The 61426-nt window shown below is 30.5% G+C and overlaps 7 protein-coding genes and 1 non-coding gene across 9 annotated transcripts in view; 4 read left to right on the top strand and 4 right to left on the bottom strand.

The window, feature by feature from the left end:
- Positions 1-876: 876 nt before the first annotated feature.
- On the bottom strand, positions 877-4020 carry LOC123890093 (tubulin alpha-5 chain-like). The gene is made up of 6 exons (XM_045939635.1): positions 3872-4020; positions 3490-3614; positions 2582-2796; positions 2290-2489; positions 1631-2139; positions 877-1367 (listed from the first exon to the last, which is right to left on the bottom strand). The coding sequence occupies exons 2-6, from the start codon at positions 3600-3602 to the stop codon at positions 1052-1054; spliced, it is 1353 nt and encodes a 450-aa protein (XP_045795591.1). The 5' UTR covers positions 3603-3614; positions 3872-4020; the 3' UTR covers positions 877-1051.
- Positions 4021-10563: 6543 nt separating this feature from the next.
- On the top strand, positions 10564-12719 carry LOC123890092. The gene is made up of 2 exons (XM_045939634.1): positions 10564-11582; positions 12307-12719. Exons 1-2 carry the CDS (start codon positions 10908-10910, stop codon positions 12421-12423), a joined length of 792 nt encoding a protein of 263 aa, XP_045795590.1. The 5' UTR covers positions 10564-10907; the 3' UTR covers positions 12424-12719.
- Positions 12720-24258: 11539 nt separating this feature from the next.
- Positions 24259-26157, top strand: LOC123890091 (cytochrome P450 89A2-like). The gene has a single exon (XM_045939633.1). The coding sequence runs from the start codon at positions 24265-24267 to the stop codon at positions 25813-25815; it is 1551 nt and encodes a 516-aa protein (XP_045795589.1). The 5' UTR covers positions 24259-24264; the 3' UTR covers positions 25816-26157.
- A 3494-nt stretch (positions 26158-29651) lies between these two features.
- On the bottom strand, positions 29652-30169 carry LOC123890090 (arabinogalactan protein 13-like). The gene has a single exon (XM_045939632.1). It carries the CDS (start codon positions 30091-30093, stop codon positions 29914-29916), a length of 180 nt encoding a protein of 59 aa, XP_045795588.1. The 5' UTR covers positions 30094-30169; the 3' UTR covers positions 29652-29913.
- A 2547-nt stretch (positions 30170-32716) lies between these two features.
- On the top strand, positions 32717-32789 carry TRNAF-GAA. Its single transcript has one exon. It is a non-coding gene; the product is annotated as a tRNA-Phe (tRNA).
- A 14416-nt stretch (positions 32790-47205) lies between these two features.
- On the top strand, positions 47206-49412 carry LOC123890089. The gene is made up of 6 exons (XM_045939631.1): positions 47206-47448; positions 47577-47652; positions 47764-48016; positions 48521-48803; positions 48950-49027; positions 49133-49412. Exons 3-6 carry the CDS (start codon positions 47766-47768, stop codon positions 49181-49183), a joined length of 663 nt encoding a protein of 220 aa, XP_045795587.1. The 5' UTR covers positions 47206-47448; positions 47577-47652; positions 47764-47765; the 3' UTR covers positions 49184-49412.
- A 2047-nt stretch (positions 49413-51459) lies between these two features.
- On the bottom strand, positions 51460-56932 carry LOC123890088. Its single transcript, XM_045939629.1, has 13 exons — positions 56660-56932; positions 56455-56526; positions 55984-56070; positions 55389-55487; positions 54190-54285; positions 53953-54018; positions 53780-53870; positions 53113-53180; positions 52940-53005; positions 52666-52716; positions 52308-52372; positions 52006-52090; positions 51460-51767 (listed from the first exon to the last, which is right to left on the bottom strand). Exons 1-12 carry the CDS (start codon positions 56831-56833, stop codon positions 52036-52038), a joined length of 990 nt encoding a protein of 329 aa, XP_045795585.1. The 5' UTR covers positions 56834-56932; the 3' UTR covers positions 51460-51767; positions 52006-52035.
- A 4383-nt stretch (positions 56933-61315) lies between these two features.
- Positions 61316-61426, bottom strand: part of LOC123890087 (adenylyl-sulfate kinase 3) — a 4330-nt gene continuing 4219 nt past the window's right edge. For both annotated transcript variants that reach the window (XM_045939627.1, XM_045939628.1), the window contains exon 7: positions 61316-61426. This exon is cut by the window's right edge and continues 153 nt beyond it. The gene's annotated coding sequence lies outside the window, so the exon portion shown is untranslated.

The raw sequence follows: 61426 nt of genomic DNA, 5'->3' as shown, positions 1-61426 counted from the left end.
ACATCGTGTGTTTCTCTGTTCTAACAAATTTAATGAAAGATGAGTCAATATTCTTTTTTACCATACAACAAGCTGCTTAATAACAAAAAGAGGCTTGTTTCATCCCATTCTATATAACATATTAACATTAGTATTATAAAATTCGTGGTATGGCACATTTTGTAGTCTTTTACTGATGTTCAATACAAGTGGCAGGAAATTTTACCTAGGCAGTAATAATTTTTCTCATATTTTAAGTTAAACTTCAATATGAGAAATGAAAGGCTTTTGATCCTATTCAAAGCTGGGAAAGTTCTAAAGTTGGTTTTGGTTAAAAGCTAGCATCCTCCAATTCTGCTTAGATATGCAAATTTGCAATCACTCAAATGTGGTGAATACATTACCATTTTTTCCTTATTCAATTTCCACCAACTATTCTCAGTGATCTCAATTATCAAGCAAAAGACAAATGAATTGAGTTACATATAATTAGTTGGACAGCACTACCATCTATGGTTTTGTTGAAACACATGAACTGTGGTTGCTATATATTGAAAGATTCAAAGGTAGACCTTATAATAGTTTATCACCAAACTCTATCCTAAGTCTAACTACCCTTCCTTGGAAGGAAAACAGCCTAGCCAATTTTTCTGTCAAATTTTGTTTAGTCCTGTATCCACTTTTTAAACCCTACAAATTATAAATCCGTAAAAATTTTAGGGATTAAAAAGTAGGTACAAGACAACACAAGGGCTAAGAACAAAAATGTAATTTTCATAGGTACTAAAAATATAATTAACTCTTCTTTTTTTATTATGTTTTATTAATATTATTAGTACATCTCTACTGCAAAACATGAAACAACATCTCATTTTTCTTAAGTAACAACAAAGTTCATGATGAAAAAATATTTCTCAACATTTTCTTAACTTGAAACATTCACAAGTACAAAGCGCACACAACAAAAAGATGCTAAAAAATAATGGACACAAGAGCAATACTTATTACACAGCCAGAGATACAAGAGACGGTAAAAAGAAGAGAGTTGATGATGAAGGATTGATGAAAGGTTTCAGTAGTCATCAACATCATCATCATCACCAGCTTCACCTTCAGCTCCAACTTCTTCATAGTCCTTTTCAAGCGCGGCAAGATCCTCTCTGGCTTCTGAAAATTCACCTTCTTCCATTCCTTCACCAACATACCAATGTACAAATGCCCTCTTAGCATACATGAGATCAAATTTATGATCAATGCGAGAGAAAACCTCGGCAACAGCTGTATTGTTGCTTATCATACAAACCGCGCGCATCACCTTGGCAAGATCACCTCCCGGTACTACAGTTGGTGGCTGGTAATTTATACCACACTTGAAACCAGTTGGACACCTGAAATTAGTCACCAAAATCACTCAATCATATTGATTTTTAGTAAAAGGCGAAAGAAAAGTTTGCTCTGTGCTTACAGCTCAATCATATTACAAAGAATTTATTATGTCCCCTATAAGAATAGAGCAATTATATTGTCATGCAAAATTGAATAATTTCAGCATTTTGATCATTCTAGGCAAGTTTAACTAAATCACTTTCAAGGAACATAATCTAAATTGTCACTCAGAATGTGATAATCCAAGAAGTCCAAGTCTAATTACCAGTCAACAAACTGAACTGTTCTCTTTGTTTTGATATTTGAAACTGCTGCATTCACATCTTTAGGCACAACATCTCCACGATACATAAGGCAGCACGCCATGTACTTTCCATGTCTAGGATCACACTTAGCCATCATACTTGACGGCTCAAAAACCGAGTTGGTGATCTCAGGAACTGATATCTGCTCATGGTAGGCCTTCGCAGCGGATATTACAGGAGCATAAGACGAAAGCATGAAATGAATACGAGGATATGGAACCAGGTTTGTCTGGAACTCGGTAATATCCACGTTGATTGCACCGTCAAATCTCAAGGAAGTGGTCAAGGAAGAGATAATTTGAGAAATCAAACGGTTCAAGTTGGTGTAAGTTGGCCTTTCTATATCTAATGATTTTTTGCATATATCATATATTGCTTCATTGTCCAAAAGTACAACCACATCAGTGTGCTCAAGAAGTGAATGCGTGGAAAGAACACTGTTGTAAGGTTCAACAACTGCAGTAGATACCTGCATGTTAAAAACAGTTAATAAGAAAAGCATAAAACTTGAATTAAGAAAACCAAAAAATCAAAGAATAATGTAAAGCAACAAATTAATGAGATAGGAACAAATGTTTGATGCTTCACAAACAGTTCATTTTGTCTTCATTTTTAATACCTGAGGAGAAGGATAGATGGTAAAGCCGAGTTTAGACTTTTTGCCATAATCTACAGACAATCGTTCCAAAAGTAATGATCCCAAACCAGAACCAGTACCTCCACCAACAGCACTGAATACCAAGAATCCTTGCAATCCAGTGCAACTGTCTGCTAATTTTCGGATACGATCGAGGCATAGTTCAACAATTTCTCTTCCAACTACATAACAGATCCACAATAAATGGCCACTGTCAAGCTAAAAAGTGAAGAAGAAAAATAGATAATTTGAACTGCATTAGAAATTGGCTTACTGGTGTAGTGTCCCCTTGCAAAATTATTAGCAGCATCCTCCTTGCCGGAAATTAATTGCTCAGGGTGAAAGAGTTGTCTGTAAGGACCAGTTCTTACTTCATCGATAACAGTAGGTTCCAGATCAACAAATATGGCTCTTGGCACATGCTTTCCAGATCCGGTCTCACTGAAGAAGGTGTTGAATGCGTCGCGTGCTACACCAGGTGAGGTATCACTGCAATGCAAGTAGATAGAGAAATTAGCATATTTGTGCCTAAACAATCCTATGAGTTAATGAGTGTTTATACAATATCTAGAAAAGTAGCATCGAAATACCTTAATTCTGTTAATCAGATCAAAATTTCAAGCCAATGTAATTCAAAACGTATCCCCCTTTTGTGCTTCTTATTTTTCATTAATGAAAAGAGGGAGTTCATGAAATCCCTTATCTCAATTTGAATTATTAACTTAAAATCAATCATATATGTGAACTATTTATTAACTCTTTTTTGCATGTCAATATTATTCTTAACAGCCATGAGTGCATGACAATAAAAATGGAGGAAACGTATTAATTAAGAAATGAATAGAACATGATCAAATTTCATATTTTTTATTCAAGCCAAAAGCTTTCAAAAGACCCCACAAACGAAAACACCAAAAATAGAAAAATCCAAGAAAGAACTAAAAGGAAAGATAAAAACTTTGAGGATTGCATCTAACTAAGCAAGATAATCAAATTGAAAATCTACTAAATTGAGCTTTCTTATATTCAAAGGAAACAAATTGATTCTGATAAATGAATAAAACCAACAGCAGAAGACTAAAAAAGTCAAACCAATTTCATAATAATACACAAACACAATCCACTACAAAATTCATGTAAACAATACCAGAAAACAACAATGATCATATAAAAAAAGTGTACCTAGGCATCAAGCCATCAGGTTGAATTCCATGCTCAAGACAATAAAGCTCCCAACATGAATTTCCCACTTGAATTCCAGCTTGTCCAATATGAATACTTATTATCTCTCTCATCTTCTCTCTATGCTACAAATAAAATTACAAGGAGGAGGAAAGTGGAAAGGAGAGTAAAAAAATCAGCAAAGAAGAATCTTTGATATTTAATTTCTGTCTTTGAGGTTTATAATATGATGATGACAGAAACTCACAATAAGTGAAGGCTAAAAAAGTCAAACGGTTACATGCTTTTAATTAATTTAACAGTTGATTAATTTTTTTAATTAATGACAAAGTTTTGTTGATTAGTAGTAATAAGTAATATGTGGGGTTGAAAGGGACCATACTTCTCTAACTTTCCTGTGGGTGCATACATCCTTGTCTTGTTTGTTGTTATTTCATTTCATGTCATGACTCATGGCACATCAATGAGACACCAAGATATATCTCTTCTTCTTCATTCCTCAAATATCTAAATTCATTATGCATCAGTAACTATCTTACCTTAGTCTTGTTAGGGAAAAAGCATACAATCATGCTATCAAGGAATCTCGACGGTTGGATAAAGATCGGACAAATCATATTATTACTTTACCAAATTTATTTAAAATACATGTCAGAATACGAGTCGTCTAATCTTCATCGGAATCATCGCATAAACTAGGATCCATGACAGTATAATCTGTTACTTTAGTAACCCATTTTTTGTTTGATCCTGTCACAGCTGTATGTTGACTTGCTTTTCTGAAAAATATCTTAATTAAAAGTATTAATTGTGTGCTTAATTGAAAAATATCTCTAAACAATCTTAGTTGTGTGCTTAATTGAAAAATATCTGACTTACCTGTTATTTTTTGAATGAAGAAACATACTATTTTTTTGATAGAAGAAGAAACATACTATTTATTACTTCACTGATAGGTAACACTCTCAATCTCATAATAATTGATCAATAGTTACAGTTGTTAAATTAGGATTAAAAAATTAACAGGGATGAGAAAAATTTAAGTGAATTAAAGTTAACTATAGATTTGAATCAATTGTGATGTCCAGTCAATAAGAAAAAATCAATTGTGATGTGTGGCCTTATGTTTGCAATCATTGATTTATTACAGTGCTTTCTTGTATGCTTACTGAAAATTAGTGATGAATTTTTGTTTTTTACTTTTCCCACTTTAAGCATCATTAGTGGACGAAGATTATGGTTTCCTTAAAGCTACACAATGTTCTTTATTATATTGCACCATTGGATTAAGAAATATTCCAATTTGGGGTTGGTTAAGAAATAAAAGAAAATTCCATAATAAGGGTTTAGTAGAAATAAAAAGTATAAACATGTGAATTGCTCAACAATAATTTTAAAAGTATACCTTATAATAAAATGTGCATGGTGTGGCATAGTGGAAGGTACTTGCCTATTTTTTTGGCCATGCTCTTAGTCTTAGCCCTCCTACCAAAATAAGTAAAAATATCAGAAAAATAATCATAACAGAATCTAGTACTGGTATTGTTGAAGATGATCAGTTTAAAGAACCAGTAACCAGAATCTTTTTGTCCATGCAACTCTGTACTTTGAATTGGACTAACTTGTTGGCATATTTTGTATTACATTAGGAAGATTAGATCTCACAGTGATTGGTTGTTTGGCCATGTCTGCTCCCACTACAACTAGAATTGCCACATACATTACTGCATTTGAAGCAGTAGAGGCTTAACTTAATCAACCAAGTGGAAAAAAGCTGTACAAGAAGCTAGTGTTAGATCATAGTTTTGTTGTATAATAAATTTAAACATTGTTCCAAAATGTGTAGCTAGCTCTTTTGAAGTTTTTCATCAAACACCATAAGTGCATTCTTACTCCAATATAAAAAAACTTAAAATAGAGAAACAACAACAATGTCATTATTAGAGCTCATACGTACCTACATCCAGTGACTTTGATAGAGAACAAACTTGTTTCTTTTGCTGTAAGCAACATGCATATTTGGGGGTTCATATACAATTTGTCATGGTTAGATAGATTCATTCTTTCTTCAGCAGTGCCTCATCTTGCATTTGGCTAGACTAATGACATGAAATTATGTTAAAGTGTGAGCCTAGTTTCAAGTTGGAAAAGTTTATTATATGCCCTGCCGTTGGGCAAAACCAACAAAAGAATAGACTATACCTTCCTCTTGCTTTCATCTCATAAAAATAAGTCAATTCTCCACATGGTAATTTTTTTTTACTAACTCTTTAATGGGATTGTTACTCAAGGTATTAAAATATTATCTTTAATAATATTGTTACTCAAGGATGCTTGTTGATGTATCAAGTGCGTGAGAGTATTGTGAAGAGATGGGTGTGAACTTTTTGATTGATTCACATGAGGAGAGATCAACGGTTAGGCCAATAGATACTACACTTAGGCCGGCAAATATTCTGGTGTACAGATAGATATGAGAGAAACATGTACTTGTGTGGACTTTACTGTGATTTTCCCCACTTGTGGGATTGGGGTTTTTCTATGGACAAACAACTCTCAAAGCCGCTTCAAGAAAAGTGATCAAACATAAAAATAAATATAAAAAAAAAAGTATTTTAACAATAAACGTGTTTTTATACCATTTACGTTTTGACAATTTTGGCTTCCTAGCACCGAAGAGTGTAAATCCTCTACAAAGACTTCAAAGGAAAATGCATAGTAATGTTGTGTCTCCTAGGGCAAGGCCTACTGATGTTGTATTTAAGAGGATTGATTTTGTCATTCAAAAAAGATTAGCAGAGCAGCTTGTTATCCGCTTGTCTTTTATTATATGTAATTATCTTATATTATAAAAGTTTAAAGTTCTTTTAACACAAAATTTTTCTTTTATCTCCTTTTTAAACTTTTTAACGAGTGCTCCGAGAGCATCTCAAATAATAACATAAAATATAGAGTGTGTTTGTTTTAACTTTAAAAAAATTAATTTTTTTCTTTGTATTTTTAAAAATAATTGTTATGATAGTTTAATTAAAAAAAAAGCTAAAACAAACGCAACCATAGCGATTTTTAGTAGTAGTTTATTAATGGGCTTTCATTTTAGTTTGGGCCTTCATTGTCTTGTTGGGCCTCTCTAAGCCTGTTTTCTATCCAGTCTGCATATAAATGGGATGTTTTCTCTCCCCACCCCCCGTGAATCTTTTATTTCCTTGAATTTCCAATTTTGCTCTTGAAAAAACTTCGGTTCGTAGAAACCGAAGTTTTTTTTTGCCTGAAAAACAAATTTCGGTTTCTAAAACCCGAAATTTACTCTGAATTTGCACTAGTAAAAATTCGGTTTCTACGAACCGAATTTTTCTACAAGGGCAAAATTGGAATATTGGGGGTATAAAAGATTCACGGGAGATGGGGAGAGAAAACATCTATAAATGGGGGTATTTTATCCATTATTCTTTTCTTATGTAAAATTAATATGTTTATACCAATACAATTTTTTAGAAAATTCATAATACATTCTCGTTCTTTTTTTATACACAAGCTCTAACTAGGGGTGCTCAAATCCAAACCAATCCAAATAAAAACCGAAAATCGATCCAAAAAAACCAAAAACCACAAAAAACCGAAGTTTTTTGGATGTGTTTGGATGTTCTTTTGTGAAAACCGCTGGATTGGATCGGATTTCGGATTGATTTCTTAAAACCGATCCAAACCGAACCAAACCGCATACATATATTTTAATATTTATTTATCTTTTTATTAGTATAAATATATATATATATATATATATATATATATATATATATTGCATTAACTCTTTTTTTTCATTTTAAATTTTCTTAATACTATATGTTAGTTTAATTTAATCTATTTTATTTTACTTTTTATATGTTTCGAATATAATTGGTAATTGTCATTCCAAAATATTAATTTTCAACATATTATATGTTATATTTTACATCGAACTTAATATTTATTTTGTCAAAAATATCAAACTATTATTTTGTAGCGTTTTTTATAATATTTATATTTATTAAAAAAAATTACAATTTATAATTTGGATATCCAAAAACCGATCCAAATTAAACCGCATAATATTGGATCGGATTGGATCGGATTTTTTTTATTTGTCATCCAAAACCGAACCAAACCGCAAACGAATTTATTTTTGGATCGAATGAGTTTTTGCCTCAAAACCGATCCAAACCGAACCGCGAGCACCCCTAGCTCTAACACCACTTGTTGAGGAGTTCGAAGAAGCTTGGAAAAAGCATCAGGCCCAATGTTCTAGGATATTCAAGAGAGGGAGACGTCACATCCCAACCTAAAATCTTAAGGTATTAGGTTAATGAGTCACTTCTTTCATAAATTCAACATTTTTTTTTATACATAGTCGATGTGAGATTTAACCACTCATATTTAAAACCCAACAATTTTGTAATAACAAAAATATGAATATAGTTTTACTAATAATGGAGATTGGAGACATAAAGAAGGGAATAACTTGCAAGAAGAGTGGAAGTGCATGTATGATGTATCAGTGCTCCACACTCAACAAAATCAATCTTAATTACCGTTCGGTAAAAACCAGCTAATTTGTTGCTAATAGCCCATTCCGTAAGAAACTAGCTGATGTATGTTAATATACATTAGATTCTTGTTTCGGTTATTAGTAATGTTTACACACTTTTAAAGAAGGATAAACATAGCAAAACTCTCTGCAATTGCAAAATGGTGTATAAGTGAGGCATATTTTATATTATGTACAAGTTGGTTTTTACTATTAGATCAATAAATTATATAATTGAAAAACATAAAATACGATATGACTTATTAATTCAATGGTATAAAACACACTTGCTCATAGCGTAAGCCATTTCTGTTTGTGCATACATTAGACAAAAGTCTTGTCTAACATGTACAAGTAAGACAAATTTTTCACCATATACAAATTTATTTTTACCATTTATTAATAAATTTTACCATTGAATTAATATGTTATATGACATGTCATTTAATAATTGTGTCACTTATCGATCCAAATGTGAAAATGATCTTGTATATGATAAAAGACTCATTTCACTCGTACAACGTTACTTAAAAATATCGTCTTCTGTATTGCCATATGGTATGGAATGTAAATAATAGGATGCTTCATATAAGACGATGTCCTTTTTTTCTCTATTGCTAGAGATCATTGTCATTTGTCAGAGAATTTCTCATTGAGAGTTACTGTGTTGGAATATTTTTCATTTTATTTCTATCATTAGGAACAGGGCAAACACAAAATGGTGTGCATATTATGACTAATGACTTTTGGTTATTGATTCATTATCACTAACTAAACTTTCCACTCACATTATTATTATTAAGCTAAAACAGAGTCAAACTTTTTTCATATGATTTTATTTTTCAAAATCCTTTATCATCACCAATTAATCAATTATGGGTTGAGTGGCAACTACAGCTCAGGAGTTGAGTAGCCTAATGACTCCGAGAAATGGCTAAAATTCCAAGTCTTTCATTTCATCCAATGATAGTTTAGTATTTAGACTTTAGTCAATGGTGGCCAACAAAATTTTAGTTTTGAAATTTAGAACTATATATTATTCTCCAAATTCAATATATAGATGGGACATAAATTAGAGCTAATTAGTTGTATCTAGTTGGAACTATTGGGAGATTCATATGGTTCATATTTATCGTGAGGCCAACATATATGTTGATGATTATATGGCGCATAGACTTGTTCAATTTTTATGATATTTTCTCACAAAATCCAAACTAAACCAAATTAATGAAAAACAAACAAAGCAATAAGCTTTACCCATATAGTATGTGTATGCTATATCAATGTTCAAGTATCCCATAAAAATGCGTCAAAAAAAAAGTATCCCATAAAAGAGAGTGTTAAAAGATGACATCCTCAATTATACCAATTATCGAATGAATTTGGATCGCATGAAGTCAAGTCAGATCAGACCATCCAATTAAATTTAGATGGTTCAGATTTAAAACTTGGATCAAATTTTCTTTCAATCTAAAATTTTCTTTCAACCAAATTAAAGAAAAACAAACACAACAATAATAAGCCTTAACCATATATGTTATAATCAATGATCAAGTATCCCATAAATGTGAAAAGAGGACATCCTCAATTATACCAATTATGGACACTTGTGTCCGGAGGGATTTGGATTGCAGTTATGATAGATCAGATCATTCAACTAAGATTAAACAATATCCTTAAAAAAAAAAAAAATTAAGATCAGACGGTCCAGATTTAAAGTAGTCATATAGTTCAATCAAATTTTCTTTCAATCTAAAATGTTTGATTATAACCGGACAACCAGATTTACTTTGACCGTATGATTGCATGCAATCTTGATCCGTGTATGTAGAGGTCCTTCTTGTATATAGTCTTCTACAACACCTCACAATCACAACCCATCAATATCATCAAGACCACACTCCAACAAGCAACCGACAATCTCTCCATCCTCCACTCCATCTCTATTCTCTACTCAGTAAACAGATTGATTTAAAACTCAAAAGTAAACAAAAGAATCTTTTCTTTTCTTTAGTAGTCAAAGAAAACCACCATCCTCCAATTAAAAAATCACCATACCATGATATACACCAATAACATAAAAAGATATAATCTTTTGTTAGCTTGACCACTACTCTTGTACTTTTGGCTTAGAAAACTTGATCATAACTCATCTCATCCCAATCCCATATTCACTTACCATCAATTCAAAACTCACTTTTATCCAAAGCTAACAATATTCATAATTAATTATTTAACTAACACTTTTTTAAACTGGATATCTTCTAAGCGCAACTGCAAAAACTAATCTCTCAAACCTTATAAAACTCAAATAGGTGACAAACTCTCTCTAAAAATTTTAACGATGTTTAAGCTCGAACCAAGTTTTCAACTCATTACCGTAGTTAAACTAAAAAAGATTTATGTCATTTCATCTGACTCGGATACTACCACTTTATTAATAAAATCACCAACAAAAGAAATACAAAACCTACAAGAAGATTCCTAATTCCTAGCGTGGAGGTTATCCTGCTAGCTAGGTGGGTAGGACCCACTAAATTGATTCCTCAATTTGTCATCTTTAAGATGGATTAACACACACTCAAACCATGTACAAAACTACAAATGACACAAAAATTTAGTCTCCACGTTATAATACCAACAAAAACAACACCTTAATGATGGCTTAGATCTTGCTAGCTCTTATAATTCAACACAAAAAAGCCACCAATTTTGATTCACAAACCAACACATAGTATTCAAAAAGCTTTTCTCTTTTTTTTTTTGTTGCTATTAGTACCTCCCTATATAAACCATCTTTTCTTTTGATCACTCTTACAGATCAAGATTCAGATCACAAAGAATCCTTGTGAAGATGGATATTAATGAGTGGGTTATCCTTTCTGATGAAAGCTTTTTTAATGGTGATGAGAAACAGATTTTCTCAGGAAACAGAAACTCATTCTCAAACTCATCATCAAGTATCTATGACAAAGATTACTTTTGCACCTCCCCAAAATCATCAAAAACCATTGAAATTGAATCACCAAAAGTTCCAAAACTACTTATCCATGTTCCAATTCAATTAGAACCCAAATTTGAAAACATTCCAAATGAAGAGTTGGTGAAAGGAAACACCGAAAAAATCAAAGTTCCTCTGTCGACAGAGGAGCCCGATCAAGACAGTGTTTCACAAGTTTTCTTTCAAATGAAAGAAAACAAAATTGTTGACATGAAATTAGAGTCACCAAAGTCTAGTACTAGTAGTGGTAGAGGATTGTTTTCTCCACTTGATGGTGAAATGGAGATTATGACATCACCTAGAATGAAGAACTTGGAGAAAGAAATTATGTACTATGATGAGAAAGAAGGAGAGGACATGAATGTTGGTTTTAACTTTTGGAAATGGAGTTTGACAGGTGTTGGAGCTATTTGTTCTTTTGGTGTTGCTGCTGCCACAATCTGTGTCTTGTTCTTTGGAAGTCAGCAAAAGAACAACAAACTTCAGCTGGATCAAAAGATTAGGTTCCAAATCTACACTGATGACAAGGTCAGTAAATGTCTCAAACATTTTATTTTTTATTGTTTATTATATTATCAGCCGATTTTGCTGATACTCTTTCCGATCTCATTTATTCATAAAAATTTATTTTTCAGATTCATTGAATAACTGATTATAGATCAGGTACATCAATTATTCAATGAATCTTTTATAGGAGATTTTTTCTCCTAACTATGTTTGCTTAAAGAATTTGAATTAGGTTCCCACTCAAAACATAGTAATGTTTGTAGTTGAAAAAAGTTAAATAGGTCTATGGATTAAAATTATTTTAAATTTTGAGTCTTTTGAAATTTTTAATATTTTGTAACTAGGTCCCTAACTAAACAACTTTTATTGAATTCTTAATATTGAAATGATTTATAGTTATGTCTTTCAATTTAGGGACCCAATTACAAGTTATTTAAAAATTTAAGGACTTAATTATGAATTATTAAGAAAACTATGTGGGTCTTTTTTTTAATGAAAATTTATTTACAAGTCTAAAGACTCTATATTAAAAACAATTTTAGTTTTAGGACATATTTAAAAAGTATAGGATTGTGATGGCAGAGTCAATCCTGTCATTTGAGTCATTTGATTTGTAATAATGTTATAGAAAAAATGGGTTGTTTACTTTGGATAAGTGTGCATTTTTTAATTATTCTTGAATAGTTAAAATGGACTAGGTTCCAATAATTGATTATGATGCTTGAATATTGAATTGTAATTGCAGAGGATTAAGCAAGTGGTACAACATGCAACAAAATTGAATGAAGCATTTGCAGCAGCTAGGGGTGTTCCACTGAGCAGAGCTCATATAACTTATGGTGGTCACTATGATGGTGTTTGAGCCATTGATGAAACTTTTGGATGCTACAATGAGTCAACAAGTTAGGCACAATCTTCTATTGTGGCTCTATCATATACTAGTTAATTAATCATTGTATATAAAAAAATGAGGGATGGTTTTATGTAAATTAAGTTACGGATTAGGTGCCCTTTTATAGTTTGGGAATTATTAAGGCAAATGTTATAGAAGTTGTTAGCTATGATTGACCAAATGTTGGCAAAAATAGGCAGAATTAAGTGTAACGTGACAGCAAGTCAGCAATCATACATATTCATCTTTATCTTTGGGAACAATAATTGATCTAAATCATCTTACTCTTATTTTAACTTATCTTAATTTTCCTTGATTTTTTATTTTTTATTTTAATAGCAAACTTGATTAGAAACAATCGAAAAGGAGACAAAGGTTTGGCGGTATAATAATAACCACACCAAGTCACTTGAAAATCTCATAGCACACAACTAGAGCCACCTTACAATGGAGGAACAAATGGGAAGAAGATTCGCCTATATCCGGACACCAAACACAATTGCTACTACTTTCAAGAGGAAGGATTCCTCTTAAGCGAAGGTTCTCTTTCATAGGCACACGGTTATAGAGGAGTTGCCACGAGAAAGTCATCACCTTAGAAGGGGCCGGGCTATCCAAATCTTTTTAAAGATCGAAACTTGATACGGCGGTAAAATTGGGCCACCCACTAACTCCTTAGAAATTGACTCATATGCACTTTTAACTGAGAAGCACCCATCAGGGTCAAAAGATCACCGCCACCTATCCTCAACATTGGAGAGGCGGACACAATCAAACGAGGCCACAAGTTGGTGAAGGGAATCCTCCTCCCACTGAAACAGTCTTCGTCTCCAAACCAAATTCCACGACAACGTCTCATCCTCTCTCACCACCACATCACTAACACAAGCATCTTTTTGCAAAGAGAGGGAGAACAAAGGGGGGAACTTAGAACATAAATTGGAATCCTCAATCCACACATCACTCCAAAACCACATACTGTTACCAAGGGAACATGTAACCGCTTCCGCCACCCAATTTTTTTGACTCCACACAAGTTTCTAAATCATAAATATCTTTCCAACAAAGGGAGGCAAAATATGGATTGAAAACATTTAACCAAGACACATTATTTAAAATATGTGCACCATATTTGACCACCAAAACCTCTTCCACAAGCCCATCTCACTTCTTTGAAGTAATTTCCACCACCACTTCATAAGTAAACTTAAATTCACCGCCTTTAAATCTCTAACCGCTAGACCACCATTTTTCCTCTCTTGACACACAACACTCCACTTGATCCAACTAAGCTTCTTACCTCCATTAAGCCCACCCTACAAGAATTCTCTTTGGATACGAATCACCTTTTTCAAAACTTGAACCGGCATTTTCATAAATGACAACTAGAAAATAGGGATGAAATTTAACTCCGAGTTGATGAGAACTAACCCTTAATTTTCCTTGATAAAAAACATTTTTAATTTATAATTCTTCCTTTTTTGGTGAATTTTAATTTCTAATCTTTTTTGTCAAATAACCTAATAATTTTAAATTTAATAGAGTGTTTGAAGATCCAACTAAATATAATATGAAATTATGTTCACATGACAATTTTTAATTCTTACTCAGCATGTGGTTTTATGAAAATAAAATAAAGAAACATTGGCTGAAAATAAATTAATAAACTTCTTACGCTCCAAAAAAAAAAAATAACAATCTTCTCTAGCATGAACAATCGTTTGATTAGGAATGGTGAGTATTGTCATAAAGTATAATTTTAGAAGGTATTTAGTAACTTTAAAAATCAATAGCATCACTTTAGTCTTTAACAATAATTCTTTCCTAATTAAAAAGAACTTATAAAACCAACAATGGTTAGTCTAAGTAGTAAGAAACTGAGTTTGTTAAACAAGTGGTTAGGTGTTTGATATTTATCGCTTGCGTATGGAGAAATTGGTCTTACAGATTTTTTAACAGAGGTTATGTCGTCGCTAATTAAATAGAAACATCAATGAAAACTTTTTTTTTGAACAACATCAATAACTTTAAAGCTAAATAAGTGGAGTGTTTACGTTCGAACCTGATTCATGCACATATAGTTTAATATCTCTATCAATTGAACTAAACTCACGGGACAACTAACCAAATATATTAAATCTCTCTAGTTTGACAAATGTGTGCACAAACAAAAGTCACATAAAACTAATCATGAATACAAAATTAAGAGCAAAACTATCTAGAGTATTACACATCTCCGAAACGAAGATAGCACAAAGGCTTTAACCACACCATATGAAATTAATTTTCAAGTTTGCATTAAGACGTGTGGCGTCTCAATGTATCCCACAACATTAACTATTTAGATTAAAAGAATTAATGTTGTGGGAATACATTGAAACATCCCCGTGAACATAATTCAGTTGGTATGAATATTATTATAGGTAGAAGACCCTCCATTTATTCTCATTAAAAGGTAAGTTTTAGTCAATAAAAATAATAATTTTTTTTATGTCAAGTAGATTAGTAGTATAGTAGCTAGATAAAAAATTGATTTTTTTCCTATTGTATATATGTACTCAGTTCTAATTTGTTATCTCTAGTTAATTTATATATATGTTAAAAAACCTTCAGTTCTAGTTTGTTATCTTTACTTAATTTATAATATTGGAAAAAATTGTTTGGTCACAAGGGGCAGCTAGCCCTAAACTATCGGGATGGTCATAGTAGTCTCTAAATTACTAATTAATAAGTGAAATTGAACACTATATTTTTATTTAAAATGTTAAAGCATTAAATAAATGGATCATATTTCACAATTTTTTTTATTCAATATGAGAATTTTAATATAAACTTGACAGGCAATAAAAATGACTTGTGGGACGGATTGAAGGGATAAACGGATGAAATTTCTTCATAACATAAGAGGAGAATGTGATTGATTAAACAACCAAAGTATCTAAAACAAAGTGAAATTTGGTGAGAAAATGAGACAGACTAATTAGAACGAGCACAAATGGGACACGGATTTAATTGGTTAATGTCAAAATCTTTGACATGCATGGTGTGTTGTACTAGTTTGCATAAATATGAGAAATTGAAATGATGTGATGGCCCCAATGGAATTATGTATTGGATACCACGTACTTGGAAGGATGCAACCATATTGGTAGTTGTTAACCATGTGCCATGTAGGGCACCTATGGATTCCAATAATTTAGGATTCAAAAACATATATAGAATTGTAGTATATATAAAAAATAAAATAAAAAACAAAAAAACATCTATAAGTCATTTTATTTTAAGTTTGAATTTGAAACATATATTTTAAATAACAAATAAATCTTTTAACTTTTATGTTTATAACAGATATGTCCTTTAAGTTTTTTAAGTAACAATAAATAGGTCATTTAAGTTTGTAATATCTAAGTCCTATTTTTTAAGTAACAAAGGACAATTGGAAGGACCTGAATGTTACAACTTAAAAGGATCTATTTGTTACGTAAAAAACTTAAAGGGTTTATATGTTACGAACGTAAAACTTAAATGACATATTTGTTACTTAAAAAAATAAATGACATATCTGTTACTTAAAAACTTAAAGGACATATATGTTACAAACATAAAATTTAAAGGATCTATAAATGCATTTTACCTAAAAAAAAACTAGTAACATATTCGTGCATACGCACGGGACACGCATTTTGCGCTTTTATTAGTGTTGCGTTCGTGTTAGTTTTAAAAAAAATTAAAAAAAAACTAATATAATATCCTTTTTATATATACACGGATCGTGGTGTTTGTCCCCTTTTTTTTATTGTTAGCACGAATATTGTATAGTGCAAAATTAATTTCGTTATAAAATTACTTATTATTGTAACTTGTAAGATTATTGTCTTGCAATAACAGCTCAAAATAAACGTGTATGAATTGGGTGAAGTGTGAATATGTTAGCTTGAAACAAGAGTGATGATATTGGATTGCCAACGTTGTGAATCTTAGTCCAATTGGAATAAGTATATAAACCATTACTTTGTCACTCTTCAACCTCTTACGTGTTATAAGAGTGTACTTTATTTATTTTTATTTTTTATGGAAAGGCCAAGATAAGAGTTTTCTTTATTATGACTAAGCTTTAAAACCAAAAAAAATCTAATCTTTAAATTTTATCTTTGCGTTGTCTTTTCCATGATCACATCATCATATAGTCACACTCACAAACTTTTTTATTATTTATGAAATTATTAAAAGAATAAAATAAAAAAAAAATCAAATTTTGTGAGTGTGATCAATAAATTATATTTGGCCATGTGACCATATAAGAATAATTTTCATGTTCATCATTTGTGAGTCATCCATGTTTAACCGTGGCTAATAATTTTTGAAATGGAAATTTCAAAATTTTAGATTTTTTATACCCTAGGTATTTTAAGCTTTTCAAAAGAAAAAATTTATTTTGAAAATTTAATTTTACTGGAATCTCCTGAATGTGGGGTGGAAGAGATTTATTAAATTAGGAAATATCAGGGGTGAATTTGGAATTTTGAAAAATTTGTAGAGTAGGAGTACAAATTGGGGGTTAAGAAGTAAAAGTTCAAATAAGGTTTTAAGGTCCAAATTTGATACAAGTGTTAAATAAAGGTGGGAGTTAATGTCTTCCTCAACATAATTCAATTAGTGGAGACATTGTATATAATATACAGAGATCATGTTCAAATTCTAATACATTCATCTTTTTGTTTTAAAAGACAAAATTTTATCTATTAAACTATTTAACCAAAAAGAATTTTCAGTTAATATGTACAAAAAATAAAGTTACGGTTAAAACATCCTGGGTACTTTCAAGTGAGGGGGATTTTAAAATGAGAGAGTGAGAGGGTTAATTGTCAGCCATTAGATTAAATGAACGGTTAAGATTAGATTTCATTTTTAAAACACTCATGTGGCCGTTTGACATTTTTTAAACATAATATGGATAATAACTTTCCGCTGTATCAATTGGTAGTGGGAATGGATTGAACATGTATTTGAACCCCAGGGTACGTGGTTCGATTCCCACGAAAGGCAAAAACTCTACTAGTGAAGGAGGTAGAGAAGATCGTGAGGTGGCAGCCGGGATTGCCTACTAAATACGTAGAAAAGGGGCCCGGGCTGTTACAAAAAAGGCGCCTTTTTAGAGATGTAGTTGTGCGGATAAAACTAAAGTGCAGGAAAGTAAATGACTGAAAAATAAATAAAGGTGCATGTGTGCTCACGCGGGATGGTTAAGTGTTTTCGAATCTCTCATTTACTCCTGCTTGGTTCCTGCTTGGTGGTTAATTCCCTTGTTCCCCTCTATCAGGAGTAGACTTTATAAAATAGGTTCAGAAGCACTCGTTCCTTATTTCTATTACAAATTGGTCAGAGTCTATTTTAGGTTGCCTTACTCTGCTTAAATATCATCGCCCCAGTCGGTTCCACTTTTTCGTTTAGACTTAGGTATCCTTACCCTTAAGGCTCAATGTATTGCAAGCTGTCACATGTGCCTCAAACTAGTCCTAACTCTGACTTCATGTAGAATTTATCGTTCTTTACTTAACTTTAATCATATACTAAGACCTCAGATACTGAATTAATGGTCTCATGTTGGACCTTAGCACACCGTCCTTCGTTCGGGATAATTAGCTTCGTTTCCTATCTGATATCCACTAATTTCCTTAGATTTTATGGTTTAACTACACATTTGGTCCCTTACGTTTATTTTAAGTTTCAATTTGGTCCCTTATGTTTAAAAAGTATCAATTTGGTCCCTTACGTTTATTTTAGGTTTCAAGTTAGTCCTTTCCGTCAATTTTGACACATGTGGCAGTCAATTTGCATATGTGGACATACACGTGGCACTTGGACACACTGACACGTGTACTGTTCAAACGGTGTTAGTGACAAAACTAACGGAAATGACTAACTTGAAACCTACAATAAACGTAAGGGATCAAATTGATACTTTTTAAACGTAAGGGACCAAATTGAAACCTAAAATAAACGTAAGGGACCAAATGTGTAGTTAAGCCAGATTTTATTCTAATGTGATCAGTATTAAAATAAATAATAAAAACCGGACAATAAAAGAGTTTCAATAGGAACAATTGAATTTATACCCAAATTATACAAAAACAAGCATTCGTAAGGGAGTTTATTGTAACACCCCCTTTTCAGAGACTGAAAAGAAGAGCGTCACAGTTCTCTACCCAAATTTAAATGTTTAAATACAAGCAAATAAAATTATGCTGGTTTATTTTTGGTAAAGGAAAGTAATAAGTGAGAAATGTTCTCGAATATAAGTACTATTATTTTTATGGCTTAACTACACATTTGGTCCCTTACGTTTATTTTAAGTTTCAATTTGGTCCCTTACGTTTAAAAAGTATCAATCTGGTCCCTTACGTTTCCATTAGGTTTCAATTTAGTCCTTTCCGTCAATTTTGTCACATATGGCAGTCAATTCGCATATGTGGACTGACACGTGGACATTTCGACACAGTGACACGTGTATAGTTCAAACGGTTTTAGTGACAAAACTAACGGAAAGGACTAAATTGAAACCTAATGGAAACGTAAGGGACCAAATTGATTCTTTTTAAACGTAAGGGACCAAAATGAAACCTAAAATAAACGTAAGAGACCAAATGTGTAGTTAAGCCTATTTTTATTTAAGAAAGTTTTCAAAATTCTCTTTATATAAATTTAAATTAAGCCCATAAATAATATGCATCACTTATATCAAACAATCATCTAGTAATTTTGCTCAAAAGATTTTCAAATATAAAACATTTCCATTTCACATAAGTATCGTACAATTTTTCAATTTAAAATGATAAAAAGATAAATTCCTACAAAAGACTCTAACCCACAAATAATCACGAGCTGGTCAAACACCACAGATGTCTGTCATCCAGCCCAATGACATCATCAATACATATTAAAGAGATCTTTCTCTTCGGAATCCAAAAATAAACTAGATCACTAATCAACACTAATGGTCCTTGTATTATAATTAATGTCTCTCACAATCACGTTTTCCTTTTCTCAATGAACTTCAACTTGAGGTCTTAGAATCCTGCACTAACTGTTGTAAGGGGTGAATCACTCGTACACAAGTTACCATCGTGATGATGTCACAAGGCTACACATAATATTATACAAGTATATACATTTTTATTTAATAGTATATATACATACCTGAGTATCTAATCATGTATTTAAATAAATAGAATCAAGTAGTCAAATAGTCACATATAGTCAAATAATCACAAAGTGAATTAAACAAACATTATATCATCATCACTAATCAACAATTAGTCAGACTAGGAAAATCAAATATATCAATCGCCAAATATATCAATCATCAAATATATCAAACATCGAAATTGAATCATTTAAAATGTATATAAAATCTAATCATAATTCTTCACTCGAAGTTAGTCTTCTAATTTGGTTAGTATTATCTTTATTCAACCTACTCCATGGAGATCTCTATTATGAGCGTAAGGCTCTTTCAACTGCCATAACATGGTCGTTTGCAAATCAACATATATCAAATATGTCTCAACCATTCTGACCCGAGCACTACACCTTATTATAGATAGTCCTGCACAGTCAGGTTTCACCACGTCGGGTTGTATGATTTCCTCCAGTCAGAGTGGCTATCTCTGACTATTGATAGGAGTTCAAAACGCCGGTGATCCTCATTAGGTCTTGAGGCGAACCAGCCGAACCTATCCTCAGTCTTACATACATTATAGTACTGTAAGAAACACCCTGTTTTGCTCTTCACCTCTCAAAGGTGATTAATTATTTAACTCTTCAATTTAATTTGTCTTTGTCAATATCTAACTTAGACATATTAATCCTCAAAACTCACCATAGATCACCTCAAACTTTCACCATAAACATTCAAGCACATGAACATTTTCAAATCATATATTGCAGAAGATTTATTCACGCATATAATCAAACTAAAATCAATCACTCATCATTTAACATTTTGCATATACCTTAATGAATATAAATTACTATATAAAGTACACAACACCCCTAGTTATAACTAATAATATATATATATATACAAGTAACACATTTCTTGTATAGGACACCTATTAACTCATCAAAACTTATTATTAGCAATTCCCCTTACCTCGAAGCTTTCCAAAATAACTCGAGCAATCACCTTCATATAGAACACCTATTAACTCATCAAAACAACTATTTCTTAACTAACTAGAATTATAATTAAATTCTAACAATACTAATGTATAAAAAGAAAGGCTTAATTAGTAAAATAGTCTCTTAAAGATATTTTTGGTTTCATATTGGTCCCTTAAAGAAAAAAAGTTCTGAATAGGTCTCTTAAAGAAAAAAAATGTCCGAATAGGTCCCTTAAAAACATCTCATCTCCGTTAATCAGTTTGGTCATTTCCGTCCATTTTTTCGAGGACCAAACTGATTAACGGATGTATCTTTAAGGGACCAAACTGATTAAAGAGATGTCTTTAAGGGACCTATTCGGATCTTTTTTTTCTTTAAGGGACCTATTCGGTCCTTTTTTTTCTTTTAAGAGACCAATGTGAAACAAAAAATGTCTTTAAGGACCATTTTACTAATTAAACCTATAAGAAATTATGCAAGAACAGGAACCTAACATAATTAAGAAAATTGCATGACATCTACTTCTTATTCTCACACGTGTATATGGTTTCATAGTAAATGAAACAAAGAATTTCAACTCATCATATGAATCCAAAGATTTCATTTTTAGAAGTATTCTCTTTTGTTACTATCTTGTTACATGGCTACACCTTACTTAGTTATCACTTAAAGAATCAATATGGTTAGTAAATATGAGTTAAATGTCAAAACTAAAACAAAGAAATGGACAACCAGTGACTAATATATTTGATCAAGTAGTACCATGTTCTTAAATTTTGGAAGAAATATGTTTAACTTTACACGAGTTAATCGGTTAAGCTAAAACTAGAAGGAATGAAAAACTAGTGACTGTTTTAGAAGTTTAAAACAAAAGGAACAAAAGAACCTAAACTTAAAAGGTAGTGAATATAAAGAAGAGTAACTATAGGTTTTTTTTTTTTTTGAATTGAATGAATAAATAAATGAATGGATAGATATAGATAGAGAAAGAGAGAAAGAAAGAATGCCAGAAGCAACGATGCACGTCAGGCTATAAACAATACCATGTAGCCACTCAATAGTCTATTTGTCCATCATTGGGTGAGTAACTATAGGTTTTAAAGTGAACTAAGGAGATCAATTTTTAAAAGAACAAATACAACCAAAATAAAAGAATATACGACTATGAGAAGAATGAAAAAAAAAAAGACATTCGGTACTTTTAAGTAAGAAAAATGTTATTTAAACATAAATTTTTAACAAAAATACAACAAAATTACATTTTTTACTTTTTTTAATATTTGTTGCACACCTCGATATACGTGCTATGAGTGAAGAAAAGATATATTGTATTTTTGTCCACTTTTTTTATGTTTATATAACATACCTCTTTAAGTAATTCTCACCTTTAAAGTGATAGTTGTGTGAAAGGTACTGAACACTAAGATCCTATTTATAGAGTTTCACTTCTACTTCTACATGGTAAATATATGTCCACGTTTTTACTTCCACTTAAGCCCACGTTTCCACTTCTACTTGTGAAGGAAAATTAAGCCACCATGATGCATGAGGTGTAATTCTTATCTAAACATTCATTCTTATCTCTTAATTTTCATTTTATTTTAATAACATGAATGATAAAAATTAATAACACTATCTTAACCTACATATTTTTGTGATCTCAAAAATATTTTTCTTTTCTTTTTCTGGGATAAAAGTTATACTGTTGAGTAAACCACTGTCAGAAATCCGGTTGAATTTTAAGCCCAAACTTTTATCATAGCCTACTGAAATATTTCATGATTGATTTCTAAAATTATTTTTCTTAAATTCACAGTCTAGAGAAAATATTAATTAGCAGTCTACACAAGATAAATATACTATCAAAGCACACATAAAATAATTCGAAAATAAACTGTTTATTTCCGACATATTTTTATAAACTATTTATTTTTAACGGTGTATACTTTTACACTCTCAGTTCTAAAATTTCAATCATAGCTTACATTAAATTAATAGATTAGATCTATAGATTTTCTTTATCTAAAGTTCATTTCCAAGAAAATAATTATTTAAACATTCTCACACTTTAGACACGTAACTAGGACTAACATGATATTGTATACTCTTTAAATAAATTATTTTCACAAACTATTGTGAAAATATAACTAAATCATCAAATCTATTTTATAAAAATACTTAAATTAATAATATAAAGAAAATACTAGTTTATAAAATTTTGGGTGTTACATTTATCGACTCCACCTAACCTAGGAAAAATAAATTACAAAGACAGAAAGAAAATAACCTTATTGGCCTTGGAGTTCCTTGGCCTCCTTGCCTCCTCCTTGGAGTTCTCTTAACTCTAGAGTGAATATTGAATTGCTCTCAATATTTTAGAATGAACAATAGTGAAGGAGGAATGCACTATTTACAGTTTTTCAACTGGGTTTGGACTTTTTCTGCGCATCCATTGCACCCATCGTGGCCACGATGGCGTGTAATTTCGCCTCATCGTGGCCACGATGGATCATATCATGGTACGATGGAAGATTTGCTTCAGATTTTTTGTTTTCTTCAACCGCCTTTCATCGTGCCACGATGACAAGTCATCGTGGTACGATGGAAAAGATTTGTTGCAGATTTTCTTCAATTTAAACCGTCTTCTCATCGCGCCACGCTAGATCTCATCGTAGTACGATGGTGCGCGCTGTTTATTACGTTTTTGCTCTTTTTTGCTGATTTTTCCACTTTTCTTGCTTTTGTGCCAAGTAACTTCACTTTTCCACGTATTTGCTTGCTTTTGGGTTTCAATTGCTATTAAAACTACTCTAATTTACTATTAAAAGCATCATATAATTGACTGTCATCAACCGGCGAGTTTTTTTTTTTTTGCGAACCAAGACTGCTAAGATTAAGGGTCTTGGCAGCCAATAAATGTTATCGACGGGTGTTGTATTAGCGAACCAAGACCGCCAAGATTTTTTTTTTGAAGAAGCTAAATTAGTCCACCCAAATTGGTACTAAAGAGAATCGAACTTAAGACCTTAAGGAGGAGCACACTCTCAGGTCACAAGTCAATACCACTAGACCAACCCAAGCGAGTTCGACCGCCGAGATGTTATTTTAAATTGGCGGTTTTTGGAATTTATTGGAGCCTTTTGGCCGCCGATAATAAATCCCTTTTTTCTTGTTGTGCTAATTAATCACGAAAGTCACGTTGGCTAATGAAAAGCGAGACACATTTAATTCGTAACCAATCTCTTGTCTTCTTGGTAATAAAGAGATAGCCTAATACTTCTATCTCAATATATAAATGCAATATGAGATCACCATTGAATTAAAAACTACTCCCTCCGTCCCAAATTATAAGGGAAAATAAAAAAATCACACTTATTAAGAAAAAGTAAAACATGATAATTTGAAATATGTTTTTGTGGGTTTTTCTTGGAATAAGTTGCATAGGAAGATGTAAAACCAATTTTTATTGGTTGTTGTTTATTGAGAAAAGGGGAGAGAGAGAAAATTAAATGTAATTTGCATTTAATTTTATGAGAATAAGGGAAAAACATTCTTGAAAATGATTTTTTCCCTTATAATTTGGGACAAAAAAAATGGGCTTTTTTCCCTTATAATTTGGGACGGAGGGAGTATAGTATAATAAACACAATGGATGCATCTTGGTTGATAATCATATTACTACTTCTACTTGTTCTTCTATGTCTTTCAATGCTTATTATCATCACAAGAATAAGATCCTCCATTAACCTCCCTCCCGGACCTTTATACATTCCTTTCATTACTGACATCCTCTTGCTACCAAAAATATCATTCTCACAACTCAAACCAATTCTTCATGATCTTCATGCCAAACATGGCCCTATCATTTCGGTCCACTTTTGGTCTACTCATATTTTCATATTCGATCGTTTCCTCGCACACAAAGCCTTAATCCAAAATGCTTCTGTTTTTGCCAACCGCCCAAAATCCATAAACAATAACATCCAACTTAATATCACATCGTCTTTCTACGGCTCCACGTGGCGCATTCTTCGCAATAACCTAGCATCTACCATGCTTCACCCATCACGATTCCAATCATTTTCCAAAACTCGCACGCGTGTATTGGAAGCGCTTTTAAAAGAATTAAAGTTAGAAGCTAAAGTTATGAACAATTCTGTTAAGCTCATCAACTACATTCACCACGCCATTTTTTGCTTACTAGCTTTCATGTGTTTCGGTGAAAATGTTGACAATAAAAAAATTGAAAACATAAAAAACATTCAAAAATGTTTGATTATGAGCTCCGGAAAATACAGTGCCTTAAATTTCTACCCAAAATTTGTATCTCGCATGTTATTCCGAAAGCGTTGGCAAGAATTGTCACAACTTCGGAAATTCCAAAATGATTTGATGGTTGAACTAATACAGTCCCGAAAGAAAGTTATTGAAAATAATAATTATGATGATGATGGATGTTTTGTTTGTTATGTGGATACTTTGTTGAACTTGAAATTGCCCGAGGAAAAACGAAAGCTTGATGAAGGTGAACTTGTTGCTCTTTGTTCGGAGTTTCTCACCGCGGGAACAGATACAACTTCAACTACAATTGAGTGGGTTATGGCAAATTTGGTGAAACACAAACACATGCAACAGAGGCTAGTAGAGGAAATTGAAGATGTAGTTGGCGATAGAGAGGAAAAGAAAGTAAGAGAGGAAGACTTAGAAAAATTACCATATTTGAAGGCTTTGATTTTGGAAGGGTTAAGGCGTCATCCTCCTTCTCACTATGCAATTCCACATGCAGTGACCGAGGATGTTATTTTGAATGGTTATTTTGTACCTAAAAATGGGACTGTGAATTTTATGGTGGCAGATATAGGATTGGATCCAACGGTTTGGAAGGATCCTATGGTGTTTAAGCCAGAACGATTTTTAAGAGATGAAACAAGTAGTAGTAATATTTTAGAAGCATATGATATTAGTGGTAAAAAAGAGATAAAGATGATGCCATTTGGAGCTGGGAGGAGGATTTGCCCGGCATATAAATTAGCAATGCTCCATTTAGAATATTTTGTTGCTAATTTGGTTTTGAACTTTGAGTGGAAGACTTTACTATCCACAGAAAATGTTGATTTGTCTGAAAAACAAGAATTCACTATGGTGATGAAACATCCACTACAAGCTCAAATTTCTCAAAGGAGTAAAACAGTCACATGATGAGTGTTTTGCAATGCTGTCTCTTCCAACAGGTTGCCTCTCTGTGACTCTATAGTTCCCTCTACCTTTCTTATTACCGCCACGAACTCAATCATTGTGTCTTCCGATTCTTCGGTGACGAAGTTAAACCGATGACGACGAAGTTCATCAGCTTGCATATATCGGATCTTGCTCCCTGTTTTTATATATAGTTTGCTTCCATGTGAGTATCTATTGTCCATATATATTAGTGTGCATCATTTACACGCTTCTAAGCTTAGTTCATGGTTGTACATGATTTGTTTTTTGAAAAGGTGGTTGTGCATAATTTATTTCATTAAAGAAAGGCCTTGGATTGCTCTGGATTATTAGACTTAGTTTACCATTACTTTTAATGCTTCCATATATACTTTCAATGTCGATACTATTATTATTGGGGTAAATTCTAATATGGTGGACCAGTCATGAATAACATTATAATGAATACGAATTTTACAAAATCCACTATTGGATTGAAAGTTTACATTATATAGATCATCCATAGAAAAATTTGGAAAAATTGAAAATCATTTGATATGTTATTGAGACACATCAAGATTAACGGTTTATTAAATAACGTAAATCTTGATGGGTTTCAATAACATATCAAATGATTTTCAAAAAATTTAAAAAAGTTTATGGATGATATATACGATATAAACTTTCAATCTAACAGTGAATTTCGTAAAATTCATATTCGGTAGACCACTTGTCCACGGTGGACCACTTGTGAAGGTGGTCCACCGTAACATTAGCCTTATTATTGGTTGTTCCATATATATTTTCAATGTGATCATGGAAGTCTTGCTCTGAAAATGCTTGATTGTGCTGGACAGTACTCTACTTAAAAATTGTAATATTTTTTGACATCCATATGTATGCCACACAAATTATCAAGGAGACATTCAAATTTTAAATTTTGGTAATTTTGGGATGGATATTTCCAAAGTGATGTTAGAACTTAGAAGTAGGAAAATAATATGTTCTAGACCGGACTTAAAGTTTATAATAACTGAGGAGATTTATCTCCCCAACTGTTGAGTAAGGCCTAGCTTACGGAGCAGCCCAAGATCTCGTCATCCAATAGACGTAAATTTACGAATACAATTTTATTAAAGTGGTCTAAAAATACAATTTTAATACAAAACTAATTCCAACACAAAATAAGTTTTATTCTTCATCATGTTTTTTTTTTATAAGCTTATTCTTCATCAGTTCATCATGTAAATCTACAAGCAAACTACGTTAGGTTTTTTTTTTTTTGACAACCGTTAGGTTGTTTGTTATAACTTTTTATATTAGAATCTTTTCTTTACTTGAAATGAAACGAAATTCAATTTTTTATTTTATTTAGTTTTTATATTAGAGTGTAGCTAGCTATGTTGAGCCTTTTATTGGGCCTCTTTATAGCCCATTTATTGAGGGAGCAATTTAAATGGAAACTTTTACTTCTTAACCCCCAATTTGTACTCCTACTCCACAAATTTTTCAAAACTCCAAATTCACCCCTGATATTTCTTATTAAAAAATTTAAACTTTTGCAAGAGAAATTCATATAATGTATTAAACATGACCGAAGAAAAAAATTTAAAATTTCGAATGATATACACGAGTTGAATGAAAAGTAGGCACTAAAAAGCATGGCAAGAAATACTTCAAGGACTAAAAAGTGCGAAAAAAATTTTAAAATTTTTTCTTCGGTGATGTTTAATACATTATATGAATCTCTCTTGCAAAAATTTTACGTCTTTTTTAAAATTGTTTCTTGTGTTTAATTTTTAAGTCTATGCTTTAATTTAAAAATAAAGCAAAATTTTTAATTTGTGTAATCAACAATAATAATTTTTAAAGTGTTTTGTAAAGACACTAAAATATTTCATTTTCTAAGTCGCACCTACTATAACAGTTTTCATCAAGTCACATAAGTGTAGCTCAAATGGTAGCTATCAGCGACATTAATTGAATGGTCGTGGTTCGAATCCCAAATTCCATATTTCTTCACATTTAAATGTGTGATAATATACTACCAAAAAAAAATATGTGATAATCTAGACACTAAACTACTTTAAAAAAAAATAGTTTTCGCCGTTAATGTTGCTATTAATTTTAGAATGAGTAGACTTTGAACAATTTAAACTAATGTTTCTCATCATCCCACTTGTGATGTTTTATGGTGTAGGAGGAATGACTTTATTTTTAACCATACGATTTTTCTCTATTAATTAATAGAGAAACACTTGGTTAGGAAGATCCATTTAGGCACAAGTTTTAGACACACGTACAAATTATAAAAAAAAAATTGTCACATCAATTTCACTTTAATCATTTTATTTTTATTTTTTAAAATTTTTTTGTGAATGTGCCTAACACATACTCCCTCAGTCCCAAAAATAAGAAAAAATAAGTTAACAAAAGTGAATGTATTTAAACTAAATTTTAAATCAAATTCATCAACTTTTGTTAAACATTTTTTGTTTATATTTTGGAACGGAAGGAGTATAATTTAAACTTGTGCCGTATAGTAGACTTCTCTAATTAATAAGATCAAGACTATTTTATCTCGGGCCAGAGTTTTTGAATGGCTACAATTTGAACTTTCATGGTTCAAATATCACAACTCTTGGTCTTGGCCGAACCCTCACGTAGCTCCAAGCTCCTGACTATAGTGAAACTAGCGTTATTTGTACGAAGAGCCAAATATATTTTATTTTTAAAAAAAACACATATTAAGTTTAGGGTTAAATATATTTTTTTGACAATAAAGGTTAAATATATTTTAAATTTTTATAAATTACACATTTTATATTTATTCCATTTGTGTGTCTACTTTTATTAAGGACAAAACTTAGATGTTGTTCCATAGGTCCAGTTTTTACTGTTCTCCAATAGAATTATGACACGTGTACTATTTTTTTTAATCAATAAACGCCGTTAATTTACATCTGTTTTCAACTGATTTCCGTTTTTCCATCTATCAATTAAACTTCCGTCAACCATCGCGTCCTCCATCCTCAGCCAACCACCAAAACACCACCCCTAAGATCTGACGGTGACAAAACCCCTATGTTACAGATCTATAATATATAACTATCAGATTTGAAGCTATGAGATTCATGGTGTGAATGATGTTGGGATTTCTTTTTGTTTTGAATATATATAATATATTAATTTTTACAAAAAATTTAGTTTTTAAGTCCTACATTTAATCTCTATATAATTAAAATAAGGACTAAAAATCTAAAATAAACAAAATTTTAAAAACTAAACATAAAAGTGGTGAATTTTGTAGAGATAAAAAAACATATATTTAATCATAAACTTAATCAATAAGTAGAAAAATGACAATAATCTTTGTAAATTAATTAAAGCAGTAGTAATAAAGAAAATAAGAATTGATTCTATCAAATAATAATAATAATAATAATAATAATAATTGACTGTAGAAAATTAAATCAATGTATTTCAAGAACTCATTTCTATGGTTAATTATTGAATATGTATTAAAAAAGACTAACAAGGTGGTGGGGGGAAAAAAAGGCTAACAAGGTAGTATTTAATTTTTCAATATAAATAAGTAAAATAACTAATTATCTATTATCTATTATGTTTTTCTATGTCTTGTCTTGACCATTGTTATTATTGAAAAAAAATTCTCTATTGTTGTTGTATAAAAATGTCAAAGCAAGACAAATACATATCTAAGTAATAATTTTTTGATATTTTTTTTTTGGTGAATATTTTGATATTCTTATTTGTGCTAACTTGATTACCACAAAAAATAGGAATAAACAATAAGCATGAAGTTTAAGTCAAATAAATGAGTGGAAGCAAACAATCACAATAATATTACATGTCAAACCAACAAAAAAAGTACTAGTACAATGATAAAATGAATGTGTTACATAAGAATATATCATTATATAAATGACACAAATAATAAATTATTAGTAAGTAATAATTCATATTCCAAACAAAACTAAATAACCCATGTCTTAATTTTCACTTCCTCACAACAAACTGCAGTGAAGTGACAAAAAAAGCACAAACATAACATCCTATGCACAAATGAAACTTCACAAATCAAAACAAAAACCCAAATGCAAGAGCTATGAGAGAAGCAAAAGCAGTTGGAACAAAAAGTGTAGTAGCATCAGAAGCTGGACTTGGAGCTGGTGCATCAGCAGCTGAAACACCACTTATTGCTATCATCAACATAGCAACCATAACTGCCACCAAAAAATTCATCTTTGATGCTTCCATTGTTGTTAAATTAAAAAAGAGAAAATTTTGAGACAGAAAGATTAGTGGGTGGTGGAAAACATTATGCGGCTATGGTTGGTTTTATATAGTTAGGGGCAGAGAAAAATAACGGGCAGACTGACCGAACTTTTTTTGTTTTTGAGAATTTTGAGGTTAACGGGCAGAATTGCTGCCCGTTTTGTTGGAAAGCATGTCTTTATTGAAAATTCTTGGTGGTATACAGCTGTCGCCAACGGTTTATGGGGCCACTACTTTATTTTATTTTATGAAACTACCTCTTTTATTTTTAAAATATAAAAAATGATAACCAAGAAATCTTTATTTGACACAGGTGGTTAATGAGTTTCATCAAAGTATGAATTGTTTGAAAAAATTTGAGTTTAATTTTTTATTAGAACAATTTCTTGGTTAGTCTATACTTATCTTATTATCGAACTCTGAATTAGTAAGATTCTCTTCTTTTAAGAACATATAATTAAAAATAGGCTTAATTGCATATTTTGTCTCTTATGTTTATTTTAAGTTTTAATTTGGTCTCTTACGTTTAAAAAATTTCAAGGTGGTTCCTTATGTTATTGATATCATTTTCGTTAAATTTTTAGTTAATTTCTTTTAAAATTTTCACATATTATCCCATAAGTTGTCCATGTATGCAAATTCATTAGTCACGTAGACGATTTAAACAAAATTTTGACTAAAATAATTAACATAAAACTTTTTAATCATAAAGGAGCAAATTAAAACCTAAAATAAATATAATGAATTAAATATGCCATTAAACCTTAAAAAAATATTTAAAAGTGTTATGTGTGAGCTTTTTTTAAAGGAAAATAGTTGGTGTCTTTTGGGTTGTGTCAAGGTTTGGTTGGCCAATAATTTGGATTACTGCTTAATTGGTTTAAAGTGATGAATTGCTTTGTGTTGTGTGTTTGATGACTTAACAAAGTCGTCGGGTGGTGAGTACTGTTGAGCTGGTTTGAGACTTTTGTTATCTGGATTATTGCAAATTTACAATTTTCTTTGATTCTTCCTATTGTTTGTATCATATAATACAATTTTCACATTGATAATTTCTATGCATGTAGAACTAACTTTCTTCACAAAAAAAAAATGCATGTAGAACTAACTATAATCTTAGGGAATTGGATCTGGTGCAGTCACTTTTCCATGCAGTCGTTTTATAGTCGTCCGATCGTAATCGGACGGCTTAAATAAATGCAGTCAATAAATAAGTTTTTAAATCATAACCGTCTGATCTTGATCAGACGGCTGTAGATGGCCTGAATGCATGACTGCACCAAAAAGGTGACTGCACGGAATCCGGGTCCATAATCTTAGTTAACTTATTCTGGAGTGTTTTTAGGGGTCGGATACCAAGTTTTCAAAAAAAACTTATTCTCGAATGCTTCTCTTTGTTTTTTCATTTAATCGAGTTTTAAGAGAAGTGAATTATGGTAATTTGAAGTGTATGATTATATGTGAAGAAATAGTTGTCTGTGAATTTTTTATCAATCCATTGGAGGAGAGATATATATTGAGGTCTGCCGATATTCTGGTGTACGGCTGGGTTGGGGGAAACATGCAAATGTCTATTTGACCGAGGATTTTACTGTAAGGTGGGTCCTCAAAGCTACTTCAAGTAAAGTGGTCAAACATGAGAGAGTGTGTTCTCACAATTAACATGCGTTTATACCTTTTGCATTTTACACTTTTGATTTCCTAGCACTAAAGGCTGTGAATATTTTGAAAAGAATTCAAAGAGTCGTGCATAACAATATGAAGTCTCCTAGGTCTCAAGATGTACTGTTCAAAAGGATTGATTTTGCCATCTAAAAGGGTTAGTGGCGCAGTTTATTATCTATTTACCTTTCATTTAGATGTAATTATCTTATATATATATACATATATAATTAATGAATCTCTAATTTAATACCAAAAATATTTTAATTTTATCATAAAGTTAGATAAAAAAAAGGTAAGTAAAAATTGACTAAAAGTAAAGCCAGTGGCGAGGGGTTTGGGTAGTACGTTTTAGGTTATGGGTTCGATCCTCAGTTCATTGTAAAAAAAATAATTAAAAGTAATTCTATTTATATATAGGTTGTTCGATTTCAATTTAATGGTTGATATTGTTTTAATAGAAAAAGCTTAATTACACTTTTGTTCCCTTATGTTATTTTAAGTTGGTCCTTTATGTTCTAAAAATTTCAAGTTGATCCCTTATCTATTTCTCTGTTGCATTAGTTCGTCCCTCTCATCAAATTTTAGGTTTCAAGTTTGTCCGTTATGTTTATTTTAGGTTTCAAGTTGGTCCCGTATGTTTTAATTTTGTTTTTTTTTCATTAAAAGAAAATGACATGGAACATGATTGGGTAAAAATGGCCATGTAGAGACTAACTAATGCAACAGAAGAAAAAATATGACACCAACTTGAAACTTTTAAAACATAAGGAATCAACTTAAAACTTAAAATAAACATAAGAGACCAAAAATATAATTAAGCCATAAAAAATACAATTTTCAACATAAGCCATCCTCCGATATAATATATTATTGATGGCTAAGATTGAAAATTGTGTGTCTTGTATTAATTACAACAACATATCCTAGAATAATAACCAATGCGGGGATAGCTCAGTTGGGAGAGCGTCAGACTGAAGATCTGAAGGTCGCGTGTTCGATCCATGCTCACCGCAATAATTATTCTACTTTTCTTTTTTTTCTTAAAAAAAATTGTTACATTACATCAAAAGATCTAATAATAAGATGAATTTAATATTTTCTAGAAAAATATGAGCTTAATATAAAAAATTACAAATTTTTATTCAATACTTTCTTAATTTATTATTAACGTTTTAAATATTTTTTTACAAGATTTTTTTTTAAAGTACACAATTATTATTGTCAAAAAATAAAGGTTATATATATTTGATTCAAAAAGGGTATATATATTTGGTAAGAAAAACGGGTATGCATAAGTTAGTCAAAAAAGAAGGTATGTAAATTTGTCAAAACATATATTTAAATTAAGGTGACTCTGTCCTTAAATTAATTTCCTGTATTGATTCCACTTGTTTGCTTAAACTCTATTATTCAACCAAAGCTCATTCAAGGTCTCACAGATGAAGAGCTCAAAATTGATTTTTGAACAAAAATATTAATATCAATATAAGTACGTAACTCACTCTGTTTTAACTTTCACATGGAACTATGAAGAGAGTTTTATGTGGAAGGTAGAACTTTGGGATGAAACTATGAAAGGGATTTTCAATCGAGTCGAAGGTGAAACTTTCAAATAGAGAGATGATACCTTTTTTTTTTTTGGTACAAAGATGGATTTTTTTTTAACAAGGCAAAATGATAGTACAAAGATGGTTACCTTATTATGGTTACCTTATTATACCCGGATGGAGGGAAGAAAAGCATGTTTTATTTTTTCATAGTTAAGCTAATTAATTTTTGTTACTCCATCCATTTCAAATTACTTGACTTTTTAGAAAGAAAAAAAAAGAAATTAAGAAAGTTTATTTTTGCACGGGAATGGATTCTCTCAAGTGTAATTTACACTTGAGAGAATAAAGTGTAATCTAACACCATCTAAATTTATTTTCTCTAAATTTTTATATGTTTCTCTCTCTTGATCAATGGTAACAAACCACACTTTATTCTCTCAAGTGTAAATTACACTTGAGAGAATTCATTCCCTTTTTGCACCTTATTTTAATTCACCAATATTTTATTTTTTTTGCACACATTTTCTCTTTCCAATAAATTTATATGTTATTTTAAACAAATTATACAAAGAAGTTTAGTAAAAAAAAAAACAATAAAAGATTTAAAATAAGGAGGGTATAATAGATAAAATATAACATAAACTATCAAAAAGATAAGTAATTTGAAAAAAATAATTTTTTTTAAAAGTCAAGTAATTTGAAACTGAGAGAGTATTATATTTCTAATTAAATGATGTGTCAAATTTTGGTTGGTTGGACCTAAGGATTAAGTGTTATTAAGGGGGAGACCATGCAAGAATTTTTCTTTATAATAATGTCAAAAATTGATGCAGACTAATATGTTTATTTAGAATTTGACATTGAACATTGCATATTATTGCAGTTCTAACCATTAGACTACTTGACAAAAAAAAATTGACATTGAACCTATTACTTTTTTTTAAGCAACATAATTCTTTTAATATTCCTTATTAATCCATCGTTTTAGTTTGCCAAATTCAAATTTTCCTGGCTTTTCTTACACAATCAACTTTTGTTTTCAAAAAGTGGGTGTTCATAATTAACGGTATTGTATAGTAGTACTCTGTTTGCATTTCAGAAAACAAGAATGAAGAGAATTTGATTCTTGAGTTGATGCTCCATATTCCACAAAAATTGTGATATATTCTATTATTATTATTAGGAGAATGTTAACTTATGCCCTTAAGGCACATGCTAAGAAAATAAATGTGGTTAAAAAATTAAGGCAAATGCTAAATAGTGCCCCCGGGGCACTCTTTAAGCCCTTAAATAGTAAGTTTTTTATAGAATTTTTATGAAAATGCGTGAAGTCAACGCATTGGAAATTGGAGTGTTTAAATTTTTGAATAAAAAGTTTCTTTTAATGGAATGCTTAAAGAGTGCCCCGGGGGCACTCGTTAGCAAGACCCAAAAATTAATTAAAACTTGTGTACAATTCAATTTTCTAAACATTAATTCTTTGTATCATTAAATGCTACATTTCTATTTTTAGGTAGTTTATCATGTGCCCTTATAGGACACATGTTAAAATGACCCTTATTATTATTATTATTATTATTATTATTATTATTATTATTGAAAATGAGGATAAATTGTTGGCTATAAATTTCAAGTGACCCTATTCAATAGGACAATATAATAGCTATAAACAAAGCCTTCACGTACGGTTCATACTAGTACATTATTTTTGGGGAGTAATTACTTCATACGGACGCATGGATATGGTCCCCTAACTTGCTTCCAAACTTGGCAATGTTCCTCCAACTTTGTGGTCTTTGTCTAATTGTCCTCAAGTCTAAAGGTGAAATCATATATATAGGGCTAGTTTGTTTTAGTTTTAAAAAAATAGATTTTTTTTTTGTTTTTTGAAATATATATTTTCTAAAATCGTTTTTCAAAATATTACAAGTTTTTTTATATTCGGTTTTTCTAAATTGAAACATCAATTTTGATATCATATAACATAAACACACATTATTGAAGATCAAAACATAGTCAAAATCATAATTTTTTTTCAAAAAGTTGTATTTCAAAAATGATTTTTATGAAAATCTATTTGAAATAACTTCAAAATTAAGTGATTTTTCGAAATTCTGATATCCAAAAAAAGTTTCAATAAAATGATCAAAAACTTAAAATAACATTTTAAGAATAACTATTCAAACCAAATTTTCATTTGAAGCTTTTATAAAAAGTTTCTTTGTAAATTTTTTTTACTCAAAATTATGTAACACTACAATAATCTATTTTTAAAAAATCTATAACAAACAGACCCATAATTACCACAAGTACAACACTAAAAAATCTACCTAGTTTCATGTGTGTCAATATGCTTTATAAAGGAATTGTCAAATATATATAGGTATGTGTTTGGTTCTCCGGTGGACAGAATTGATTTTGACAGAACTGAGTTTGACTAAATTGAATTTGATATAATTAAGTTTAACATAATTGATTTATGTTTGGATATATTCATAAAAAAGTGAGTTGAACAAAGAATCTATTACTAATATATTAAAATCGATTACCACCAAAATTTCGAAATTATCCTTATTATTTTTAACCACGTTGCAAGTTTTATATTCTTCATTGTAATTTCACTAAAAAATATATTAAAAAATATATAGAAAGAATATAAGATAAATACAAAAAAAATAAATATATAGAAAAATATAAGATAAATACAAAAAAAAACAAATGATATACTTAAAAATAGGAACAAAACAAATTATAGATAAAAACAAAACAAAACAATCTATACGCATAAAAATAAGAAGAAAAAAAAACAAGAAAAACATTATAGAAAAAATAAGAAGAAACAGCATAAAAATAAAAATAAAGAATATAGAAATAAATAATTAATAAAAAAATACTTTTTTAAAAAAGGAAACATAAACAAAAAATTTCATAAAAAAAAAAGAAAAAGAAACATAAAGCAATTTCAATCAAGTTTACTACTAACCACGAATAATAATAAAGTTAATTAGTATCAAACTTACTAAATTACCCTAAATATTCATAATAAAATTTATAATTTTTTATTAAAAAATATACACGGGTCCATTATTTATCACTGAAACATAAAAAATTGAATAAATAAATTTACAAGAAAAAACACAATAATTAAACTTATATTATATATCAACAATATTATATAATATTTTTAAAAATATTTAATTCTAATATTATATAATAATTTTTAAATATTTAATTCTAAATAAATTTTCTACCTTAATATGATGGCAAGCTTAGATATCAAATAGTTATTTAAAAAAAAAACTTAGATATCAAATAAAAGTAAATAGACATCGCACGGGTCTTTAAACTATAGTTTGAGTGTAAAAATTAATTCTAGAATTAGAAGCTATAATTTCTAGCTTTAAGTAGAATCAATTCTGGAGGCAGAATCAATTCTACATTTGAGAAACCAAACAAGCCAGAATTAATTATAAACGTCTAGAGCTGCTCCAAAATTGAAACCAAACATACACTAGGTCTCAAATATATTGGCAATATTCTTCGGTCAGCTTCTTCAAGCAATAGTTGAAATTGAAAGTGTTTTGACTTTTGAGTTGTGAAATAGTACTTCCTCTACTCCTAAATATAAGAGACAATTTCCCAATGGAGAAAGTCTTACTTAAGCACATACCTAACACATAACATTTAGGCACATCCAGTAGAATTTTGACAGCACTTAAATAATTGTTACTTTTTTAAAAATAAAATAAAAAGTGTTTTCTTCTCTCTTCACTCTCCCGTCTTTTTTCTCTGCAAAATCCATAGATCTCCTTCAATCAACCAAAGCTAAAGCTATCTCCAATCTAAGTTTGAACAACAACAACACAAATAAATGGAAATGGTTTGAAAAAATCAAGATCCAGTGAATGATAATGGGTCAACTGCCACTATCTCTGCCAATCCAACACCAACATATGAATCATCACCTCACACAACCGAATCTCGCCGATGATCTACCTCCTTCAGTAATCGACTCACTTCCTCTGTTCACTTATTCTTCCAATTACCGCCGCTCCTTCGCTGTCACCGCCGCTGATTGCGTTGATTGGCTCTCCAGGTTTCGTAAACAGTGACCTCCTCTGATCTTTTTTCCAACATTTGTGCTGTTTTTTCATCATTATTGGATAAACACGAAAATGAATGTGTAGTAGAGAAAACATATTGAGAATATTAGAATCATAAGATGTTGCAGAGAAATTAGAGAAGAGACAATGAAAGAGAAAGAAGACAGAAGAATGGAAAGAGAGAGAAGGAAAAACGTTTTTTGTTTTATTTTTAAAATAGTAATTATTATTTATGTGCTTTCAAATTTTTACTGGATGTGCCCAAATCATATGTGTTGGGTCAGTGCCCAAGTAAGACTTTCTCTTCCCGATGTGGTTAGTTAATTGAGGTTATTGGGCTTTGTACCCAAAAACAAAGGACCTTATTGAGCAAAAATGTTTGGTTTTAGCGCAAAGTCCTCTTGATTGTCCTCTACTTGATAATTTGAGCATCTCTAATACTTTGAAATTCACTTCATCCTTCTTTGTTACTATTATTTTGGGGTTACATCTCATGTTTCAAAATTCATTTGTATTGTTCTATTACTTCCACTACGTTGGAGGCACACCGTTTGTACTTTAGAAGATTTGTGTACATCAGACAGATAAATCCTTAATAAAAATGGTCATCTAGACACCTCATATTTTATTTAACAGTTTGTTTTTTGTATATTCACTCTTATTTATTCGTTGACAAGACAAAGTACATAAAATACCTATTTTATATTTATAGATTTCAACTATTGATATTGTGAATTTTTTGTTTTTGTATCTTAAGTGTTCTATTGATAATTTTAGTCTAGCAATATTCTCTTCTTTATTTAGTCTCTCAAGTATATTAAAAAGATAAATATCTTTTTTTGGGTAAATAAGAAGGTTAAACGTCCAAAAAAAGAAAACTACAAAGGTATAAAATGGGGTAGTAACTACCCCAACAATATCAGTTTCATACAGAGAACTAAAAAGAGTTGGACAAGACTCATAAAAAATGAAAACGCCACCACGATCACATCCTATATTAGCTATATCAGCACAACGATTGAATGCAGACTTCCCAATCATATTGAAGAAGACGTCGAATTCGACACACAACAACACGTAGAGCTCACCTCCTTATTATCCTTAATCATGTTAATCACAAGGAAATCTATATGAAGTTCCACCAAGCAAAAAACACATACTTTTTAATAATGATTTCTTTTCTTTTCGGTTTTTATTATGAATTTCTTTTTTTTCTATTTTTGTCGAAAGAGAAAATATTTCAATGATAAAAACCAATAATGAGAAGATTTCTAAAAGTTTTTCTTGGTATGGTACCTCTAAAATATGAATAACTATTAGAATGGATCTTGGAGCAGATTCACATAGGGCCATAGCCCCAAACTTTTATCTTTTTTGAAATTGTAATAGTTATAGGCCCAACACACACAAAAAAAGTTCAAATTTTTCCTAATATTCCCACTCACTGTCTATTTGTGTCACTCCTTTTCCACACGCATTCACATAGTGCACTCTAGCAGCTATGTACAACTTGTGCTAGTTTGCTTCAATAAAACTTACTTATGAAAAAAATAACACTAGTATGAATCTAAGATTGAAGTTAGCTAGACTCAATGTACACCAAGATCAACAAGCATTACAAATGTTGTCCAAAAAAGTATTACGCACGAGCTCCTAATCCTATCACACCAACCTGAACCAGAAACCAAAAATTGAGGCAATCCATTCCCGAAACCTATGGGTGGTTTATGCGAATTTTTATCATGTCAAATACTCTTTTTTTGTTTATAATGAAACTAATGAGGATTGAACTCAGGACCTCATGTATATTATGTGTCTCACAACTTATTACCTTGCATATTACTAATATATTATTTTTAATTTATTTTATTTTAACAAGTAAAAAACAACAAGCAAACAAAAATGGAAGGTCGTTGCAAGGGGCGGACCTAGCCATAACATTCTAGTGTGGCTAAAAAAAATTAGGCACTACCGAATTTTTTTTCTTCTGATAATTTAATTAAACAAGAAGCAATATATTAAATTACCACTAATACAAACATGTATATATAAAAAAAGAACAACAAATCAACAAACCAAAAAATATTTATTCAAAAAAAGAAACCAACAAACTATATCTAAAACACCACCAAATTTCTATTCGGAAAAAAAAAGAAAGGACTATAATTTATTGAATATCTGTTAAATCATGCATATCACTTGTTTAATTCAATTAGTTTATAACTTATTAATTTTTTTATTCCAATTTTACCCGTATTATCTTACTTGAAAAAATTAAATATTAATTAAACATTTTTTCTATGTCATATCATATTTATATGCTAGTTCAATTGTTAATTTTATCCAATACTATGAATTCAATTAGTTGTCCACTGTTTTTTGACAAATAAACTCAAGTTGATTATTATGAAATTAAACCATATAACTTAAAATAATACTCCATGTATAACGAAAGACTTGAAATAAAATCATCAATAATAGACTATGAACTAATATTTGCACAAATACTTAAACTAATATGTATACGAGAGATTTACGGTTATCAATAATAAACTCTAAACTAATATTTACATTAATATTTATACGAATATATATATATATATACAAAATGACTTAAAATTATTTATAAAATTTTTATTTTTTATTTTTAGAGAAATTTGGGCTGGGCTGGTGTGGCTATAGTCACACTAAGCCTTGAACAGGTCCGCCCATTAGCCACACCAAGCCTTGAACAATTCCGCCCATTCAATATCAAGTACCTTTCAATTTTGAAAAGTGCCAAGTAGAGGTTTCAATGGTGCAATTGTTAAAGGGTACACTTTGTTGTGTAACGACTTGAAAAGAAAATCGTTTGAGATGGGAGAAGTTATTATACATAAGTGTAATCCTTATGCATGGTACATAAGTCAATAACATCCATTAGATTGAGCATCCACATGTAATAATCCTAGCCAATCTCAACTCACACACTCACACCTAATCTCACACCCCCCAAATTTCTCACGTACCCCCCAAATTACTCGCGCACTCCCAAATTTCTCGTGCACCCCCCAAATTTCTCATGCACCCCCCAATTTCTCGCGCACCCCCCAAATTTCTAGCGCACCCCCCAAAATTTTTCACGCACCCCCAGATGACTTGTGCGCCCAATTTTTTTTTAACCCCCCATATTTCAAGCCTAAACCATTTTGCTGTGGGAATGGTTTCAAAAATATACACTCCAAAACCATTAAGTGCATAAGATGGTTTTGAAGTACAACCTATAATTAGAATCATAATTGTTTTTTTTTTGTACAATTATAATCATTATTTAAAATCAGTTAAATGGTTTCAGATAGTTATACACTAAAACCATTTGTATTGTAAAATGGTTTTATGTGTGTTTTTATGGTTTCAAAAATTCTGGAAACCATTATGCTGGTTAAATGGTTTCAGATAGTTATACACTGAAACCATTTGTATTGTAAAATGGTTTTATGTGTGTTTTTATGGTTTTAAAAATTCTGGAAACCATTATGTTGGTTAAATGGTTTCAGATAGTTATACACTGAAACCATTTGTATTGTAAAATGGTTTTATGTGTGTTTATATGGTTTTAAAAAATTTGGAAACCATTATGTTGGTTAAATGGTTTCAAATCACAATTATTGTTTGTATTCTAATTATAGGGTTGTACTCTAAAACCATCTTATACACTTAATGGTTTTGGAGTACATATCTCTGAAACCATTCCCACAACAAAATGGTTTAGGCTAGAAATGTGGAGGGGACCAAAAAAATAAAATTGGGGGGCAAAAGTCATATTGGGGGTGTGCGAGAAATTTTGGGGGTGCATGAGAAATTTGGGGGTGCATGAGAAATTTGGGGGTGCACAAGTAATTTGGGGGGTGCATGAGAAATTTGGGGGGTGTGCTAGTAATTTGGGGGGTGCACAAGTAATTTGGGGGGTGCACTAAGTAACTTATGCATGGTGCATAAAGATAGCTTATGTATAATAACCAATCCCGTTTGAGATGATCTAAGGGCTGAACTATTAGACATATTCTATTTAAAACTACTAACAAAATAAAAAAGTTGTCTTTAACTTAATACTTTCTTTGTCTTTTATCATAAATGTACTCATCAGCAAAATTCACAGATATTCGGAAAAGTGGTTCAAGTAATAAATTAAATTTGTTTGAAAAGTGTTATTTTTACGTATTCACCTCTATAATTATTGATATTATAGAAGAAATAAAATAGTTTATGTTTTTTAATGATAAATTGATAGGAGTATTTTCTTAAATAAATTATTATTGTATATGAAATTTTGAACATGTCTTATATATATATATATATATAGGGGAGGGATCAAATTACACCGGTCTAACATTTTAATAAATGTTACACTGCTCAATAATGCTTTAACGAATACAAATTTTACAAAATCCACCGTTGTATTGAAAACTTATATCGTATAGATCATCCATGTTAAATTTTACAAAAATCTAAAATCGTTTGATATGTTATTGAGACCGATGAAGATTAATGGTTTATGCATTTTTATTGAATACCGTTAATCTTGATCTATCTCAAAAACATATCAAACGATTTTAGATTTTTATACAATTCAACATAGATGATCTATACGATATAAGCTTTCAATCCAACGGTGAATTTTGTAAAATTTGTATTCGTTAAAGCGTTATTGAGCGGTGTAACATTACTCAAATGTTACACCGGTGTAATTTGATCCCTCCCCATATATATATATATATATATTAAAGGACATAGGAAAAATGAAAAATAGTAGGCTTGATAAGGTGAGAAATAGTAGGTTTTTCACGCAAACAGGAGTTGCGGTGGATGTACTTCTTGATAAAATGAAAACGATATTTTGGCGGTGGTTGAAATCTCGTAAGAAATGTTTTATTTTTTATTTGAATTTGTGGTGGAGTAATCCTTTGTTTTTTTTTTTAGTTTGTTTTTTATGAAATTTATACATCTTATACAATGGATCAATGATAATTTAATTAAGATTTCAATATAGAAAATGTCTCATATTCAATACATTAATTAAAAACCTTTAATTGAGTAAATTTTTTTTTTTTTTTGATAAATAATATTTTTTTAACACCTTTGTTCTGTACTTCATATTTAGTCAGCTTAATTACATTTAGTTTAGAAATATAATAAACACTCTAGGCAGCATATTCGACACTAGGTTCCATTACTTTGTAACTTTGTAATTATCTATTAATTAATCATGAATATTCCTCTACTCTTTACTTAATTATATTTTATTTGCAACATTGAAACAATTATCCAGTTTTAATCTTAACTTAATAACACCAAAAAACGGCATAAGGTTTTATCTTACCTTAAAGTTGATTAGGTTCTAATGCAGTGTACTTCTTCTGGTACCTCTTTATTTTTAAAACCTCCTCATTGTTTGTTTGTTTTTCAACCATGATGCAATACATTGTTTGTTTGTTTTTCAATTCTAAATGACTTTTATTATCTGTCTAGCAAGATACAAATTCAATTAATTTCCTTTTTAAAATCTTTTAAAGGTTTTTTTTTTAATCAAAAAATCATTTAAAGGTTAAGAAATTGAAAATACGTTAATTTGTTTTTATTTTGACCCAAACAAACTTAGTAATGTTTTACACTTTCCAATCAAACTTAGTAATTGACTTTTTTTTATAAATAAAAAATAAAAAATTAGTAATTAACTTTTATTATGTTTTTATTTCATTCACCTTAAAACTAGCAGGATGCAAATTAAATTGACTTCTCTCATAATCTAAAAAGGCTAAACAACAAAAGTACCTCACAACTTGCCAATTATAGGATAATCATTCTAAAGAGCAAAAGGAAAATATAAGAAATAAGTGCAGTAGATTACATCAATTTCTAAGCATTTGTTTTTTTAAAAAAAAACAAATTATTAGTTAATCCCATACAGAAAGATGAACATAAATAAATATTACATCAATCCCATACAAGAAGATGAATATACATCTTCGTCGGGAGATTTTCAACAATGAACAACAATTTATCCCCATCTTTCAATCTCATATCTTCCAAACATTCGAATCATCCTTTAGCCACATATTTCTCATTACTTCCACCATTAACAGTCTCAACATCACATTCATATGACTTATTATTTGTTTCGCCAATCAATATTATCAACATTTGATCATTCAGCAAACACTACACGCTTTGGAAATTCCTGAAACAACCCACAAATAATAATATTCAATTTTTTAAAAATAGATTATAAACTATACATCACAATTTGTTCAAAACAAAATTTCTTACAATCACACCATGTCTTTCGCCTTCATATTTACAAACTGTTTGTTCCCACATAAAAATCATAGGGGTTCAAACACCATTACTTTCATTATAAACTACATTCTCTTCATTCTCCATAAATATTTGAAACATTTAAATTTAGAGTGTCACATATCATATACATTTATTAAATCAACCAACAAAAATTATCTAATCAATAACTGAAATCTTATTCTTCAAATATCTGGAGGCAATAGAGGAGATTTCCATAAAATCTGTAGTAACTTCTCGCCGCAATCAACTTTACCACAATTGTTTTCCAACCTAATTTGCTTCTTCTTATAAAAGGAATATTAACTTTATTTATGTTTACAACAATTAACTAATCACACTATTCACAGAGCCACGTTTCAAAGCCCAAAACATTACATATTTTTCACTATTTCACCCCGATTTTTAACTTCATATTTACTTTTCGTTTATAACATTAAAAAATTATTGAAAACATTTATTTATTTTTTTTCCTTTTTATTTACATTATTCAGTTTTTAAAAATTACCAACATATTTTTTCATTATATTTTCACCCTTTATATTTTATTATTAACCAATAAATCAATATTCTATAGTGCCGCTCCTCCCGTGCAGACGCACGAGTATCCTGCTAGTTTATTATTAAAGGGTAGGGAGTTATTTTTTTTTTAAAAATAATAATATATGTCCACAATTAAAAAACTTGATGGATATACTATTTCAAACAAACAAACAAAAAAAAGCCTAAATGCTTAATAAAAAAAGTAGGCCTAAAGTGTTAGTAATGAGGGGAGTTCGAGAGAATATTCACATCGGATCAAAAGCATTTTCATGTAGAGGATTTGACGCCGCATTTTTATCTAAAATTTTAAAATATTAAGTTTAAATGATTTCTCACTTATATGTTATTCAACCTTTATTTTTCTAAATAATGTGAAACTTCCAACTTAGACATGTTACATAACAATTTCTCCAACAAATTTGAGTCCATTTCATTATTCTGGTTATGTTTTCCCTCATGAGCTTTTTTCATATCTGACTATTCAAATTGTAAGTAATTCTTCTTTAGTTCCTTAGAGGTTACAAAACCGTTGATCTAATTGTCTCAATATTATTTGAAGATTTTGATTTTGGGTCTCTCATATCTTCTGATAATGTGTAAATAAATTTATTTTCATACAACATTTGATGATTGAGAATTTGAGATCATGTCAATCAGTAATATTCTTTGTAAGGTATTGCAATCACGCTATCAAGATATTTTAAATGCAGTGCATATTGTTTCTACTACAAAATCATTTCTTCAATAACTCAATGATGTCGTCTAATTTTCTAGAGAACGTGAAGTTTGTCAGTTTAGTTTAGCTAAGATTCAATTATGGATGAATTTGAATCTTTGAGGAATCATCGAGTTCAATTCTCATAAATAGCTACTACTACTTTTCATTTCCTTTGTTACTATTTTTTTTGTACAACTTCTATTGATGCTTAAGTACATTTTATATATAAGTCCACTTTTTTTATATGTAAATAAAAGATATCGTTAATCCTTTTGGTTATGGAATTAATTAGACTATTGGGTCTGTTTGGTTCGGGGGTTTTGGAGGGGAGGGGAGGGGAGGTGAGGGAATATTTTAAATTAATTGTGTTTGGTTCAATTTTTAGGAGGGGAGGGGAGGTGAGAGGAGGTGAGCAAAATACCTCCAAATCCCAATTTTTGCTTCCCCCCAAATTGGGGGGATTTGGAGGGGAGGGGAGGGAAGGAGAAAGATATCATTACTATTTTAATTATTTTGACATAATTGTCCTCATAATTATTTTAAAATGCCAAAATTATCCATTTTTTAGTTCTAAAATTTTTTTTCCAAACTTTTTTTGATTGTTACGCATGTCTTTTTATATTCATAAATTGTTGTGCTAATTTTTTTTGTATTACATTGTTATCTTGTAAAGTTCATATAATTTTTTGAATCAACGTTGTTATGTTTTTTTATAGAAAATCAACGTTGTTACTTACTTTGTACCCGCATCATATTAGTATTTATATGCACTATTATATTTTTTAAAATATCATTAAGTTTACGTTATAACTTATAATACAAGAGTTTTTTTTTTACAATATTAGTATTAGTACAAGATCTTTATACTTATAAATAAATATTACTTTTTTTTGTACAATATTAGTATTAGTACAAGGTTTTTTTTTAATAATTATCAAAAAATTCTTTTAAATATATTTATATGTAATTTAAACTTATAAATATTATTTTTGGGTTAGATCAATCATAAAAATTGAGAAAATATTGTGGATATATAGGTTAATTCGCACCAAGTAGCTATAAAATTGTCGGACTACATGACAATTATAAGGATAAAAAAGTAAATTAGTTTTAAAATCTCTTCATTCCCCCTCTTGAACCAAACATATATCTAATTAAAATCTCTCACCTCCCCTCTCCTTCCTTCTTTTGAACCAAACATATGTGTAAGTACAAATTTTACCTCCCCTCACCTCACCTCCCTTCCCCTTCATTAAAATACCTCCCCTCCCCTCCCCCTATGTTGAACCAAACAGACCCAGTTTTTAATTTAATTTTTTATATTTAACCACTTCATAAAAATATGGTTAGCTTCGCCACTGCTTAAATTCCAAAAGAATGTGGGATGTTGAAGAACTAGAACCATCTTAGTCACTACTCATATTCAATCCAATAGACTTCACACACAATCAATCTCTATGAAAAAATATTGTAGTAGGATATGTTGAATCAATGAACCTTTAATTCCAAAACGTGTACTAGAACCATCTTGGTGGCTAAGACACCCAATATATTTCACACAATAAATCTAGAAAACCAATTCCATTATTTTATTATATAAGAAACATTATTTAAATATATTTTCTCTCCCGATACCGTGATTCTTTTATATCCCCAATATTTCAATTTTGCTCTTGCAGAAAAATTCGGTTCGCAATTTTTTATAGTGCAAATTCAAAGTAAATTTCGGTTTTTAGAAACCAAAATTTGTTTTCAAAGCAAAAAAATTTTGATTTCTAAAAACCGAAGTTTTTTGCAAGGGTAAAATTGGAAATTCAGGGGTATAAAAAAAATACGGGTCAGAAGAGAAAACATCTTATTTAAATATCTTATTTAAATATGGGTATGCTATGAGTCAAATAAAAGTTTGGCCTTGAAATAAGTTAAGGCCCAAAGTTAGGCCCAATAATAAACCCAAGCCCAAGACTGTGGCAGGTAAAGCCTGTAAGAAAACGATAACAACAGTTTGTTTTTTGTTTTATTTTATTTTTGTCAATAATTAGGAAAAGGGTGAAAAAGGAAACAAGAATGAGGGACCCTCCAACTCTGATCATCAATCACCTAACCCTTCTCTTAGCAATCCAACGGCTCTGATTCTCTCTCATTTTCTCATCACTTCACAAGAAGGATAAATACACAAACACATTACATAGAGTTACATTACATTACACACAACAAAGAGAGAAACAGAGAAAGAAGAGAACAATATAACCCTCAAAACTCTGTTTCAGTTTTTGTTAAAACTGCTTCAAACAACTACATACAGAAAAACGTTTCTGAGAAAATCAATAGAAACATTCTCAGAACAAACTTCACAAATCTAACAACAAAAAGATCTTGTTCTTTCACACATACTTTTCTTCTCTCAATCCAAATTTCTATCATTGTAAGCCTCTTTCTTCATCTTCATAATTTTCTTCTCATTTGAGGAGGCTCTTTTGTTGATAGATTTGTTCTCATCTTCTTCTTGTTGTTGTTCTGAGTTCTGACCCTTTTTTTCTCTTTGTGTTTCAGATAAGTTTCTGCAAAGGATTGTCTTCTTTTGAGGCATAGATCTTAAATTTTGAAGCAATCCCTTAAGAATTTTTTGGTATGTTCTGAAATTTTCTTCAATCCTTATCTGAATCTGTTTCAGACCCATGAAGTAAAATTGGATTTTTGTATCTTCATATTGTTAACATTTGAACCTTTTGTGTTACAGAAATGGAGACAGAAGAGAGGAACCAAAGAACATGTAAGACAACAGAACCAGAGTTCTTCTTGCAGTGGGGAAACAGAAAACGTTTGAGATGTGTTAGGGTGAAAGATCCTCGGATTTCAACTAGACTCAACGGTGGTGGAATCAGAAGAAAACTTAATTCTGGATTGGATAATCATAATAGCCGTTCTGGTGTTACTCTTTCTGAGAAAGAAACTTCACATCATCATCAACAACAACCTAATCGTCTCACAAGGTTGTTCACAACAACAATAACAAATGGATCTTCTCATATTCCTTCTTCTTCATCTTCTTTCTTTGTTTGGTTTCTCTGAAGAAAAAAATCTGGGATTTGGTTTTTGCCCCCTTATTGTTTGCTGAAAAGAGAAAACTTTCATTTTTGTCATTCTTTGATTTTCAGTGAAAAATAAAATGGGGTTTTTTGTATTTGTTGGTAAAATGCAACGATGATGGTTTTCATTTGGTTGGTTAATGGGAAATTTTCTCAGAGAAAAAAAATCCATTTTTTGAAGGAAAAAAATCCTTTTTTTTCGTTGCTCCCGGAAGGAATTTTTTTTTTTTTGAATGAATTAATGATGTCAAAATTGAGTTTTTTTGCATACCCAGATGCGATAAACATGTAATCTATTCTTTGTTGAGTTTTTTTTCATAAGGGCATTCGATCTGTGATTTCTATGAAAATGTCTTAAATTTGGTTTTTTTTTTTTTGTATGATTTTGATGGAAATTTTGGCTTGCAGGAATTCTGACGGTGCTATTCTACGGCCGGCGGCGGGAGATAACAGAAAATCGGCATCGCCGGAGAAGGAAGATCGGTACTATACAACAAGGGGGTCAGCGGAGGATAACGGTAAAGGCACCACCGTTGATGTTAACAATGGAGAAGAAAGAGCTCATGTTTGGCCTAAACTTTACATCACTCTTTCTAGCAAAGAGAAAGAAGAAGATTTTCTTGCCATGAAAGGTTGTAAGCTTCCTCAGAGACCTAAAAAGAGGGCCAAAATTATTCAAAGAAGCTTATTGGTAAGTTTCATGGATTTTTTGTTTTTGTGTTGTGGTAAAAGTGGAAATTGGGTGATTAATTTTTTTTAATTGTGATTTGGGTTTGGATCTTGTTAATTCTCATGACCTAATCTTTGTCCACTTGTTTGTTCGGTGTTGGTTTACAGTTGGTGAGTCCTGGAGCATGGTTGACTGATATGTGTCAAGAAAGATATGAAGTTAGGGAGAAGAAAAGTAACAAGAAGGTTAGTGGCTGGTTGGTGTTGTGTTTATGTTTGAAGTTTAAACCTAAAATCTTTTAATTTTTTTTATTTAAAAAATAATAATTTAATTTTGGGTTTTGGATGCAGAGGCCAAGAGGATTGAAGGCTATGGGGAGTGTGGAAAGTGATTCTGAATGATTATGATGAATTGATGCAAAAATTTGAAGGGAGGATCTACAACAATACACAAAGTTAAATATTTTGGAAGATGATGATATTTTGAGTTGATGATGATTCAAGTTTATTTAAATTTGCTTTCACAAGTAGGGAAAGGCTTATAAGCTCCCTCTCAATGTTTTTGTAAACAAGTAAGATCTGATCTGATCTTGATCCATTTCTATCAATGAAGAAAATTATTTTCTCATCACTTATCATTCTTCTTCTTCTGTTCTTCATCTCTCTCTCTCTCTCTCTCTCTCTCTCTCTCTCTCTCTAATCTTGCTTTATGATGATTGAATTGATGAGTAAAGATACTATTCCATTCCATTCCCAACAAGTTTTGGTTTGTTTTGTTTTGTTTCTCTCTAGTGTGTATACATTAATAATCAACTTACCTTCATATTTCAGCAACCCTCTTCCATGATTTTTGCTTTTTCTATAATTTTTAATACTATATAGTTTCAAGAGAGACCTAAAATGAAAGTGTATGAATATGCTATGACCCACCTTTGGATTTAATGTAATAAATCATATGGTTTTTGACTGTCAGAAAACAATTAAAGAGATAGGGTATGAAAAACCAACAAGGGAAAGAAAAAATACATTGAAGATTAATGTAAGACACAAGTAGGCAAAATATAGTACATAATTTCAGAAGTGTATATGAGGCCCCTAATAAAGCATGGATCATGGTGTACTTGGAATCTAAATGATTTTGTTGTTTCTACTATCAATCTATCTAAGCACTAGTGTAAGAGAGATCTTGATTAAAAAGAAATGGTGTGTGTGTGTGTAACTGTGTACTATCACTGAAGTGCTGAACCAACTATACCCTGTGGATTGTCTATATTTATATATGTAGACTATTTATTTAGTACACGAAATCTCTTCTACAAATTGCTATTTTTGGCTTAAGGTTGAAATTTACAAAGTTGCTTACATGTGTTATTAAATAGTCAAGATTTTGCTGATCTTTACATTTATTATTATTTTATTATACATTATGAGCACATAAATATTGGATTTACCTTCTGGAAAGTTATTTATTTCAAATCAAACCAATGAAGGAGTCAAATGAATCGCATTTTTACTTTTGATATCAAAGAAGAGTGTTTATTGAGGTTTTGGCTTTCTAGAATGGAAGGCTCATACAATGATAAACATGATAATCTAGGCTAAGCAGTTGATCCAGAACCTTTGGCTGTATGCTCATCACATTCCTCGCGGTTGTGCAATTTAGACCATCAGATCAAGTGATCAAACGGTTCAAAAACACCGAGCATTTGTTTGAAAAGGTCCAATTCCACGGCGTGGCCGCTCATCAATTGTGAAGCTTCAGTTTGTGGCTTCTAGATTCACTGATTTTAAATAGACCTGCGAGAATGATAAATCAAACATATGCTACGCCCGAATGCGAATAAAATCAGTCTGTAAACAACAAAGGCACAAGAATGTACCACCAAACTTTCAATGATCCATCATGCTGCAGTTAGCATGCACAATATCTGAAAGCAGTTGTAACATGTGAAAGGTGATGCAATTAAAAGTCTCCTTTTCTGTACATTTATATTTCTTTGTGAACATTAGAAAAATGAATAAGAAACAGACGGTTGTGATTTGTTCAATCATCTAGATAAAGTACTTGAGGCATCACCAGAACCAGAAATTGATAAGAAGGGAAACCAATATTTTCTTTTTGGTTTTGGTTGGCTTTTGTTTTCATACACAACAATGGGACAAGAGATCAACCACTCAAGTTCTTTGGTGGATTAAAAAATGGACAAATTATTGTTTATCACTTTACACTACTAAATACAAAAATTGACCTTTTCACATTGGAAAAATTATACGTTGGCTACTTAACAAAACAAATTACTGATCATAAAATTATCAGAGTAAATAATTTTATAAAATAAAATAATAATAATAAAAAGACTTTTATTGACACTCTGAAGACAGCTATACAAACGTGTGTTTTTTCCACATTGTAAGGTGCCATTTTCAATTTGCTAACTTTTTGAAAACGTGCTGTACAAAAATGACATAATTTTCAACGCAATGATCTTTCATCATGCGCAGTAATCAACTATCCCCTCTGTGTCAAAAAATAAATATCATAAATTTGCAGGAAAAAAAGTGGAATTAACGAATAGAGTTACATGTATATAATTCTTTTTATATTGTTCATACATAGTCTTTCAACTCATAAATTTAACCATACATAAATATAACTGTATTGGCACAATATCCAGCTCTGGCCAAGTAAAAAATTTCATGTCATTTCTTAAAGGATTATTCATAAACTGTCTCAATTCTTATTCAACAAAATAAACCTGGAGGAAGATCTTATGATCATTATGTACAAAGATGTGTGTCTTTGAGAGACAATTAATCTTACACCATTTTAATGTCTGCATTTTATGAGTGTTACCCCGCAACAAATCGCTAATACGCGAAAGTATACAAAGTAAACTATTTGACTTGTCATTGTATATATTGGAAATATAACTATATTATTTACTTGTCCTCCCCAGGCCCCAGCAGATGGATGACCGGTAGGAAGCTGCAGCATTTCAAATAGAAAGGGATTAGAATAGAAATCTTCTCATACAATCTCATGTTTTAAGTGGCTCCTTCACTACTTTTTTGACATTTAGCAAACTTTATTACAATCCACGACTGAGTTGGTAACTTTGAATAGAATTTATAAGAGATTAATTTCTGAATGAAAAAAAATGATGAATCTTGGAGACAAAAAGTGCGTCAGTTGAATTCAAGTTTGATGAGTTTTGGATCAGTACCTCTCCATCTTTGATCTATGTAGTATTCAATCACACTTGTGGCTTAGCAGCTTGGAGCATCTCAACAATGAGAGTCTTAACGTCCCTAAAAGGAAAGCAGTTAACGGTTACTTATCTGCAGAATTGTTTATAAAAACAACCAACATGGTGCAAACTGCAAACCGAAGACAATGGGATCCCCAAAAAGATGATAACAGAGAAAATTGTTATCTGAAACTTAACAGCACCAAATTTAATCTAATTAATTCAGATGTGTCGTTTTCTCCACGAGACGGGAATTCATATCAAATATGATGTCTTACTTTCTATCTTCTGCAGGTCGAGGGAAAGGTACACGGAGCTTGAAAATATCTCCCTGATAACCAGCCTACAAAAAAATTTATTTAAATGAAAGGTACAAATTCAAAACTAAAAAAATAGTAAAAGAAAGATCAGACATTCAATTTGGTCCCTTAAGTTTATTTTAGGTTTCAATTTGGTCTTTTACGTTTAAAAAGTTTCATGTTAGTCCTTTTAGACAAATTTCTATTTACAGTGTGAGATTAATTTCTAAATGTAACATAAGGGACCAAATTGAAACCAAAAATAAATATAAGGGACCAAATATGCAATTAAGCCTTGAAAGAATAACTGATATTAAAAACATAAGAGCAACAATACCTTAACATTGAAACCTAGACGATCCAAATCTAATATGTCAGCAAAGTCCACCTGCATATAATCAATTCAGTCAACATTGAAGCCAAAGATCATCAGCCCCTTCCCCCACAGAATATAATTTGGTACCATAGTCATCCATATGGATTTTATGCCCGCTTATCATATCATATTGAATACAGGCTTAACAAAGAAAATTCCATGATATTAACAGTTGAAATAAAGTGTCACTTTTCTTGCTGATACTATATATTGTACAACAGGCAACGTTACATACCGGAACTGAGGTCCAGTGCTGCACAATCGCTTTAGTATCTTCACCATGATCTTTGTTCATATGTGACTGTCAAACAGCAATATTTATATTAAAAGAGGGAAAAAAATGGCAGTTTAAGAAATAAATTGTAGACATGTAATACATTATACATGATATCAGTTAGAGATCATTACCGCTACTGGCTTAGAAAACTGAGCTATGGGATCAACTTTTGCAGATTTGTACTCATCTCCATTAAACTCTGAAGTCGAAGTTAAAAAAAATAAGCGTGATAATATTGTTTCTAATAGATAATACAGAAAATACACAAGAAATTCACTAGTGGGACAGTGATGATGCATGCTCATTTTAAAATGCAAGGATTCCTTATATATAATGCTATTCAAAAACCAGATAACAAGTACAGTTCTCAATCAAAGCAATTGACTTGAAAGACAGTTTTTATGATGCAGTATGATGCTGAACACACCACGCTAGCATCAAGAAATCCCCAGCTTAAAGATAAAAATGATCTCATTATTTTGGTTATGTTTTGATTTTGACGTTTATACACTCTTGCTCACTTGAAGAGAAGCTCACATAAGAAAAGCTTTGTCCTACTTTATTGCATCCAGACAGCCACACAAAAAAAAAAATCATATCCTCCAAGGTATCAGTATAATGAATAGTCCTTCAATCCATCTGGTTCTAATCCTAGGTTAACATGATAATATTTTATTCTATTCCTCTAAGGGATAAGGGAAATGTTTAATAATATGAAAAGTTAACTGTCCCTTCCCCTCCAAACATATCCCAGCATTTACAGCAAAATGAACCGGCAAGATTAGCAAGTTAACAAACCTCCTGATCCTAACAAAGCAGTGGCAACACCTGACACAAATCGTACAACTTTTGGTTCAATTCGTACAAATCGGAAGTCTCCAAAATCAACCTTCAATATGAGTAGTTGTTAATTCTAGAACAAGCAGAAGAGAATAAAATAAGTTGCAAGGAAGAATGATGAATAAAGTTACCCAAAATGCATTGGGATGTCTTGCCAAATATGCAGCTCGTATGGCCGCATTATCCTTTTCAGGTACCTGAATATAATTTCAGGACGACATTTAAATTTTTGCCCCTTCATATAATGATTCTGTTATTTAATAACTATGTAAAATCCAATCATTAATAAACAATAGTAAAAGGAAATGAAAATATAAAAAAGAAATAATGTATAACTACTGGGAATTGAATAGAAGATAGTAACTTACAAAGACAGCGTCACCATGTAAAGTGATCACCAAATCAGTCCTATCTTCAGGATCTCTAGCGAGAAGCACTGAACATTTAGGATTAGCAGCTAAGTCCTGCAAAGTGCAGAAAACAATATTCTTTAGCAATGGAAGCAATCATTTAATTGGTTCGTAGTGAAAAAGGCGTTCTCATCAGGTTCCGCAGGAGCAAGTCATAAAGATTGAGAAAAATCGGTCATTCACAACCAGGGGCGGACCCAGACATAAATTACTAGTGGGGCTAAAAAGCTTAGGCACTAATGGAAAAAAAAATTATTTTGATAGCTTAGTTAAACAACAAACAATATATGAGATTACTACCAAAAAAAGAGCAACAACAAATAAACAAACCAGAGGATTTCTATTCAAAAAACGAAACCAACAAACTATATCCAAAAAATCACAAAATTTATATTCAAAAAAATTCATGCATATCATTATTGTTTGATGCTTCGCAAAATACTACTTTGAACCAAAATATATAGAATCCAAAATTATACTAGCTTATCAATTAGCTTAAAACTTATTAATTTTTATTCCAATTTTACCTATATTATCTTACTTGAAAAAGTTAAATATTAATTAAATATATATTTTCTATGTCATTATATGATAGTTCAATTACTAATTTTACCCAATATACTACATATATTTTCACTAATACTTAAACTAATATGTGTACGAGAGACTTACAATCATCAATAATAAACTCTAAACTAATATTTACATTAATATTTGTATGAATATGTATAAAGAATAATTTAAAATAATTTATAAAATAATTTATTAATTTTTTGAAAAAAATATGGGCTTGGGCTGGTGTGGCTATAGCCACACCATGCCTTGAACAGGTCCGCCCCTGTTCACAACCACTGATGAAGGATTTCCTCTCATCCGGCTAAAGTATTTATACACAATAAAGATAAGGCTTGAATAAGGAAGAATTATATTTGTAAAATGACTGTGTGCTGGCTGAGGACATAAATGGGATTTGAAATTGAATTTGTGGCATTTGACAAGCCAAATTCGATACTGTGTGCTGGATGGCAATTTATACAAGTTCACAAATTGAATGCCAATTCCTATTTCTCACAAAACTTTAAATTATTTTTTATTTATCATTTTATTAACAATATAAGATGTTTTAAGATGAGAAAAAGAAAATGAAGAAACAAAACCTTCGAATGAACTGCCAAGTCGCTCAATGCTAATATAGGACATCCATCTGCATCACATGCAAAGTCAACCATAGATCCTGATGGATAACCGCCATACTTCTGCACGTCAAAAATCAATAAACTAAATGAGAAGAAGGCAATCAAGTTGTCTGCCAATAAATACTAAAACAAAATTATATGCCAAAGATATGATCATAAAGGCTACCAGCGAAGATTTCAATTTACTGGCTCTATGGAGCATGAATTTTACTATTTTGTTTGTAGTTATTGTTGTTGCTGATAGGGAAGGGTGCTCGCAGTACCACGATAACCTGATAGTTGGGACAAGAACAGAAGTCTGCAACTAAACTTCCAAACAAGCAAATTTCTATCTCTCCATGTCTCTCTTATTCGACCAATCCCAGCATTTGTAATTCTTAAAGATACTTTCGTTGCTTTTGCCTAGTGAAATCTATCTCGGACCAGGAAAGTTAATAGCCATATGCTACCATACCATAACAGTTTAAATAAATAAAAAAGACGATTGCATCACATGAATTACACTCAACAATAATCATTAAATTTTCACAGGAGACGGTTAAAAACAATCTGTTACCTTCGAGAATGTGGAGAGCGTACCACGTAGACTCCGATCAAGGACAGTTCGAATCTCTTCAATTGCTGGAAGTCTTGCAGCTTTTTCCTGCAGCAATAACCTCATTAACATACAATCAATCTTCCTAAAAAGACACATACAAAATTTAAACTACAAGTATCGGATTTTAGCTTCTGGTTTATCATAGTTTCACAATTAAAAAAACCATATAATTCTACACTTTACAGAAACTTTTTTATAAACTTATAGATATTCGTAGAGATGTTAAATGATACAGGTTCTAAATTGACAGAAAGTAGAAACTAATCAAAAAGTTAAATAAGTGAGCTTCTACAAAAATTGATGAAGACTAATTTAACCAATTAAGCTTATACTATAAAGTTTTTATCTTTTAATCACATTCATTAATTATTTTTTCCATAAGTGCTTCCAGAGAATCAATTAAAAAAAGTGGCTTAAAAGTCAAAATACCTGATGAGCCTGAATTAATTGAAAGATATCATCTTTTCTTATGTTAACATCACCAGATGACGATGACGCAACCTGATTCATAAACCAGAAATCACATTCATCAATTGATTGAATAAACAATAATATATATGATTGAGCAAAAGAAAACAGAAAATAAATAAACAAATTCAAATAATTTAGTGCAAATTTCAAAATTTGAAGATACCGGAGCAGTGGATTGGGAAGAAGCAGCCATTGAAAGAGTGGGAGTGGGAGAGGTGAAGGTGAAGGAGTTAGGTAATGAAGTGTTGCGTGGTTTGGGGGAGAAAGGAAGGGCATTATGGGAAATTGGGCGAAAATATGTAGAGACCCTTGTCAATGGCGTCACCATAGTCTTCATCTTGCGGAACACTACAACAACAACAACAACTGCACCAGATATTCCCTTTCTTCTACTATTTTTTATTCTTTCTCAATTTTTTTTGTTTTATAGTATTTCATTTCATGAGCTACTTTTTTATTTCCTTTTAAGTTTTATTTTTTAACCTATACCTTAATTATATAAAAAAATAAAATAATAAAATTTGATCCACATATACATTACCACATCACCTTTGTGACTTACAGAATTCATTATTCACATGATACATTGTCAAAAATAAATTCCAAATTCAATGTTGAGAAAATATTGTAAAATTTTATAAAATGCAGGACCATACAATACTATTTTTTGGAAAGACGAGAGAGGTTATTATTAGGTGAAATTACAAATGAATACAAGCGATTAAAAAAGATATCGGCAAAATCATGTCATAAAAGGGTAACACAATTTGGAGGTTATTATATTGTACATATTTTTCACTATGATTCTGTCTCAATAGGTGAATTTTATGTTTGGTTTCAATTCTGGAGCATCCAGAATTGATTCTGGACGTGTAGAATTGATTCTGACTTGTTTGGTTTCTCAAAAGTAGAATTGATTCTGCCTCCAGAATTGATTCTACTTGAAGCTATAAATCGTAGCTTCTGATTCTAGAATTGATTTTTACACTCAATTTTTTTGTTCAACTCACTTTTTCATGAATATATCCAAACATAAACCACTTCAGCTTAAAATCAATTTTGGCCAGAATCAATTTTACAGAATCAATTCTGCCAAAATCAATTCTCTCCGCCGCAGAACCAAACACACGTACAAACTACTAGTATTTTGTTTTGTATCATGACTCATAAGTACTACATGAATCGTGCTCTCAAGATCTTCCGTTAACTTGAGAAAATTCTTAAAAAGTACGTAGCTTATTCTGACTCATCATCATCGATTTCAAATCAGCTCCATTTTGTATTGCAACATTTAATTTCATAGATGTTCTCATATTTGTATGTACCTACCTGGTCCAATGTATCTTAAAAGATATTGATATATCATCTTAAAATTAAAATTAGGAGTTAAACTTAATTCAATCCTACAAACCTGACTTATACTTAAAAGTCATCTCACAATTAAACTCTTAACAATCTCTTCACACAAACACTTATGGACCAAAATTTTTGAAAGTGTAAGATCAAACAAGTTTTTATCATTCCTTGAGACTAACAAATGTGCGGATATGCCTGCAAATAAAATAGAAAACATTTTCACCTTATGCTTCCAAGTTACGAAATTAAATCCAGGTACTAGTACTATACAGGGAAGAAAGTATCAAATGTGGATAAATAATAAATACATAGGAGGAGACACAAACACAAACGTTCTTTGAGAAACAAATGAAACCACCACAAAAACAAAAGCAAAAACCTAATTAAGATGTATAATATAAATAAATATATACAATAATAATAATAATAATTGTTTGGATTTTGAATTGAATTTCAATCGGAGTGTGGAGTTGAATAACCAAGGTAGGAGGAAAGGGAGAAGATGAAACGTTGGAAAGGAAGACAGAAGATGAGACCCAAAACGGCGTCGCTGCTGAATCTCTCAGGGTTGCACGCTATGTATTGACATAACCTAGCTGACACGTGCGCTACCCTCATCACCACGCCGCTGTTCAGTACCATTCTTCTTCTTCTTCTTCTTCTTCTACGTTCGTCGTTTTGCGATCTGCACTTGCTTAAGATCTGTGGTACTTTTTCCTCGCTTTGACGTTTTTGTTAGATCTAACTAGTATAATGGATGGAAGCGTGTTGTGTTGTGTGTTGTTGTTGTTTGTTTGTTTGGTGGTCCAACTCAAAATACTAGTATTTTCAAATTGAGAAATGACATATATATATATATATATATATATTTCTTTTTTTACTAACAAAAACATTCATATATGTGAACCGGTTCACATCATTCGAGTTAATGACATAAAACGATTTTATCTTAATCCAACAATTGATATCACAAAATTAAATTTTCCAAAATAATTATGTGTTTGAATCTGGAATGTTGATGACACTAGAGTTATTGAATATACACTGAATTTGGATTGAAGCAAATATACAAATCTGAACAAGACAAACATTGTATCGAAACGTAAAATAAAGAAACAGTGTCAGTACCAATAGGGAAATCAAACAAACAATTTCACACTAAGTCGGAGTAAAACAACACCGGAAGAAAAAATTACAAAGAAGAAAATTCAAATGAAGTAGTCACGATAGATTGAGATATGGTCTAAAATTTTAACTTCCAAATTTTATATTAAATAAAAAAATTACATTAAAAAGAGATATGGTCTAAAATTTTTACTTTCAAATTTTATATTAAATAAAAAATTACATTAAAAGGGGTCATTGTTGGACCTTTTATTTGGGGTTCATATTAGGGGACCCCAAAAAGAGATATGGTCTAAAATTTTAACTTTCAAATTTTATATTAAATAAAAAATTACATTAAAAATTAAATGGTTTGATCTTGATCGACGGTACTAAAAAATTTATTGCACGCGGACTACACTGATCTTAATTGCGTCTAATCTATTTTCATCAAACTAGTATAACTTACCCGTGCAAATGCACGGGTATTTATACGGGTTAATGTTCAATGAAAAATATAGATATTTTTTTGACACATGAAAAATATGGATTATTAAATTTTCAATATTTTGTGGTTTTTTTAATTATTTGTAAAATTAATTTTATATTTAATGTAATAATTTATTTAAATATAATAAATGATCCAAATTTTGGATATTTTAAGGAGAAATGGTAGAACGGATAGTGATACTTCACTCCCCGTTCCCAACCCACATGTTCGTATATTTGTTCTTTTATTTTCATAAAAAAAAGTCATTAAGCAAAAACTAATCTAACGGTTAATATATATTAGTTCTTAATCGTCTCCTTTAGACATTTGTTTTCTTCTGGAGTATTTTAGCACATGTCCCCGTGTGAAAAAATTTCACATTTGTGTAATGAACAGTAGAATTATTTATCATTTGCTTGACACAAAAAAAAATTTATATCATTTTTTTTATGCATATCTCATTTGTTAATGGTGCAAATTTTAAAAAATTTATCTATTTGTTTATCTTACAGTGATGTTTGGAAAATAAAAACAAAGTAATACATGATATTATTACTTTTAATTCTTTCTTTTTTTATATATAAAATCATTGTTACTTTCCTTACTTTCAATTGATATTTATCGTATTTTTTATATAATAAAATCTACAAATGTATGTCCCACTCCGTGTAAGTTATTTTTTGCTTAATACCTCCATGTAGATTATTTTTTGATCAATATCCCCTATTGTAATATTATGTTTGGTATAAATCACTATGTAACATTTTTTTATTAATAAAATTAATAAAATAATAAAATAAAATAGAAAAATAATCTATGAAGATTTGATGCGTAAAATAAAATAAAATAATCTATGTAATTTTTTGATCAATAACCCGGCTCGAGTGCACCACCGAATAATTCTAATATTGATTTTCAAGAGTTCATGCGTAGAAGATTTGATGTTCGTGATAAGCAAATTCATCGACAACTTCAACAAGACTTGATAGAACATATATGGGAACGTTTTGGGCACGACAACAACAATTGAAAAACATTTTAAATCTATCTTTTTTCATGTATTTTATTTTTATGTTTATGAATTTCTTTTAATGTATTTTTTTATAATTAAGTTATTTGTATCATGTATTGTGTTATTTAATATATTTTTATATGTTTTTAATTTTACTTTGTTTCAAATTCATCAAAGAATTTTAATTCAAATACATTTTTATATATTATTGTAAAATATAAATGAGTAAAACATGTGGGACCCAATAGGACTCATTTAAGAGTTTTTGATGAGTTGTATGGATATTTGAGAAATGTGGTTGAGTTGCTTAAATAATTGAAAAGTGTAAAATAATATAAAGAATGAAATATGACCCACTTAAAGAACTCATATTGAGTTTTGGGATAATGGTGCTCTTAGGTCAATAAATTATACAATTTGATCAAATATAATATAATGCAACTTATTGAATATTGATTTAACAGCGAAAAATATATATAAATAAATAAATAAAAGTGCTTATCCACATTGGACAAAGTCTCAAAAATGTAATTTATTTTTGTCTCTATATTTTGAAATTCTTTCAAATTTGTTGTCTGTGCTTATTTCATGAGGATTTGGATCCTCTCTATTTTTTTTTCCTCCTGAATGAGAAAAGATAGTAAGTGAGAGGCAGCATACTATGAGATTAATAAAAATATCATTATCATAATATAAGTATAAAATTTCAACCACCAATTAACGATGCTCAGAAAATCGTTTACAATCCTTCCTAAAATTGAAGCATGTCAATTAAAAGTCTTTCCATTAACTTTGTAATTTATTTTCCTAGTACCACAATAATCAACATCGCAAAGAAAACTAATATCATATATACCTTGAAAAACATCATGAACTTAATCTTTCATCAATAAAATATATCTTTACAAATCCACTCATCCTCTCAACACTGCCTCCTACTACCAAACTTTCTAGGATTTCAACTTCAA

Source organism: Trifolium pratense, linkage group LG6 (assembly GCF_020283565.1).
Source record: "Trifolium pratense cultivar HEN17-A07 linkage group LG6, ARS_RC_1.1, whole genome shotgun sequence".
NCBI classification, from domain to species: Eukaryota; Viridiplantae; Streptophyta; class Magnoliopsida; order Fabales; family Fabaceae; genus Trifolium; species Trifolium pratense.
The sequence above is the reverse complement of the archived record's forward strand: the minus strand, read 5'-3'. Positions and strand labels throughout refer to the sequence as shown.

Bases quoted from the DNA above. Each gene is read 5' to 3' on its own strand.
- LOC123890093 (XM_045939635.1), bottom strand. From the start codon at position 3,602: ATGAGAGAGATAATAAGTATTCATATTGGACAAGCTGGAATTCAAGTG. The intron at 2,797-3,489 runs GTACACTTTTTT...CTTGCATTGCAG, and splicing joins CCTGATGGCTTGATGCCTAG to TGATACCTCACCTGGTGTAG. The intron at 2,140-2,289 runs GTATTAAAAATG...TTTAACATGCAG, and splicing joins CCATCTATCCTTCTCCTCAG to GTATCTACTGCAGTTGTTGA.
- LOC123890092 (XM_045939634.1), top strand. From the start codon at position 10,908: ATGGATATTAATGAGTGGGTTATCCTTTCTGATGAAAGCTTTTTTAAT. The intron at 11,583-12,306 runs GTCAGTAAATGT...TTGTAATTGCAG, and splicing joins AAATCTACACTGATGACAAG to AGGATTAAGCAAGTGGTACA.
- LOC123890091 (XM_045939633.1), top strand. From the start codon at position 24,265: ATGGATGCATCTTGGTTGATAATCATATTACTACTTCTACTTGTTCTT.
- LOC123890090 (XM_045939632.1), bottom strand. From the start codon at position 30,093: ATGGAAGCATCAAAGATGAATTTTTTGGTGGCAGTTATGGTTGCTATG.
- LOC123890089 (XM_045939631.1), top strand. From the start codon at position 47,766: ATGGAGACAGAAGAGAGGAACCAAAGAACATGTAAGACAACAGAACCA. The intron at 48,017-48,520 runs GTTGTTCACAAC...TTTGGCTTGCAG, and splicing joins CAACCTAATCGTCTCACAAG to GAATTCTGACGGTGCTATTC. The intron at 48,804-48,949 runs GTAAGTTTCATG...GTTGGTTTACAG, and splicing joins TTATTCAAAGAAGCTTATTG to TTGGTGAGTCCTGGAGCATG.
- LOC123890088 (XM_045939629.1), bottom strand. From the start codon at position 56,833: ATGAAGACTATGGTGACGCCATTGACAAGGGTCTCTACATATTTTCGC. The intron at 54,286-55,388 runs GTTTTGTTTCTT...TGCACTTTGCAG, and splicing joins ACTTGGCAGTTCATTCGAAG to GACTTAGCTGCTAATCCTAA. The intron at 54,019-54,189 runs GTAAGTTACTAT...AATTATATTCAG, and splicing joins TACATGGTGACGCTGTCTTT to GTACCTGAAAAGGATAATGC.